The following is a 60,948-nucleotide window of genomic DNA, read 5'->3' on the forward strand; positions in this document are numbered from 1 at the left end:
TCTTGAGGTTGGGAGAGCACCTCAGGAGGCAGAGCACCAGCTGGCAACAGCAAGAGAATCCAAACTGTTCCCACCCCGACCTGCTGGGAACTGAGCCCAAGTTGTGTCTGAGAGCAGAATCTGAGCTGATTGAGAAGGCTGAGCTGCACTGAAAGGGCATTGCTGAGCAGGGAGGGGCAGCGGATCTTTGCTTCAAGCAGGCATCTTTTGTCCCAGGCTTTGCTAACAGGGCATGATGCTTCTGAGTCTCTGGGGAAGGGAGCAAGTAGTCTTTATGCCTCCCATCCTATTCCAGTTTTTGTCTAGGGCAGTAAAAAATCACAGAAACTACACAGGAGGGCTTTGATTGGGGTGTCCTGCTCTGGCCCTAAATGTGAACACCATATCAATGCTCTGAAAGCCCTTCCCTCAGCACCCGCATTGAACAGATGAAGCCCCCTGAGCCTCACATCCCTGCTGTACCCCAACAGCTGCAGCAGGAGTCATAGATCACATGGCAGCAACGAGTCTGAAAAAATGGTTTTTAATTAAGGTGTACATTAAATTAAATGTAATTTGAATATCAGTCTCCGATTCATGATGACTTATTCCCCACAGGGTTGCTCCTATCAGTCCTGACAACGGTTATTGTACAAATATACCATAAAACAGCACTTTTTGCCCCAGAAAAAGCATCCAGTGTTCTGAGCACTGGCTGACTGTCCACAGGCACCTCCACTGCTCTCCGCCTCTTTAAAGCACTCTCAGCATTTGGCACACGCGACAAAGTTTAAGAAAAATTTAAACAGCTGAGGAGCATTAAATCCATTTCCAAAGGGATGTGGGTATGGAGGAGCTCATGGCAGGTGAGGCAATGCCTTTCACAGCTTTGGGAAGTCAGACTCGGGTAGATGCAGCAGGGCAAGGCTCTGGCAGTGCACAGCACAGTGCCCCCCGTGGGTGCCAGGCTGGGACATACATTGGCTGCAGAGTGGCAGCCCACTCTGTGTCCTCAAACACAGGAGAGACCCCTGAGCTCCTTGTGTCACCCAGTCCTGGGGCCAGCTGCTGGGGCTCAGCCTGGTGCCTGTCCCTCTGCAGGGCAGGGAGTGGTGCTGGTGTCTCTGCATAGGCACAGGGCTTTCTTTGTTAATTAACTCCATTAAGGGAAGAAAGAAAATACAAAACCAAAACCGTGCAGAGCTCTGACCTTTACCAAAAAAATAAAAAATTAAGACTGAGGGAGAGAAGAAATGCAGGAACAATATATACAGATGGGGGAATTGCACTTAATTACAATAGTTTACATCAATTGGACAAAATTTACTTCTTTTATATAAATCTCTATGTATAGGAGTGGGGATGGGTGAGGGTGGAGCAGACTGTACCTATATTTACAGCTTAACTGGCTCAGTTCAACAGCACGAGATTCCTCCTTCCAAAAGCCAAGTAACAGACCCGGGTCCCTCTCAGTCCGTCGGGTGGAGGAGTATAACTTAAATACGATCCATCTGCCACATCCCAGTACAGCTTGTTCCTATTTCCTCGGGAGAGCCAATGGCCTCTTGGAAGGCAAATACTTAGGAAAGAAACAATCCTCAGAACACGTCTCGGAAATACTGCGTGGAGGGGAGGAGAGGCGCGGTCCCATGGTTTGGGTTCAGGCTGGTCCCCGGCGCGGGGCTGCGAGGCTGCGGCCACATGTTGGGGTAATGAGCTCCTCGCTGCGACACTGAGCTTCGCTGCAGCTGGATGCGCGGGTCACCAGCGGGATGTTGTGGAAAATAAGTTCCCGTTGCTATGTGCAAAGGCAGCGAGGTGTGGAGCATCACCAGGCTTGCAGGGGACACTGGGGAGGGAGAGAGCAGCGTGGTGAGCAGTGGGTCTGGTGGGTCGGGGCTCCCCAGGTTGTCTCCTCCCACACCCCAAGCCCTAAGCCCTGTGCACTGCCAGAAAGAAAGCACTTTCTGAGCCAGATACTGCAACCCTACAAAAATTATATACATATATATATATTTTAATAAAAAAGGGCCTATTGCAGGGGTTGTTCCAAGGAGTTTGCGCTGGTCGGCTGAACAGCAGTGGCTGACCCCAGTGCTGCTGTCACCTCCAAGATGGACGGGCTGGCCCCTGTGGCTCCATCAATGCTGCCACAGCTCCAACCCCAGCCCCCCCAGGGTCCCCTGCTCACCACTGGGGTGGGGGCTGGCAGCCGGGGATGACCTTGTGGGCTGGAGCACACAGCAAACATCGTAACACAGAGATAAGGAGACGCCAGGAGCCTCCCGTGACATGTTATTAGGGACGGGCCACAGCTATCAGGTGTTTGCTAACGTAATAAACATGGTGGCTCGGCCTCAAGCATTGTCAGAGGAACCCAGAGCTGCATGCCCCTTCCAGCCCCAACCAACAGCCACATCTCCTCCTTCTCTGCTTTAATTAAAGCACAATGGGGGAAAGAAAGGGAGCACTGCCCACCCCGGGCAGCGCCATGTCAGGGCAGGCCGAGTGTGGGGCCTGCAGGCTGCAGCCCTGTGGCAGGGATGGCCGGCTGCTATTCCCACCAGAGGGACATTTCCTGTGTGTGCCGGGCTCATTTTGGCAAGCCGGCATCAAAGCCAGCCCGTGGCAGGAGAGCACAATTAATCAGGAGCAGTTCGGGCTGAGCGCACAGCAGATGGGCCGATAAAGCCGTGCAGAGGAAATGGCGCTCCTGAGAGCGTGGCCAAGCCTGAACGCTCCCGCACTGCTGGGCACAGAGCAGAGGGAGCCCAAAATGAGCTGAGTTGGGCCGAGCTGAGGCGCTTTGCCTTCCCCCATGGCTCAGCCCCAGGGCCTCCGCCATTCCCACCCAGCCCCAGCCCCTTCCTTGCCCCCCAGCAACACAGTGCCAGGCATCTGTGTGGAAGTCCCACAGCGATCCCACGCCGTATTTACTCTGTGGTCATTGCAGACATTTTTTTCCCCTCTGCTGTCTAAGGTTGGTAAGAGAGTTTATCTGGATACAAGTTCAAGGCTCTCTCGTATTTATCTAGCAATCAATAAGGGCCGCATATTTCCCACAGTCCCCAGAGCTGGCATTTAGAAAGGAGCTATTGTCTGAGTAAGGCCTTGTGCACCTGATTCAAGCTGGGATATGTCTTACCCCGACACGGGGCAGATAAAGGTGGGGGTCGAGGCCACCACGCCATCTGCAGAGCCGCCCCAGCACTGCTCACCATCCATGAAGGGACCAGAGCTGCTCACTGCATGGTGTTTGGCCAAACCCCGACACTCAGCATCCAGAGTGGCCACTCATTGCCCAGTTCCCAGTGTGGTTGCCATCCATAAGCAGGTCTTTCAGAGCCCATGGAGGGGCTGGGATGGGTTTTTGGGGCTGGGTTTCCAGTGCTGGAGGGCTTGTCTATAGCAGGATCCATGGGGCAAACACCCCAAATTACACCACCACACCTCAATCCTGCTGCCAGTGCCCAGCCATTACCTGCTTGCTGGAAGACATGTTGGTGAGCGTGCTGATGCTGCTGGTGTCTGTCACCACCATCGCCGAGGGGAAGCGGGAGGTGTGGGAATACTGGGGGGGCTCCTGCTTGTGTGCGTACACTATGGAGAGAAAAACAACGTCAGCCACAGCCTTTGTGCAGGAGCAAGGCAGGCAGACAGTGTGCTACGCACATAGGTGTGGGGATAGATACAGTGCAGACAGGAATACAGTACAAGAAACAGAAGGAAACCACCATGTGCCTCTGGCATGGAGGGGAAGCTCTTGCTTTTTCTGACCACTAGGACCAGTGGTGGCCAAGGTAAAATCAATAAACAATATGTGACAATAACAACACACAAGGAAAAAAAAAATCCTTGCACAAAGCCAGACAGAGAGCACCATGGGTGTCACAGCAGCAGAGCAGAAGTCACTTTCCCATAAGAGTTAATTTCCCAAGCGCTCAGCCCCTTACTGTGCGAGTTCTGCAGCTGGGTGACCGTGGCCATGAAGGGCTGCTGAGCCATGTGGCTGGGTGACTGCTGCATGAGTGGCTGCTGGTGTGGGCTGTGCAGCTGCTGCGAGAACTGCACTGGCTGCAGGGCTGCCAAGCTGCCGGCCACGCTGTTGATGACAGGGACACTCTGTGCCTGCGAGGTGTTCAGACCTGGGAGAAGGGAGAGAGCACAGCAGGGTGTCAGCAATGGGGCTGGGATGTGAAGGTTGGGGGCCGGGAATTGGGGTCCGGATGGGCCCCCATTTCACACTTACTCTGTGCAATAGCCATGACTCCTGAGAGCGGCGTCATGATGAGGTTCTGGGACTGCTGTGGGTTGTGGTGGGACAGGCTGTGGATGTTGGTCAGGGTGCTCACCGGCGGCAGCCCACCACCTGACACAGAGATCTGCAGGGAGCAAAGCAGACAGCAGCCATCAGGCACACAATGCTGGCTCCCAGCCACAACCATCACCAAAACCAGCAACAGAGGGAACAGAAAAAGCCCCCCAGGAGGTGACAAGCTGCACCCACACTGGCACCTTCCAGTGGAGCACCCGTGGGCTGCAGACCCTGGCTGGAAGCACTGACTATCACGTTAATAAATAGCAAAGCTGCAGCAGTGTGAAGCCTTCCTGGAAGCAGCTGCCAGCGCTCCAGCAGAGCACAGCGCTGGGGACAGGATGTGTCCCACGCAGTTGCCATTTGCTCCCCAGGTCCGCATTCCTGCTGCTGGGGACAACCGAGGACTCTCACACTGATTAACTTCCACCTGTCACAAATGTAGGGGAAAGTGAGAAATACAGACTTGGAAAAGCTTAAAAAAGAAGGCAAAGTAGATTGAAAAAAAGGCCTCAGAGTGATCTTAGTCATCACTTTTATGAAACAAATTCCAGTTGAGGGGCTGCAGCTGCACCATACAGATGGCAGTGTTGGTAGAGGCTGGTGCATGCAGCCAAAGGCAGCTCCTGGTGTGCAGCCATCAGACACATGCAGAGGCGCTGGGGGTGTGTTGGGACAGCTGTGGGGGTAGCAGGACTCTGACAGTGCCTGGTTATTTCTGCGTTATTGACCTGCTGCACACTCACCTCATCCCTCTGTGACACCTCCTGAACTGAGCAACCTCAATGCAGATTTTGAAGCCATCCTTTCGGCTGTGTGACACTTCTGGACACTCGGTCCTTGATTATTCTGCCCATGTGAGCCTGAGATAGCCTCATTGCAATCGAAACAAAGGCATCAATAAATACCAGAGCACAGGAGTGACTCATGTTTCCTTATCCAGTACTTTCCACTTTGAAAGTTTCTTCAAGGCCAGGCCACGCCATGGTGCAGTGTGGTGCAGGCAGCTCATGGCAAGCGCATGCTGCTCACCTGTGGCATGGCACATTCTGGGGAGAACTGGGCGAAAACACTGCTCCCAAATGGGATCAACCAGAGATAGCAGGACTGGGAAAGACCCCACCAAGAGCCGAACAATATGGGACTATGGGAACAGCACAGCAGTACCACGGAGTATAACATCATCTCTATAGTGCTCCTCCTCCCCCAAAAAAACAATTGCCTTCAGATGCAGAAATTTCCTTGGCAGCTTTTGGTTTCATGTGGGGCATTAAAGGCACATGTTTACCTACTAGAAACCACAGCCTACAGCATATTTTCATTAAATAACTTGCAAGCACTAGCTAGCCTTGCTTAAAGATCAGAGATAAGCTGGCAGAGCTGCGTGCTGCCGGAGGAGCAGAGCAGCCCCAGACGGCGCTGTGCAACGGAGAGCTCAGCAGTGCTGCTGCAGCCTGCAGGTGCCTTTAGCACGCTGCTTTAACCCTCTGCATCTCTGAGCAGCTCCCTGCCATGCACTGAAAACATCCCCTTCCTGGGGGCTCCTACACCCCTTAAAGGAACCACAAAGGGTGCACCGAGATTGCTGTGCTGCTGAGCTCATGGCAGCGCTTTGTCCTCCTGTCCCCCGCCCCACACTGTCTGTGCCTGCTGCTGCCTTCCTTCGTGACTCATTTTATGACTTCAAGGCTCAGGGTTACAGGTTCAACACACCCAGAGGAAGAAATGGGTGCGTGCCGGGTGTGCAGCGAGGGAGAGTGCCAGGGGGCTTGGGGTTGCTCTGTGATGGCTCCCCTGCATGTCTCAGGACACTCAACTATCCTGGAGCAATGTCTGAGCTCAGGGGGCTACAAGGAGACCCCATGAGTGAGAGGCAGGCAGAAGGGAAGGCAAAGCAGGGAAATGGGGGGCAAAAGCACTCCGGCTGTGGGAAGAACAAGCAGCTTGCCCCCATGCAGCTGCCAGGCTTGTGGGGACCTGCAGCTATTGGCCCTGAGGGATTGTCCTAAGAAAATGGAAGTGAAAACCCGTGCCAAGAGCCATGTGTGACTTTCACTTTCAGCAGGAAAACCTCCTCCCGGAAGAGCTGCTGAGTGGCCAGAACAGCCACATGGTGATGCTGTGCCAGCTGCTTCAAGGAGTGCCATACTCACTTCCATCCCATCCCATCCCATTCCATCCCGTTCTATCCCATCTCATCCCATCCCATCTCATCCCATCCTGTCCTCCTCCTGCACATTTCTGCACCATGCTCAGCCAGGATCACTTTGGGCACTGCAGCCAGCATAACCCAGCACAGCCACAGCACACTGGGGGCACAGCTGGGAGCAAAGTGCTTCCCAGAGAAGCTCAGAACTGAGGAGGGCTTAAGGAAAAGCAATGAATGAGAGCTTTATCAATGCCCATGTCATCGGCAGGGGAAAGCAAACAGTGATCCACCCAGCGCGCATTCAATTCACAAGGCATGCAATCAATAAAAGCAGAGCGGGCTCTGTCAGGTTTATGGGCCGCACTTGGGGAACACGCCGGGGCTGTGGGGCCGCCTTTGAGGCGGGCGGTGGGGACAGGCGAGCGCCCACACCCCCACAATGCTCCATTGTTCAGCACGGGCCGCGTGTGAAACCCGGGGAAAGCGTGTTTGCTTTGCCCGCTGGGCCCTCTTATCTTATCAGCGCCGCCGCCACAATAGGCCAGGTGTACTCACCATTTTACCGTCGGGAGAGAGCAAACCGTGGCCCGGGTCCAAGCTGGCTGGGGAGACCTGCTGCAGGACCGCCTGGCTGGTGGTGACCATGGCACCGCTGCCGTGGTGGCTGATGGCCCCGGAGGATGCCGCCTCACTGCTCGCCCCCTGGCTGTACCGGACCCCTGCAGAACACAACGTGGTCAGTGGGCATTGGGTTGGCAGTTGGACTGGATGATCTTAGAGGTCTTTTCCAACCTTAATGACTCTGTGATTCTATGTTTCTATGAAAACCGCACTGGGAATGGACACGGCCCGCAGGCACTCTCTCCACTCCTGACATGCGTGTGATTAACACAGTGGGAGGACATGGTGATGGCAGGCACAATGGCCAAGCTCAACCACGCCACAGCCTGCCACCACCCAGGTGAAGAGAGAAATCTGGCTTGAGCACGGATCTTCAATACAAATATATTTAATTTGGCTAAATAGCCCCATACTGATAACCATATGATCAGCCATGTGTCATGGAAAGGCATCTACAGATCACAAATAATTAACCGAGGGAAACCCACTGGAAACAAAAGCACCTTTTACAGGGCTGCCCCGGCAAGAAGCCATTTGTTACAGGCAGCCAGCACTGGGGTCACTGAACTCCCGGGGATCGAAGTGGAGGCCCAAGATCCTTCCTGGGAACACAACCCATGGGAGCATCACCTATGTGCTGGGACCCTCCCCAGAATGACCTGAGCTGGGGGTCTGGGTCTTTGGGGCTCCAGGCACCAAGAGTCCCACTGAAGCCCTGAGCCTGCGCTGAGCCTTGGCCAGGAGGTGCCAGCACTGCCCAAGCTCCAGTTCCACAAGGATGCTCTGAGGGCTGCCATAAAACCTGAGTTCAGGAAGAAGAAATAAGACATAACTCAGGTCTGGAAGCTTTGCTCCAAAATGACCGACTGCATAGCAGGCTCCCCGCTGCCTCCACCAAAAGCACAAAAAGTCGTTCTAATCGCCTCCAAATTTTCCAAACATCAGCTGGCCAAACATGGCCCTCAGATAGGAATCTCCCCGCGCTGTCTGGTTCCTGATCATTTCCCAGCAAACCCCTTTATCCCTGATAATACAAGAATGTCCTCTGGCAGGTGGATATTTGCCGGTACGAGTGGACGGCCAGGTAAACATTACTCAACCAGGGCACTGTCACCACATTCTTCCCTGCGGTCCCAGCCTCGTGCAAAGTGTGCTTCAGCCGCTGCCGGTCTGAGACGCTGCAGCGCTATTCAAACAGTGGGAGCAGAGATTACAAAAAAAAAGCCCTTTCTTCTCAGTGGTCTTAAAGACAGATGAGAAGCACAGGCAGGAGATTAAATGGCAGTTCCTGAGCCCATGGAACAGTGATGGGGTTGGAAGCGGTTATGAAAAACATGGGACTAAATGAGACGTTACTCTTAAGAACAACAGTCTGCAGTGTTTCAATGGAAAGGACACCAATGTCTGCTACCTACCAGGGCAATCCTCACTCTCTTTTGGACTCTGTGAAGCTTTCAGTAAGAAAAAAGAAAAATTAAGTCCCAAATCACACTCTACCCATTTCAGCCAAGATTCCCAGCATCACAAATTTAACTTTAAGAAGCAGATGTTAAAAGCTGATCTTCACACATTTCTCTGCAGTTTTTTGCCCATGTGCCCTGTGGGCCTTTGGGAATCCTCAACCACTTTACCTTGTTTTTTTTTCTGTTCCTGGAGCAGGATGAATATTATTATCTGTGTGCCTTCCATTTTGGCATGGATTATGGCAGATTACATTCTTAACAGTGAGAGGTTCATGCTGTTGCTACTGCTGCTTTTACTAGTGCTCCCACATAATGGAGGTGCCATCCCTCCCCATTCCTCATCCCCACTGAGCTCTCACCCACTCCCCATCAAAGCACCCACATGGGAGATGGAGAGTTGCAGCCATACTGCTGGAGCAGCCTCCAGCCATGAGATGCCATTGCTGGCCGCATTTTCTTGACTGTGCCAGCCGTGCCCCCAGGACCGGCTTCTCCCCATCTCCTGGCTCACACAGCCCACCCTGGGCACAGTGGTTCCCTCGCCGGGCTCTGTGGCCACCCGAGCTCAGCTTTATGGCATAGCAGGGCAGGCGGCCTTGCAGAGCCAGGCACGATTGTTCTGCCGCCACTCTCTTGTGCTTCCACAGCGTGACGCAGTCCCAGCACGAGATTTATTCCTCCTTGGCCTCTCCCCATCCAGCCCCAGCAATGAGTCTGCCCGCCGAGCCTGCGCCCTTAAAGAGTTTGTTCCCAACTGGAGCTACAGCCATAGTATAAAAGTCTGTTTATGGGACATGGCTATTGTTTGGTCCCCAAGCTGCACAGCCCGTGAAATGCTTTACTGCTTCCCTACGGCTCCAGACAAGCTGCAGGCTCCGGCTGCCATAGCCTTAACCCCGTGTCCCAGCCCTGCAGCCAGCACCCTGGGCATTATGGAGCCCATCCTGAGAGCAGTGCATGCCACGGAGCATCCCAGGGAGCATCCCAAGGCACCACCAGCTGCAGTGCTCACACCTGGCTGCACTCCCGCCTGGGGCCATTTTTGGGGCTGCCACTCAAACTGTCCCTAAAGTGTTAATCTTGCTATGTTACCGAGGTGCGGAGTTTATGTCCATTATAAAGCTGTTTATTGGGACTGGACCCTCCCATTCTGCTGCTGCCATAAAGTCCTAATTACCCCCCATAAAAGCAGGAAAAGCTCCTAACAGCACACTGTACCCACAGAGCCGCACAATGAGCGCAACAGTAAAATCTGACAACGGCTGGCACCGGGTCTGCAATCAGAACCTGCACAGCCCGAGCTATCAGAGAACAGCCTGCAGGATCCAGATAGAAAGCGACGTACCTCTGGACCAGGGAGTTATGAGCAGGCTCTTCTTGAAGAAAGTAAATCACCCAAATTGCCCTTTCAGGTTAGGGAGAATCTCGGGGCGTGGAGCTGAGTTTGTATATTTTTATGTGTGGCTGTAGAGATATCTAAAAATACACATAAATAATGCAAAATGCTGCATGGATGTGCACACACAAAGGGTCACCCCAGTGTTCGCAGTGCTGTCTGTCCAAGTAGGGCTGGGGCGTCGCAGGGCCCTTTGTATGCGGGGAGCGGGGTGGGTGGGGGTGCGTCCCTAATCTCATCAGCACTGATTGTCCCTTCGGCTCTTGAAGATAAAAATGGCATAAGCCAGAGTCTGCCGCATGGCACCGAGGAACGAGATAAAGCCTCGAGTGACCTTCAAATCAAACAGGGAACCGAGATCTCTGATAATCCCCTATAGGAAGGGAAAAGTCCAGAGTCTGAGACACCTCTGAGATAGAAAGGCTTGGAGTATTTACCTCCAAACAGTTAAAAACCCTGCACCGAGGGGCCGCCCAAGATGCTCGGTTTTATAGCTCTCCCGCTGCCCCCAGCCGTCAGCTTGCCCTCTCACCAGGCACCATCCCCATCCCGACCAAGGGGCGATGCCTGCTCTGAGCCATACTCAGCTCTATAATTTCCTTCCCTGGGGGGATTGTGCAGGCAGCAGGGTGCGGGCAATGTCCCAGCACCATCATTAAGCTCTTAAAGGCATTGAGGGCTCCAGACACCACCGCACTCGGTGCAAGGACAGGTCAAATCCCAGCACAGATGGGGTCAGCATCTCTCAGAGGAGCTGGTGGCATTTGGGAGACTTGCAGTCCCAAAACATTACTGTGTCTGATGGATCCCAGTGCAGGCTGAGCTCCATCCCAGCCCCTCAGCCTTAAACCAGACCCGAGCCTCTCACACAGCCCTCACTGTGTCCATCTCCTGCTCCTCAGCACGGAGATGCACACCAGCACAGAATTCCGGAGGCTGAGCCCTCCTGACCCCTCCGTGGCCATCACTCCTGCCCAGCTCAAAGACCCCACGAATGGGCTGTCAGCAGCCCTATAGCCACGGCTGGCTCCTGCTGGCCAATGCTCCAACGGGAAAATAAAGGTTGGGGCTTAACGGCCCCACAGCCTCGAGATAAATGCCTGCGGTTCCAATAATTGCCGTCCCCTAATAGAAGAAAACAAAGGCTCTCGCGGGGTGCCTGCAAGTGCGCTGGAGAGACGGGGCCACATCAAAGGCAGTGGGGTTCGTTCAAAGCCCCAGCTTAATTGTCAATTAAGCATGCACGGTGGGGACAACGCCATGACAACGCGGGGCTGCATGCTGGTGCGGTATTGTAAAGCCTGGCGGCCAACACAGAAAACAGCTGATTTTGCTGACAATGTGCTTGTAGGGCACCTTGTAAGCAATCAGCCGGTGACAGGAGGGCAAACGTCCACCCCGTCCCCGCCATTGTGTGGGGCATTCCTGGGGCAGGGTCACATTTTGGTCACTGTGGGCCAGCCCTGCAGGGAGAGCTGCACCATGAGTCAGGCTGCCGGCCCCGATGTCCCCAGTGCCCCCAGTGTCCCCAGTGCCCCCAGTGTCCCCACACCATTGGGTGATACGCTTTACGCCCATCGGCATCTCCATGCCCTCCCGCCCCATCAAAATCACAGAATCACAGAATTATCAATGTTGGAAAAGACCTAGAAGATCATCTAGTCCAACCATTACCATTACTTCCTGGCTAAATCATATTCCTCAACACCACATCCAAGCGTTTCTTGAACATTCCCATGGTCAGTGACAGTCATCTCACCATGGGGTTTGTGGTTCCCAGGACAGCTCCATCCCCATCTCCAAGCCCTCCCCATGGTACTCCCTGGGCATCTTCTATTAATTCTCCTTTGTAATGAGGCTGGGGCTTTCAATGAGCCAGGTAGGAGAATTTCTGGGGAGCAGCTGCTTTGTATCTCCCTGTCCTGATATTGGGGTGTCAACTCCAAGGGGGGACTGGGATGGTCAGGGCACACTGCCTGCAGCCTGCGGCCCCACGCTGACCCCTCACCGCCCGCCACAAAGTGCCCGCTCCTGTTTGCTGGGTCTGGCAGCTTTGGAGTGCAGATTGCAGGTAGCGGCACAATGGGAATTGTTCTCCCAACAATGCCTCTTGCCCCATGCCGCCAGGCCCTCCCTGATTACCGTCCCTGCTCTGCTCTCAGCATTATCTCCTGCTCAAATCCCCCGGCAGTGCACACTGCAGGCAGAGCAGAGCCGAGCCATGGGACTCAGTGCAGCCCTCTGCCCACAGACACTCGTTTCACCAACTTCAGTTCCAGCAGCACATCCCCCACCCCTAATTCCCCACATCAGGCAGAGCAGCCATATCCACGCCCCTGCTCAGCCCAGCCTGCACCAACAATCATGCCCAGCCCAGCAATCTGTCCTTGATGGGATGGAAATCCAGCCCCCGCCACGTGGCTGGCACTGTGGGGACAGCGTCCACACCTCTCTACACCCATCAAGCCTGCAGAGGAAGTAGAGAGTCTCCAAGCTCTACTGCTGAGAGGAGTCCCATCCTACAGACAATGGGGAAACTGCAACAAGGGCTGAACCTTGTTGCTGTCCCTTGGCCAACATAGACAACATGGACCATCTTTTCCCCGAGGCCATTACCACCATGTCCATGCACTGCTTTGAATGTCTCTTTCTGCAGTATAAATGGTGCCAACACTGTCAATAGTATCAGAAGGGTCAACAACTCAACAGCACGGACCCTTCAGCTCACAACCCCTTTTTTCATCGGAAACATGACCAACACTGCCTCTGCCCAACATCACCGTTCCCATCTCACCTGGCATCTTGCTGGGAGGTGAGGCGCTGGGCTGGTTGTGGTGCGGGGAGCCGTGGGACAGCAGCAGGTTCATGCTGTGCGGGGGCTGGCCTGAGCTGTAGGCGTCCATGGCCAACTTCTGTCGGAAAGCCTCCTCCTTCCGCCGGTTGGCGAACCAGTTGTAGACACGCACCTCCGTCACCAGGTTGGAGCCAAGCCCATGTGCCTTGGAGGGTGACACCCCTCGCTGCAGGCACTCGGCCCTGTGCATGCAAAGGGACACGTTGGAGCAAGAGTGCTGATGGGGAGCTCCCAACACAGGGTTTGGAGCTTTCAGTCCTTCCTGAGCACCCACCTGCTCTTTTCAACTACACTCATGCCATAAAAGTCATCCCACCTCCCTCTGAGCATGCTGTAGCACCACGGTACCACTGCTGCATCCCTTCTGCATCCCTCTTGCATCTTTACTGCATCTCTGCCACATCTCCAGTGTATCTCTGCTTCACTCTTGCTGCATCTCTGCTGTATCCCTGCTGCACCTTCACTGCATCCCCTCTCCATGTCCACCGTATCCCAGCTGCATCCCCATTGCATCTCTGCTGTATCCTCGCTGCATCCCCGCCACATCCCGAACACAGCACAGAGCTTGCTCTGCTCTGGATGCTGCCCAGAGCTAAGCCCAAAGCCAGCAGGTAGCTCAGCAAAACTATTCCAAAACCTGGGACTGCGTGCCACGAGCCCAGCATCTCGTGCAGCTTCTGCAGGATGGCAAAGGGCAGCTGTTACCTGTTGCACTCTTCTACTAGTGCCTCTCTCTCTTCTTTGCTGGGGTTCTTTTGTCTCTCATAGGCTTGATACAAGATTTGCTGGGAGGCCGGCCCCCACTTGAAGCGGTTGCGGCGCATCTTCTTGCTGGGGGTTTCGGTGCAGGCATCGTCGAGCTGACCAGCCCCCTGGTTCTGCTGATTGAACTCTGGAAAGAAAAACAGCAGCTGATCCTGACTGCTTTTGTCTGTCCTATTTTCACACCCCTGGACTGTCTGGTTGAACTCTGAAAGAGAAAGGAGCAGACGTGACCCGGCCTGTAGCCGCCGCTCAGAGCTCAGAGTCACCGTCACGCGCAGCGACGGTGCCCGCCCCGGCCCCCACCCCGGCCCCCTCCCACCCACGGCCCCACTGGGCACCGCAGGCAGGTGGGCACAGGTGGTTGTTGGGTGGCACACGCAGTACATGCGTATGCATGGCTGGGCTTTGCTGGCGTGCACTTGTTCCAGGATGAATTTTGCACATGAGGATGGGGCCACAGCCCCCAAAAGGAGCTCAGTGGGTACGCAGACCCCTGTCTGTGCCCACCCTGTGCCCAAAGGGACTCCCAGAGGAGCCTGGCCCCACACCAGGGTGACCTTCCCGTGTCCGCCAGGCACCTGTCACCACAGCCATAAAGGGAGATTAATGGGAGTTTTTATTATTCTCCATTTTGCAGGGGAATTCTCCCTCTTTTTATAATGGCTTTTCCCCTTGTGACAACAGGGGAAGGCGTGGGGCACGGCTGGAGCAGCTCTGTTTGCTTTAACATCTCCAGGTGCACCTTCAAAGCAGCGGCACTCGGGGCTGAGCCCTTTTCTGCCTTTGGATTTTGCATCCTTTGGGGCTGGGGGCCGGGGGGGCTCAGCGCAGCACCCGCCCCACGCAAGCACTGCTCCAAGGCAGGCCGTAGGGATTCCTGCAGTGCAGCTCCCCAGGCACAAAGCACCAGCACGGCTCCGGGTGTGCAGTCAGTGCCATCCACACTGTTAATAATTCAGGCTTTATGAGACCTTCCACAGATTTAGGATTTTTTTCCTTTCCTCTCTCTTTTCTTTCTTTTTTTTTTTCTTTTCTTTTTTTTTTTTTTTTTTAAATAGTTGCAGAAGGTGAATGTGTTCAGAAAGGGGGGAGGAAAAGGGGGCAGAGCCGGGAGATGGATCTAATTGTGTGCAATCAGATTCAGTCATTTTAGTGGGCTTGGGGCAGCTCGCACAGCATTGCTGCAGTCCAGAGGGGCTCTCACCCACTCCTCCCACAGCCTCAATCACTTGGACCCACAAAACCCCTCCGGAGGGGAGCTGGCGTTCCACCCCCACACACAGCCCCCTGCCCGTCCTGCTCCCAGTACTTACGCCGCAGGATCTCCCGCTGCTTGCGGACGTACCACGTGTAGAGGGCTGCCCTTTTTTGGGTCTTCATGGGAGTGCCCTTGTTGAGGTGCTGTGAGAGGTGGGATTGGTTGAGGCCGGTGACATCCACCACCTCGCGCTGCGGGATGTTGTGCTGCTGCATGTAGCCCTTGATCATCTTCGCCGCCCGCCACGGGTCCTCACTGAGGGTGGAGGAAAATGAAAGTTAACTTTGCTCCGTGGTTGCTTTTTCCAATGACGGAACCCCATTATTACTGATGGAGCCCCACTATTCTTAATTAATATTTGATGGCAGAGATTCTTGCCCCGTGCGCCAACCCAAGCTGAGCCCCCCGTCATCATTTTCAGTCAGTCTTTAGTGTTTTTCAACACTCAAATTCAACTCCATCAGAATCAATCCAGCTACAAATTGGCTCTTCCTTAAATCCACACTACTTTGCTCCCATCTGATGCCTGGCACCAGTTTGGGGAACCAACAAAGCCGCAGCCAAAACCAAAACAGGGCACGCATTCCCTAATGGAGGCACAACGCAACGGTGGACGGGGCGGCCAACACACCCACTGTGTGCCCCGGCCCCACGGCTCATCTCACAGCACCCAACAACATGGAGTGAAAGGAAATGGTTCAACACTGAGAAATCGGTGTGGAACCTGAGCCTGGTCACAGTTGTGCACTCAAATAATGCTTGGAATAACCATCCAAGCGCTTTTCCAATTCATTCATTATTTTGGATCCTTCATCCTGTCAAGATGGAAATGCCCAACAAAAAGGTTTCTTACTTTTTGTCTCGAATGCAGCAAGGAAACAAAATTGCTCAGTTCCCAAGGAGTGCCCACAGCCGGGGTACCCACTGCGGGGATGGAGCCGTGCGCCCCGAGCCCGGGTGAAGGGAGCGCACTGCTGTGGGAGCGGGGCTTCATCCTGCCCCTGTTCAATAATTACTGGGTCCTAATGAGTTGGTGGAACAGAGCTTGTCCTGACAGCAGCCTGGCTAACACAAGGGCATCGCTTTGCCGGAGCCTGGAGCCAACACTCCAGTGAACACCATGAAAACAAGTGACTTTGGGTTACAGATGTGATTTCGGAATTGAAATGGAGTTTTATTCCCAGTATTTGGGCTGGGGAAAACAAACAAACAAACAAACCAACCAACAAACAAAGTGGGAATGAGTCCAGAAGTCCTCACATATCCCTTCACTTTAATATTGGAATGATTTTTAACTTCAGCATTTCCAAAGCGCTCCGTTCCTGTGCTTTGCAAACAACCCCTCAGCTCTGAATTTCTGAGCAACGATTTTCTTTACAAATCAACTTGACCGTATTCAGAAGGGTTAAACAGCCTGAAACCAAACCCAAACATTTTGTTTCATGTTAAACAAAATGTTTGGACTTGACCCAAAATGAAACGTTTGAGTGTTTGTTCACCTCTTCTCTTTTTTATTTATTTATTTTTTTTCTCTCTCTTTTTGGTGAACCTGAAAAGCCAGAGAGGAAAACATTTCCATTCAACAACTCGGCACAAACCAATGTGGGGGTTCTGTCCCCAAACCTCCATGGGGATGAATTTTACACGCAGGAAGAAATAAAGGCGCAATGCCCCAGGTGCGCTGTGCGGCACTGCAAACCAGCTCACAGCTCTCACCCCGCGGCCCTTCTCCGCCCCGCGCGGCCACTGGCACCGAGCTGAGCGCCGCGTTAGTACGGCCGAGTGTGGGCAGCACTGCCCGGGGAGGGGGGAGGGGGGCAGCGCCCATCCCTGTCCCCCAGGCCCCCACCCGCTCGCCCTCTGGGTCAGCCTTGGAAACAGGTAAATAAGCTCCACATCCTCCGAGAAAAATGCCAAGAATTTATACAGATGGATTATAAAGCCGGCTCCCTCCATCGGGGATCTATCTAATCTGCATCTCCCTGCGCACACAGCGGGGCACAGCGCGGGTCAGAGCTCCCCCAGCGCGGAGCCCTTTGGGGCCCACGGAGCTGCCCACGGGGCAGCGCGGCACAGGTCGGGGCCGCGCACCTCTGCGGCCGCGTGGGCAGCGTCGGAGCGGAGCCGGGGGTCGCGGGGTGGTAGCGGAGGGGGCTCAGCCGCACGGAGGGGCAGAGATCGACGGCTCCCGTCGCTCCTGCCCCGGCCGCCTTTCTCCAAGTACAAAGGGCTCTCGTAGAGCAAACAGAAGCTCTTTGCAGAAGGCTCCTCAGGGACATGTGCCTGCTCTTGTTTGCACCGAAGGCAAACTTTGCACAGAAACACCTGTGGGAGAACTGCGACGCGGGCACAGCCCTCACGCACCCCCGGGGGCGCAGCGGCAGGGAACGGGGCAGAGCGACGGCGGCAGCGCCCGGCGCGCGGGTGGCGGCCCGCACCGGTGTCCCCTCCCGCTCCCGAGCGTCCCATCCGAGCCCCAGCGCTGCCGCCGATGTGTCTGGGCTGCCCGGCCGCACGGACGGGCACGAACGGGGCTGGGGACACGCGGGGATCTCCCACGCAGAATCCGCCTCCGTGTATTGGGAGCGGAGCCCCGCTGCGGGCACCGGGACTTGCGGGGAATCGCCCCCGACGAGCGCAGGGCTGCTCCGCCGCTCCATGACGGCCCGGCCCGGCTCTGCGCGGCCCCGCACGGCGCGGAGCGAACGGGCTCGGCCAGAGCGGGGCGCGGAACCGCATCCCCCGGGACCCGAACCGCCGCGTTTGGGGGTTTCCTCGTTCCCCCTCCCCGCCTGGTTTACAACTCCGGCAATGAATAACCCGCCTCTAATCGCGGCTCTTTGTGTATCTTTCTGTTGATGATTTATAGAAATAAATTAATAACACTCCGAGCTCCACGTGCTGCAGTTTATGTTTTATCTCCCGGCGCGGAGGGAGGACGGAGCCGAGCCCCGGGCGGCCGCGAGCCCGTGCGCCCCTGACCCCTCCACCGCGGAGGGCGACGAACACCCGACGGGGCGGCGGCACCGCCCGGCACCGCGCCGCTCTCGGTGCGAGAGAGGGGGCGGCGGCAGCGCCCTGCCGGGACGGGCGCCTCGGGAGCGAACCCCGGAGCGGAGCACGGGGCCGCGGGAGCGAAGCGCTCCGCCGGTTACCTGATCATCCTGTCCACTTCTGCCCGCTGCTCCACGGCCTCCTCGGTGTTGAGCGCCTGCAGCTCGCGGAGAATCTGCGGCGTGTCGAAGTCGTCGCCGTCCTCCGAGCCCTCGTCGCCGGACAGCTTGCCCTTGCCGTGCCCGTTGGCCAGCGGCACGAAGCCGGGCTTGCCGTCGGGCGGCCCGCCGGGGGACAGCGGCAGGCTCTCCAGTTTGACGCCGAAGCCGGCGGCGGGCACCATGTCCTCCAGGGCGCGGATCAGCCCCTCCTTGGTGGCCCCGGAGCTGAGCAGGGCGCCCAGGAGCTCCCGCTGCAGGGCGCTCAGCTGGGACACCATGGTCCCGGGTCTCCCCGCGCTCGGCCCGGCCCGGCCCGCCTCCCTCCGGCACCTGCCGCTCCGCCCCGGCTGGCAGGCTGTGCGGGGCGCGGGCCGCCCTCTACCTAGCCATGACCGCCTCTATTAGGCATTATACCTTATGCAAATCAGCTCCGAGAGAGCCTCTCCCCCGGGAGCGAACCCCGCGTCCCCGCCCGCCACGGCCCGGCCCCCGCCCGGCCCTTATCGGGCGCGCTGGGGCGGACTTTGCCCGCGGCCGCCGTGAGGCCCCGAGGAGCGGCGCGGAGCGTTCGGGGCAGCGGCGAAGCGGGGTTCGGTTCGGCCCGGCCCGGCCCCGAGCGGTGGCGGCGCTCCGGGGGAGCGGCCCGGCCCCGGCGCGGAGCGCGAAGTGCCGTCGGGGGCCGCTCGGAGCGGCACAGCGCGGAGCCGGGCGCTGCCTCGGGGCTGAGCCCCGGCGCTCAGTGCTGAGCCCCGCTGTATAAAACCGTGGGGCTGCGCGGGGCCGGGTCCGAGGGTCCTCAGGCAGGGTCCCGTAGGGGTCCCGTCGCGGGGTCGGGCACTGCTCCGTGGAGGAGTCGTGGCAATGCGGCGAATGGGACTCTGCGGGGTAGCGCTGCTCGGGAATGCGGAGTGCCCTTCGAGCCCCGATAGCCGCGGGGGTGGGGGCAGCGGAAGGCATCGGGGACCTGAACAAAAAGAGCTTCTCCTCCTGCTGTGAACGCACTGAGTCACAAAAGATCAGCAAATTGACCCGAACCAAAGCAGGCGAGATACGAGAGGCACCAGCACATCACTGAACACAACGTAGGGAAATACGATATCCAAACCCTTCACCCACCACCTCCCATCCCAGCAAGCTGCACTGCCCAATGCCCTCCAGCCATGCCCTGGCAATGGGTGGCAGTGCTTTCTGAGATGGCCACTCCATGCCCACCACTCAGCCCAGGTTCAGACTGTCATAGCATCCCTGGAGCCATCGCTGCCTGCCCACCTCGAGGGCTCCAGGAGCCCTAAAATGTCCCAAGAGCCACCAGCGCCTGGCAGACCCTGAGCACTGTAGGAGCCCATTTGGGGCAGGACTCTCTGCCCTCACTGAGCCCACCGGGAAAATGTGGGGCAGTGTGTTGAGGGAGCAGGAAACCTCCCTGCATGCCTGGCTGGGATCCGGCAGACAGGTGTGTGATGGTTCAGGTTTTGCATGAGCACAGTGTACAGAAGAAAGGACAGAAAAGCCCCCAGGGCTCCAGCCTAAGACCCAGCCCTGCTCCCAGCAGCCTGGCCAAGAGCTTTCCCTCTGCCCTGCTCTCAAACCCACACATCTGCCTGCTGGGTCCCTGACAGCCGCACTCCCATCACTGGGACATGGGCTCAGACGCAGCTGACCCCGCACTGCTGCTGGTCGTGGCCACAGGGCCGTGCGTGGGACCGCAGCCTGGGAACAGCTCGGGCCGGGGCAGCTCCCCTGTCCCTTTCAAGTGGGCCAGTGAGCTTTGACTTGGTCTTTGCACGGCTTCATGGCATCGCATGATAATAATGTTCTGTCACAGTGGGTGACCTAGACTTTGTCCTATTTCCACACATTCGGAGCCACCTGGCTAATGAAGTGGATATTGTTTTCTGGTCCATCTCTCTCACCCTATTGCTCTTCCCCCTTCCTCCACACCCAGCTCCTCTGAGCGCTGTCAGGAGCCCCACTGCTGCCCGTTCCCACCGCTGTCGGGCACAGCTCATTAACTCCCTTCAGCAGAAGGCCGCGTTCACCACGGCTGGGGGGCAGCGGGAGCCCCGTGGGGTGGGAGCACAAAGTTTCCCAGCAGGATGGTGCTGGCACAGTCCAAGCGTCAGTCTGAGCTCCCACATGGAGAGCACGGGGCTGGGAATGGGGAACCACGACCCTCCGTGTCCGGCCCACCCCACGCCAGCTCTGTGCCTCTGTGGGCTGAACGCACTCTACTCGCTGCCATGAGCCCCAGGCCCTGAGCACGGTGGGGTCAGGCACAGTAGTGTCGGTGGGGACTTTGTTCCCAGCACCATGTGTGTGTGATGGGCACAGGGACCACAACCACACTCCCCTGTCTCCATTTGCATTTGTGGGTCTGAGCTCAGTGCCCGGTGCTGCCAGGAGGGGATTTCTCCCAAAGGCCACCCCGACGTGACTCACACAGCAAGGGGGGAATTCTGCCACGGACGCCTTCACGCATTTTGTATCTGCCTCTCATTTTTCCTTACAGTTTCATTTAACGGCTGAGCGCATGCAGACACACCGCCCTGACCCTGCGGGCAGTGGGCAACAGCGTTCCCACCGGCACAGGGCCATTAAGTCCCCGCACTGAGATGTTTTCTCCTCTGCCCCCACTCACGCCGAGATTTTTGCATTCCCTCCCTACCCTCGCCTCCCCCGCACCGAGGTGACGTAATGTTATGGAGCCTTCTCCCATCCCCACCTTTATTAAATATGACCCGTGTTTGATCCCCGCGCGGCAGCGAGGGGAAGCTGTGGTTTCGGGAGGCTCAGACATGAAAGGCAGAGCTGTGCCGCGCTGTGTGCCGGCCCAAACACCCGGCGGGGTGCAGAGCGGGTGGCAGCCACCAGGAAATGCCACATGTTCCATTGTGCCACCAGCCCAAAGACACCAGGCTGGGGCACCATGTGCACCCACTGCCCAGCCCCTGCCCCCCAGTGCTTGTGAGGCCATGCACAGAGCTTCTGGGGCGGGTGTTTGGCCCAGGGTCCCCTGTTCCCAGCTGTGTGCTTAGGGTCCCCAGCACCGAGTGCCACCATGGGGAGCGGCTGCAGCACGGTGCTGAGCCACACAGCCAAGGACCCGCTGCCACTGCGCCTCCTGCAATGGAGAGTGACAAGGAGAGGTGACAGGGCACAGGCTGGGGACACTGTGAGGCCGCTGGGAGGTGGGCAGGGAGACACCCGGCTGCAGCACCGGTCTGCACTCCAGTAATGAATGCTTCTCCGTACACTTTGCAAATAACTCGCCACTCTCTTTGTCTGGTGATAAATGGCCCCTTTGAAGTTCTCCTTTCTCAAAAGCAAAGCAAAGAAACACTTTCATAATCCGCCTTTGCTCGCCTGTCCTTTGCTGAGCTGCAGGGCTCAGGGGGGGCAGCACACTGTGGGTCCCCCTATACTGCCCACAGGGACACGCAGCTCCACATCCACCCACAGCCCCAGTCCCATGCCAGGACTCCACTGTTCAGGGCGCAGGGGCTCCCTGTGGACTCCCCACAGGCTGAGCCAGAAGGGCTGTTGTGGCCAAGCACTCCCAGGAGTGGGGTCTCTCAGAAGGATGGTGGGTGCGAACGTGACCGAGCAGCCATCCCAAACCCTGCTTGTGTCCCCTGCAGCTCCCAGCCCACACTCAGGTTATGGTTCACTGGTACAGGAAAACAAGTTCTGCTGGGCTATAAAAAGACATTGAAACCGGGGCAAGCTAGGAGAGCTCAGAGCAGTGCAAATGAAATCAGTGCCAGAGCGCTCATATTGTCACCAGGCTTACGTGTCACAGCAAACAATGCTATCTGCAGAGGAATCACAGCACAAAGAACACCACAACAGTGGCCCAAACCCCAAACATGGGGTCATGAGCCTGAGCCTGTGCAAATGGCTCCCCAACAGGAGCCGGGGGCTCAGAGCTGCTCCCTATGCGTGCACAGCAGGGCCTGGCCTCATCCCATTGGCACTGCCATCCCATCCCATTCGTATGGCACTACCGTCCCCATCTCTCTGTTATGGCACTACCACCCTCATCCCATCGGCACAGCCCTGCTGTCCTCACCCTGTTGGCACGATCCCCCACCCCCAGTGCACCAGATTCCTAAGACCTGAGTGGGGCAGGGAGGCACCTTTGCTTTCCAAAGCACTGTCCCCCCTCGTGGGGCGCACATTGTGCACATGCCATTCTGCGTTGTTGAGCAGCCCCCTGTCCACAGACTTTTTATTAATTTGAAGACGACGAGGAGGTGAAGTGAGCTGGAACCAGCTCGGGAGACGGGGTTGTTTTCTGGGAAAACAAAAGCAGAGGTGCCAGAGGGATGCTGGAGGGGCTGCGGGGCCTTCTGTGCAGTGCAAGGAGCCCCAGCCGGGTACCCATAGACCCCATCTGTGTCATCCCCTGGCTTGTGCCCCATCTGTGAGTCTCCATCCCCAGTACAAGGATGGCGGCACACACCGGTGGCTGTCCCATTGGGAAGGTGGGGATGAGCGCAGCCACAATGGCAAAGGGGCAGTGCAGCCCAGCAGCCTGAAGACAGCACAGGAAGGTGCAGGGGGTCTTTCCAGAGCCAGCAAACACCATCAGATGTGGCCTCACCCCACACCCAGACCCACCCGCGGCGTCCTCAGCCTGGGATGGGGCAGCCTCAGCCCCCGGTGGGTCCATCAGAGGGGAGGGCAAAAAGCAGAGGAAAATTGCAGCACTCAATGGTGTGGAACCGCGGCGGCTGCAGCGTGACTTTGATTCCCCTATCATAACCCCGAATTAAAAATTCAGGCAATTACTTGCATGGCTTCCCTCCGATGAGGCTGGGCCTCGCCTTCATTAATGCAGGCGCACAGAGAAAAGCCATTAGGGCCGGTGGAGGGGAATGTTTCTCTGAGAACAGTTCCGCTTCAGGAAGAAGCCCGACGGGAGCCGAGTTTCACACATTTCAGCAGCCGCCCGAGCACGGCCCCGCGGGTCCTCAAAGCCGCCTTTGTCCCAGGCTTCGGGCCGGGATGTTTCACGTGGCATCGGGGTGGTGGCATTGCCTGGTGGCCCCGAGTCACCGGCATCTGCCCGTCGGTGGTGACACCACACGCAGCTCCCGCACAGCACGGGGAGATGCTCAAGCGAGATGCAGCAACTTGTGCACCGGCCAGCTCGGTTTTATGGGCAAATGTCACATTTCACACAGTTTTCCCTCCCCTTTGTGCTGCAAACCTTTCTCCCATCTCAGAAGGAGAGAACGCAGGGCTCCTCACCACCTCCGTCCCGCTCTGGCCTCCCACAGCCTCTGCCTGTGCCAGCACAGCCGGTGCCGTCGAGGGACCCCGTGGGGCCGAGTCGTGCCGGCACATCCAGGCGGACACATCGGGCTGGGAACACGGGGCCCCCAGGGCAGTGCGGGCCACGGCGTGTGGGTGGCACAGAGGGACGCGGCTCCGCGTTTCCCCGGGCCCCCCCGACCCTACGTGGGGTGCGGGGTCCATCCGTCAGCGGTGACCCCGGAGCTGCCCCGAGGAGGAGCGCCCGAGGTCGCACGGGGCAGGAGGGAGAGAGGGGAGGCGGACAGGTTAAAAATCACCGAATTAGCGGGGGCCGGGAGGGCCGGCAGCGAGACAGCGCCGAGCCGCTTTTTTACAGGGGAGACGGCAGCCGTGGGCTGAGGATCGGCCTCTCCCCTCCGACCCCGCCACTGGAAGCCACCCCTGCCCCGCTGCCCATCGCTCAGCCGCGGTGCTTGGCACTGCGCTGCCGCCGCGCCATCGCCAAGCAGCCAACGGCCGTGCCCGTGTCCTCGCGTGGGGAGGAGGGGAGCGGCGAGGCCGCGGGCCGGAGCTTCGTGGAGCACCACGTCCACGGGAGCATCGTCCCCACGGCGTCCCCGGGGCGCAGCTCCGCGGCGCCTCCCAAGGGGGATCCGCACGGCGACCCCGCGCTGGGCACCTCCCTACCGCCCCGCGGGAACCCGGAGCGCAGCGAGAGGGGCTGTGCCCCAAAGGGGGGCAAAAGGGCGACGGCACGAGGGAGAACAGCCGCGCTGTCGCTCCGGCCCCACCGGGATCGCACTGGGGGCAGCTCCGCGAGCACCAGCGTCCGCAGCGGGACACCCGTGGGTTCCTGCGGGGGCACCCGTGCGAACCGAGAGGGGAACGAGCGCATCCCGGGCACCGCGCGGACGGGACCCGCCCGCGGAGCCGAGCACCCCGCACCGGGAGCCGCGCTCGGTGGCCTCGCTGGGGCCGGGCCGTGACCGTGGTGCCACCTCGCGGCCGCGGGGACTCCTCGGAGCGCAGGGCCGCGCCTTCCCCGAGCTCCAGGGCGATTCATTCGATTAAATGGTCCTTCCTGCTCGGGCCGGTGAAATCCTTCGGGTCCCCGAGGGGCCGCGGGGTGAAGGAGGAGGGGGGGGACGGGACGGGACGGGCCGGGCGCTGCCCGCGCACCCCGAGCTCTGCCCACGTGCAGCCGCGCTGCTGCTCGTGCTCCGTCAGCGCGGCGGTACCGGGAGAAGCGTCGCCGTGCAGCAGTAATGGGGGACGTGGCGCTGGGGGGGAGAGGTGCTGCAGGGCGGTGTGAGGATGCCGCGGGGCGGGGAGCCGCGCGTTGATTTATCCGGGTAACGCAATTAATAATAAAACCAAAAGAGTTCGCAGCCCGAGCTGCCACCCGAGCTTTGAAGCCCCACGGGGGGATCCGCCACGGGCCGGCCCCGCGCTGCAGCCACGCGGCGTTTGGCCACGCGCTGACCCCACGGAAACGCGGCCCTCGCCTTCCAGCATTGCACACATGGGGCGCGATCGGCCCCGGCCACCTCGGCCATAAATCACGGCGCGCGTGATAAGGTAATTGCCTTCTCCTTGAAACCGCTCGTAGGAAAACACATCAAGCGGCGGCCGGGAAGCGCAGCAATAAAGCGGCGGGGCCGTAAAAGCTGCGGTGGGTGCGGGAGGCGCCGCACGGAGCAACTCGTGGTGGGCGCAGCGAGAGCGCAGCGCTCCGCACCCCGCGGGGACCGACGAAAACGGCCGAGCCCGGAGACCGCGACACCGCGTCGGGGCCGGGCAGGAGGCGCCCAGCACCCCCAGGTGCCGCGCACAGCTGGGCCCTACAACCAAACCGGGCCCCCAGCCCTGCAAAGCGCTCAGCCCTGAGCGCCCCGCACGGAGCGGAGCAGCGCGCACCGCACGGCGCTTTGCAGCGGCTGAGCCCGAGGGCGGCTCTGCTCCTCCTGCCCAGGATCTCCGCTCCTGCAGCCGCTTCTCCTCGGAGCTTCCAGTGAGAGGCTCCGGGCCGCGGCTCTCATTGAGCTGAAGGGGTTTCGGATACTCAAATACTTGAGGCCCACTGAAACCTGCGGCAAGAGCAAGGAGGGGAAAAACAGAGGACAAATGCTGTGTGCCACACAGCTTTTATGACAGCAAAGGCTTGCTCTGAACTCTGTTCAAACATCCCCACAGAGGTTAGGACAGCAGGGCACGGAGCTCCACAAGAGCCTCCTGAGCCGCCTCATTCCTGGAGGTATCGATCAGCCCCTGGCAACGTCACGGAGCCCCGACCTGCAGCTTATCAGCACAAACCAAACAAGGGAACCTGAAGGAAGGGGAAGGGGACACTGAGCACAAGGCCACGAGGTGCAGAACATCCCAGCGTCCCACAGAAAGGCAATAGCACCGGTTTGAAGTCAGACCCACAGCTGCCATTCACTCAGCACAGCTGGCGGGCAGTTACTGGCTGAGCTGAGCTCTTGGGACACAGGGAGCGAAGGCAGCGGGGAGGGGAGGCCAATCCAGGTGTGAGGTACCAGGAACAGACAGTTAAAGGCAAAGCATGTTTGCTCTGAGCTGGTATTCAAATATTGGCACGTTTGGGGTTAGTGCAGGAACAGCAGAGCGGCAAAATGGGCAGTGCTTAAAAAAAACAAATTCTGCCCCATCCCTCTTTTACAAAAGTGATTTTGAATATAGCAGCATTAGTAAAAAAATGCTCTTGGAGCTCACACAACAGGCTCCATTTATAAAACATACCAAGAAGGAAAAGGCATTTGTTTTTCAAGGGGGAACACCGTTACAGTTACAAACAAAACCAAGTGAGAACAACTTCCAGAGTTCATGGAAAACAAAAACTTAAGAACTGTTTAATGAGGTGCAAGGAGTGATTTAGGATGGAAATCAATTGCTTCACAGCATCAACAGGAAACCATTCTTTTGGATGCTCTGCATAAATGAAAGCAGCACATTTCTTCTCTTTGCACCATCAAAGCAAGTTCCTGGTCACTCCATTTTAGGCTTCTGTTAACTCAGTGGCACCAACATGGTTTGTCAAGATCTCCTCTAGATAAACGGACACCCTCCCTCCAGTTTTGCACTCTGGCTGTTTCTCTACCCCATGCAGATGTTCAATAGCTCCTTTCAATAGTCTGTGTGCGTTCCTGCTTCGTTGTCTTCTACTCCAGATTTCATATATTGCACAACGTAAGATTTGATGGCATCACCATTTGCTTTTATGGTTTCCCAGATGAGTGGCAGGTCTGTGTTAGTCGCCAGACTCAACAAATGGAGCAGAGCCTGGCAGATCTGGGTCCTGAGGCTGGCGCTGTACTTGAATTCCAGGAAGTCCTCGGTGTCCTCACTTTTCTGCAGGGCTTCCACCAAGGCACTCCAGACGTGGCAGAACTGCTCTGTGTGTCCATAGCATTCCCTCCTGCTGGGGATGGAGAGCGCCATGGCCGATTTGATGCGGACTTTGAAGTTTTTGCATGACTTTACCACAGAGGAAAGAGCCCCGTACGCCTGTGTGGTCCAAGCAGCCTCTCCTGTCAGTAAATAAATAGTAACGATAAAAGCAAAACCACAAACCCATTTTGGTCACTCAAAATAGTAAAGAAAATGGTGACTGTATCTCCTAAATATTTAATGGTTTATGTGTTCTGTATTCTCTAATTAGATCCGTGCAAATAATGAGCTATGAAAGTAGCTTTAAAGCAGGTCAACCTGCTGATGTTTTACAGAGAGTAAAAATGTTTTGCTTTTCCATTTCTAATCCACAACTATGATCCCATTCCTTTCTAACATGACGCATCCAAGTGAAGGTAGCACAGTTAAGACCATATCAGCATTTTCAGGATCTGAACCTACTTCACTGATAAGAGTTCCCAGAAAGATGCACTTCTGGATATGACAGCACAATTCAGCTCCGTTTGCTTTCTCCCCTCTTCTGCAACACATTTCTAACAGAGCTTATCAACCCCACAACCTGCTGTACAAAGACTGAGCCACGGGGACAAGGCTACTCACCAAGTGGCAAGGCACTGTTCTTAAATACATTGCCCAGTGCGTAACAAGCATTCCAGCGCACTTTCATAGTGGCCTCACTCTCAACAGTGGAAACAAGGGCCTGGAGAGACTCTTCAATGGCTTCCCTAAACCTGGGGTGTGCTACGTGACACGGCTGCAGGAAGTGAAGCAGATTCCCAAGAGCCCTGACTGCATTGCTCTTTACCTGGAGAGGAAAAACAAAAACATCAGCTCTCAAAGGAGGATGCTGACCTGCAGCTCCCATTCTGCTGGGGCAGAACATCCCACAGGCATGCAGCTAGTGCCCTTTCCAATAAAAAAATGCAACCATGATCTTCCACCCTCTTTCCCTAAGTCATACCTTGTCTTTGTCCTTGGATGCTTCGGTCGCAGACCGTAACATCTTCAACAGTAGGAGATCAGAGAATTCCTCTTGGAAACTTTGCCCCATTGTTTCCCTAGCAGAAGGAGCACACTGTGAAAGACTGGCTCAGAAAATCCACTCTCAAAGATGTGATACAATCCTTTATAAAGTCGTATGAACAACCTTCACTCTTTAGAAGGCTAATATGTAAGGCAGACCTTACTACATGTGACCACTATGTTTATTAATTTAAAACCAAGCTATCAATGCAAGAAAGCCTGTTAGCAATGCATTAAGTCTGTAATAAAAGACAGAGGGCAATGAATTGCTCAGAGGCAATTCATTAGCAGGAATATATGAAAACTATTTCTCCTGTTAAAAATGTAACAGTTGGTTGGACATCCTTCAGTCTTTGGTTTGAGAAGTGTTAAATATTCATCAGTCCTACTTTTGGGTTACGTTGAAAGTAAAGTTACCAAGGAATACACAGCTACACAAAGCGACACACAAAAACCAGAGCAGTAAGCTTGGTGTACGCTCTGGAACTAATGACAAGATCCAAAACCAAGCAGTTGAATCCAACACCAAAGGCAGTGGGATACTGCTGACACTGCCCTGCACACGACTAGAAATGCTGGCTAAAGAGAGGTTACAAAGAAGCACTCGATTTTGACACAGCCACCACAGATTTTGTCTTTTAGATACTAACTGCCCCCCAGCAATTCAGGCACCCAGAGGGGCTGTGCTTCCACTTACATGTTGACAATCAGAGTGTCAGTGAGGTTGCCCAGGGACCAGGCAGCTTTGGCACGGACACTGGGAGACTTGTCATGGAGGGAGTTCAGGATTGCATTTGCTGTGTCTGCTACAAACATCACATCCTATAAAAGAAAATATCTGCAATTAGAAAAGTTGTGGGGTTTTTTTTTGTCATTGCTACTTTTTTTAAATGGGTGATTTCCTTAGTGACAGATACACAAGCTTTGACAGGGAAAACAGGATCTCCACAGAGACCGCCTCTATTAACATATGTTTTTTTTAGGTGACAACTTTTAACATTAACTTTTAACAAGCTTCCTGCACAGCTTTGTTTGATCTTTAATTAACAGTCCAAGCCTCCATGGTGACCAAGTTCACCACTCTCCTGGGTAGCAGTTGCTGAAAGGTTTCACTGTATAATTTAATTTCATTGGTGCTTCAGTTACTTTGGATTTTAACATAATTACCTGGACTGCCATTCTTACACTCATTAAATCCCACCATTAAGAAAGTAATTGCTTTGCCAAACTCCCTGCTGAGCTGCTTGTTTTATCATCTCTTCTATGGCACTATATATTTCATTTTCATTCCTTTGCCCACGATAAAGGATTTCCTTTCAAAATATTTGGACTGAACTCTCAATATCAGCTACAGCATAATTTTCTGTTAAAATTTAAGGCCACGTTGCAAAAATGAGTTTGCTACCCTATGCGAGCTAAGATCACATTGTTGTGGAAGCAAACCAGTGTTTTTCTCTGTGTAAGCTTTACTTCATGGCTGTAAGCAAAACTGAAGCCTTCCCATCAAAATCTTCAGTTAAACTCAACACAGTGCAGCTGCTCCCTTCTTCCCAGCATTACTTTATTGCTGTTCCTCTCCTACTCTGGTCTCCAAGAGCTTGGTGAAGGTCCTCTCCTCTTCTTGGACTCCCTGATGAGGCACTCTGGGTTCTGCTTCATCTCACACAGAGTCTCACTGATTTGTGTTCCCATACCAGGCAAGGGGCAGATTGGGGTAGTAAAGAAAAACGATACATGCCAAAGACCAAAAGAATGAAGGAAGGCTCATTGCGAAAGAACTCATGTCCCTATCTTACGGTTCATCAAACCCATTCTAAAATGGTTCAAAGTAAGAAAAAGTTTAACTAGTTCTGACCTGACGAAGGCAAGAGAAGAGAATGTAGACCCCAAGGGCACGTACGGCAGCAGCTTTTACCAGTGGGGTCTCGCTGTGGTTCAGGCCAAGCAGCAGAGTGATGCACAGTATCTGCTGGTCATTCTGAAATGACAGACAGTCATGGCAACAAAAGAGGAAACAGGAAACAAAATTGGCCCACAAAGAAAAATAACCAACAAATACTCAGAGATACCTTAATGCATGGAATCTATAGAAAACTATTATTCAGAGTGTACTTTTCAAAGTAAATTGATGGGCATTTGATGATGCCACACAGGAAACTGGAATGCTTCCAGAGAAAATGTTATCCTGTTGCTGTTAGATAATACTGTGAAGGAAACTAAATATTAACTGTCATCCAAATGCAGAAGGTAAATGGTCCGTCAGAAGTAAAACAAACTGGATAGGTTGCTTTTTCCTGTCTTACTTCACTCTTCCGACTTCATGAACGAGGATAACAAGGTAGATTAAGTTCATCCTGGACAGATTGTCAGTTTACCAGCCCGCAACAAAGATCTTTGTTTCATCAGAGCAAAGGGTCAGAGTGGGCACTGACTTGACCCCACGCAGCCATGGGGACAAGAGAGTGTACAAGATCAAAGTACAGAGTGATGGAGCACATGCTGTACTTGGGAGAAACCAGGCTGAGAATTCCAGAGATATTGCTGCACTGGCAATTCTTGGGCAAATTAGATCTGGCAAAGTACTCCCCATCAAGAAGGGCACAGTGACACAAAAGGAGCTGCACAATGCAGTGGTGGTACACTGCCAAGGCTTTCATGTTTAAGAGCATATTTCAAGTTGCAAAAGGAGAGGAGGGCCAACATATTCATTTGCTTCCGACAGGGCAAACACTGCAGCTTAATGTTTTAAAAACTAGCCAAGAGAAAAAACATGCATGTGAATTGGTGAACAACAGTCCATGGCTGTTAAGCCAGCTGTCCCTTCAACTGCTTAACCAGCAAAATAGCAACCCTTCACCCTTCCCTCGTGCAGTGAAATTCCTGCCCTCCCATGCATCAATAGCCAAGGCTGAGCATTCACAGCAGGGCCAAAGAACTTCTGTGACCCACAGTTTAATTGTTTTGTGAGACTAATTACTCCCAATATTGCCTTTTCCAGTCTTCAATGGTCACAGTTTACTCTGAATGCAAAAAACATTCTCTCCCTTTTCTCTGTAAATGTTAAGGGTTTTATATTTCCGTAATGCAGTAGTCAAGAAAACATCTCCATAGGTAAGAACACTGAGCTTATAGGAGTGCTTTATTACCTGCAGACTGCTGAAAGCTTCTGGCAGGATGGAGGACAGAGCATCACAGGCACTTGTCTGAAGAGTTGCATGTTGAGAATTCTGGAGAGCACCAGGTAAAGGGCCATTCAACATCATTGTCCAGAAGGTTACAACCTACAGACACAGCAGACAGCTTACCTATTTAAACTCAGCAATTATGCTGAAGTTCTATGATAATTTGTCTTTTTCTACTGTCATCCAGAAGACATACAGCAGATAGCATAATCTCACAGAAAAGTGATTACAGCCGTTTGGAATCCTAAAATAATTAGCACCAAAACCAAAATGTTTTCAAGACATTTTAGTAGTGCTACAAAGCACTTGTTCACCAAGTTGTTCCTTCTCTCACACACACACTTGGATTAGATTGCATTAGGTAGAATAACAGTTCCATTTTTGAAATCACACAGATGGGTATTTTCATTTGCCTGACAATTTATATTCATATCAATTAACAGGAAGCCAGTGCTGCTGAACACATTTCCTGACAGGGAGGGTCACTGGTGACAAGCTTAAAATTTAGCTTAATCTAAAGAACTTTATAACATTTCCCTGTGTTCACAGAAACAAGACCTAAACAGGTCTACATTACTACTACAATGCTAGTTCCCCAGCTTCAGCAAACCCATCTAAACAACAGCCTCAGGCAACAAACATTTCTGAAGTTACATACAACATTGTGGCCACCCTCACTCCACACGTGAGCAGACTGAACATTTAGGCAGCCTCCTGTAGCAGTGCAAGTTCACCACAACTCCAAACACATTTTTATGTGATAGTAAAGACACACACAAAGCCTGAACTGGTCTTCCAGCTTGCTGACTTATGTCAGACAGAAAGAAGATGGATAAGGAAAGGCGGAAAGGCAGAAAGGCAGTGTTAATGCCATGTCAAAGGATTACTTGCCTACCAGCCAAAATGAATGCCAAATTAATGCAGAAAACTGCAGAAATGGTACATACCAGCACCTATAAAGCTGCAGGGTACTTACTTCCTTTCTGCTTTCCTGTGACTGATTTATCAGTTTCCACATCAGAAACTTTGCAGGGAATTCAAGAAAGGAAGCTCAAATAAGCAGAATCTGAGTGGGAGCCCACACACTCACCATGCTGATTGGTACTCTCTTCTCAGGAGCAACAGCTGAGTCGGGTTTGTGCTGCTGTACTACACCCGTGCCCAGCTCCTCCAGAAGCTGCAAGGAAGCAGAATGCAACCAGGCCTTTATCAGGGTGACTCAAGTATCACCAAACTACAGAAATCTTTATCTAGGACTATAGCTCTATTTTTGTTCTCTGGGTAAAGGAGATCCAGTATTAATTTTTGCTCTATTCTGTCCATGCTAGTGAAGGACCCAGAGGAAAAGCCTTTCTTACACAGAGCCTCCAGCTAAAGAATTATAACAAACAGTTGAGCAAAGATGAAATCCCTGAGCTTTCCATTGGGTAACAGACTACAGTTAATGCACCAAGTGATGATAAATTAGATTAGGGCCAGTGTTGTAGTACACGCATTTCCCAAACTTCCCAGTGAACTCAGCAGGGTACCAAACCTCTGCTCCAAGTTCAAGACTGGAAGGTCACAATGCATTTCTGGAAGTGCAGCACACTGCCACTTTGAAAAGCACCAGTTTATCACAGAGCGCTGCAACATGAAACCTGCAGACTCTCTGAACATTCAGCATTACTCATCTGTATTCACAAAGCACACTGATTGACAAAGTTGACCTGACAGAACAATACTGGCCTTTCCTCACACACTTACTTTGGCTCCATGAAGCTGAATGGATGGATCCATTTCTTCCATGCATTTACAAGCCACTTCTCCAAGTTCTAGCAAATAGCTTTGAGCCATAGAGAAATACCCTTTCACAAGAAGAGCTAACACCTAATCACAAGCAAAAGATAAATTCAGTATTGTTTTTTCCTTATATTAAACCAAAATACCCCTAATAAAGAAAGCATGTTAACAGCGTAATCAACACAGCAGCCACACACTGAATTATAATGTAACAGATACACCTTACAGCACAATGTCTAGAATAGTAGAGCTAATTAAAACCCTTCCGATTCCATTACCCTGTTCAAAAAAAGAGCCACAAAAGCACTATCAGGTAGCAACTCAATGAATTATTTACTATAAGAGAAGTCTCCTGTAGTGAAAAAAGCTATTGCCTGTAAGAGCAATACATTCTGCATCTCCTGCTACACTGCTGCTGTGCTCTGCAAAGCTGGATTTAACAAATAAGCACTATTCCAGAAGAAGTATGAGATTCTCTGTGATGCACATTACAAAATATTACCATTTTCTGTGGTTACATGAAGAAAAACATGGCCAAGTCTCAACATATATGAGTACTTCTTTAGTCACGCCAGTACCATCCCACAGCTCTCTGTACTCTGTTTACCAATTGCAGAATTCTTCCCCCACCATTTTCTATCAAAACTTCAAGATAGATTTTGTATGGAGGAATTTGCATGAGGGAGACTCGCAGCCTTCACCAGATGCCAGCACACACAACTAAACATTTAAAAATAATAAAGACAAAAATGACAGGCAGATGAACTCGTTGCTGCAGCTTTACTACGGGGTGGTTTTGCTGTGGTCACAAGCACAGAATCAAAATGTTAGCATTCTTTCAGTCACAACAGACCAGAAATGCTGCTCCAGCAAATGCTTTCGCCTACAGCTCTCTGCAAGAGCTAGGAGCAAAGGCAACCCACAAGACTCAGCAGGCCTGAGGCTATGTGATACTGTACAAGATGACTGCTTTACAAGCTAACTGTTCATTCTCACCTGCAAGGACTCCAGACGAACAGGAGATGGTTCATAAACACTCCCAGATGGAAAGTTAGCATCGTTGTCAGAACAGGAATCCTCTCTGGGCAGAACAATGACAGAAATACAAAGACGAATAAGCCAGCATGGTTCTGGAGGCAAACATCCTGACGGATTCTCTGGAGATTCCCCTTCCAAGGGGAGTGCTTTTCTCCACTGCTCAGAAAAATTAAAACGATGAGGGGTTGCACTACCACTGTTGTTTAGCCCTGAAGAACTGGGCTGCTGTAAAAGTAGCTGCACCTCTGGTAAAGGTGCTTGGGCAGATACGATAGCCCCTAATAGTGTGAGACTAGAAACTCGAACATTAACATCTGCAAGAAAGAACAGGGAGGGGGAAGAGAAAGCCAGTCAATTAGCATCTCATTGATGCATCAGTCTCCATCTGTTTTCAAATGAGACACATCATAACATACAATTTGGTAATGCTTTCTCTAATTATGTATATATTGTATATTAACCAATGCTAAATTAAGGACTAACATATACAAAGAGGCTTCACACAGAATACAAACCTTTATGGCAAATGTATGGCTTTATCTGGTTCCAAACTCTTGTCAGCAACCCAGGATTTAAACGGCTGTACGGTGCATTTGAAACCAAATTTGCAAGGCACTGAAACACATAGAAGAACATACGTGGCATAGTGATTACAGTGTCTGGCCTCCAACAGATTGCATTTTACGATGGTAGTTTAGGTCATTTTTGACAGCTAATTATCTGAGGACACCTTAAAACAAATAGCCCAATTATCTGCTATTGAAAATTGGTTGCAAGCTTGGCTCCTACTGTGACCTGGCATAAAGATCAAGATATTTCAACAGCCCATGAAAAAATTTTGCTTTTCAAGAAGGCTGTTCAGATTCAGGTTTCAAAGCCAGGGTGAGCCTCCAGAATCATTTCATAGGTTCACTTATCTTAATAAAGAAAGAAAGAAAGAAAGAAATGCAGAACAAGAAAAATGCACTGGAAAAAAAAAAAAAAAAAAAAAAAAAAAAAAAAAAAAAAAAAAGCCTAGGCCTTTGCAGAAAGCCTCGGTCACTGTTGCCACTACATCACAAGGCTTCAGTCTATTTGCCCTCCTTCTTCACCCCTGGTCCTTAACAGCCACAAGAATTTTCAGGCAATCTTTCTTCAGAAGTCTAGAGACCAATTTCAGCTCTCATGCAGCACTTGAAAGTTTTACCTTGATTATCTGAGTTAGTGTCTGAGAAGACGATTCTGCCACCAGGGCTAGCAGCAGGCAGCGGTGCAGCTCCCGGATGCTAGAAGCAATAGTTACAGAGAAGGGAGTAAAAGCTCTCTTGTGATCATTAGCATCTTCAGCAATAGATAGAAACTGCTTAGAACCTTCCAGAATGGCTGAGAGAACTTGAAGAGAACAGGCACGTGTCTGAAACAATAAAACAATTTTGTTAGCTACAGCAGACCTTTTAAGAATCCACTATTTTCTCCTAGGCCCTCTAAAATACTCATCTCAAGCACATGATTGGTACCACATTCTTACTATGCAGTATAACTTCAGGAGCCATTACACAAGAAATGAGTAATGACTGTAATTGGTTTCCTTAACTGATACATCCTCTTTTATTTCTTGTGGTACAGAGAGCAAGCAACACAAATACAGCTGAAGTATGACTAAAGGCCAGAGAAGACAACTCTTGTAATTAATACACGGAAAATACAATGCTTCATCTATTCGGGATTGTCTCACCTTAGGAGAAGGGTCCTTTAAAGCAATAGTCATCAAGGACACTGACTGCGGGCTGCCAATGCCAGGTGCATCAGGAACAAATGCTGACCAGTAGCCATAAAGAACTCTTTTTTCTATTGACTTTATAGCAGAGAGGAAACACGCCAGCGCCCCTTGACGAACTTTGGCTTGATAAGATCTTAAAAAATAATAATAAACAAAAACATTTAAAAAATAGCAAAAGTGTAAAGTAATGGACTTAACCTAGTACTACATGCTACTATGCTTTATGTTTACATGAAGAACAATAACCTCATTTTGCTCTGTATTCCGCCTTCAGCATCAGAATATTCTGACTCGCTGCTGCTGATTCTTTTCCAGCTATTGCCATGTGAAGGTAAGGGATCCTTCCCAGCAGGCACACATACAACATCTGATGCACAAGCCCGAGGATCCACACAATGACTGTTCTCCAAGTTTAGTTTCAGCACATCTGCTCCATGGTTCGATTCATTTCCTGTATCACACGAATCTTCTTTTCCTTCTTCCGCAAACTCTCCCTTCTTTTGTTTTCCTTTGGACTTCTTTCTTCGGTTCTGTTGTATGAAGAAAGCTACATTTTATATATACGTATATATCCAGGAAGATGTGCAATCGTTTTATAGTGGTACATCTTTTACCAAGGGAAAAATAAAATCCCAACCGAAAACAAAACAACTTTTAATCCACAAGAAAAGCAGAGTTCAATATAGTAAATCATGCCCTCTGTATAGGACGTTAACATGTAACAGCTTTAGTTTCCAAGAGTTGTTTCTAGATGAGATTTAATTTACCCAGAAGAGTTATACTATTTAGTATCTTCTGTGCAACAATACATATGATTGCACTAAGATGCAGTATGTACAACACTGTACATTAAAAATAACAGTATAAGGATTAAGCAGAACAGACGAGGAAACAAGGAAAAAAAAGAGGAAAAAAACCCACCAAAATAACAATAATTAAAAAATAATATATGTTTTTAAATCAGTCACTAGATGAAGCTGACTTCTCTCAGAAACAGTCAAATAATTGTCCAAGTGCTGGGAGACAAAATGCAGTTTATAAAATAAAGAACTCTGCCTCGTCTGCAAGCACCAATTCCACGCCTTCAGGCCAAGGATTCTTGGCTGCAGAAGAATAACTGACGCACTCAGCTTAAGTCAAGTAAACCCATCTCTGCAGAGTCATTTATAATCTCGGGGCAAAACCAAAGCATTTTAATTAGTTCCGAGACATACAACTGATAACATAAAAGCAAAAAAAAACCAAAAAAAACCAAAAATGTATCACACACTCAGAACACAGAGAGCCTGTTAGCCACCAATCCCATACCAGGTAATATGCAACTACAACAAACACATGAGTAAAGGAGTATTACTTCAGCTTACCCCTGTGGGCTTAAAGGCAGCCGGCTCTGGTTGCTCCTGTTTGACAGGTGACCTTTTGTCATACTGAGGTAATGGAGCTGGGTACAAGGCTGCAGGCATCTCTATGCTCAGCCCTGGCAGCCCATGAAACATACATTTCTGAAACAACAACAAAAACGTTTGTGTATTTTTCCTTTTCAGCACGTGTCTTCAGTGTCAATTTAAGTAGTTACCTTTAATACCGCAAGGAGAGATCCAAGCTGGTCAGTTTGTATTATCTTCATCTTCCCACCATTCAGAAGTGACTGGATACCTTTCAATGCATTTTGTAGCAACTGAAAACAAAAACATATTACTTACTTTTCCTGCCCAGAAAACTGAAGCTTCACATCTTTCAAATGACTTTTTAAATAGTTACGGCTTCACTCAACAAAGTTGCCATGACAGTTATTTACATTGTCCAATTAAAACAAATACAAAAAAGTAAACTATTTAAGCAAAATCTCAGTTGAAAATAGTCCAAATATCTTACATTCCGAACTCCAGTATTCCAACAGCCAATCTCCTAATCAGAGTATTCAAGACTCACACCTACCATGCAAAAGACAATGTCATCTACATTAGAGGTTTTTGAAGACTGCAGAACACTTAGGAACGTTTGAAAACAGACACTTCTGTAGGGCTCATCCAAGCATGGCTGTCCAGGCACACTAAATAAAAGTGAGAAACAAAACATTGCTTCACAGCTTTATAAAGTTACCCAGACTCAGATGCAAACCCTCCTCTAGGCTGTGGAGCAGGGCCTCAGACAGATTGATAGCTCTTTGAAAAGGATCAGCTCTACTACTATAAAGAACAAAGGGAAACCTTCTGCACAAGGAGCTCCCACAATCCTAGCATGCCTTACAGCTCTCTGCTTCTGTGGCTACCTTCTCAATTACTATGAATCTCCAGGCATAGCTCAACAAGCTGTCACGCCTACAAATGATGAAAGGCAAGAATTTGCATTTAAGGGGACCTAGTATGACTTCCGTCAGTTCTTAGTTCCCACATCTCTTAATTTTAATGTGTTGAAACATTCTAATGTCTACTTGATTTAATGTACAAAGAGAAGGCAACTGCATCACTTTAATCTCTGCTGTCTTAAATACCATACAGTAAAAGCTGGCCAAGGCTGCAGTAGCTTTAGTCATTAAATAAAATCTTTTTAATGGATTCCTAAGCATCTGTTTCCAGCACATTTAATTACCTTAAGCCATTACCACATGTTTGGTAATACTCAAAGGACAATTCTAGTATTACAAGTGATTTTCCTGAAATTCGAATCACAGAATAGCCGAGGTTGGAAGGGACCGTCTAGTCCAACCTCCTTGCTCTAAGCACAGCCAGGCAGAACAGGTTGCACAGCACCATGTCCATTCAGATTCTGAATCTCCAGGCACAGACATTCCACAATCTCCCAACAGTCATTACAGGACCAGACAAAACTTTTAATTTCCTTCTCTAAACATTTCCATGTTAGCACTGCTTCTGGAAGCCTGAGACTTTACAGTTTCTATCCATAGATGATACAATCAATAACTCAGAGCACTAAAGACTTATGTTTCAAATTCACGCATATGCAGCTTACAGGTCCTGTGTTCACTGCTCCTGGCACCGAGCAGACCTGTCTGTGTTGTCAAATGTACATCATCTAAAGCACCCACCTCCCCACCTGTAAGAGTCTGTATGCACCTGAGACACAGGTTTGCCATGCTGTGTACTGCTGCCCTCCTGAGTTCCACGTCGGGCTGAGCAGGATCACTGAACTGTACCAGGAGTCCCATCTTGCCCAGCAAATCCTGCAGGTACTAAAACAAAGCAGCCAAAGTCATTAAGGGTCAATGCTCTTCCCTCAGCCTGCTGGCTCTGTTTGGTAAATAAACATATCATATTTATGCTACAAGAAAAGATTCATCAGCTGCATCTTCAAATTCCACAGGCAGATTGTGTTTACTAAAACGATGAGATTACTATTTCCAAAGTTCTCCTGGTTTGTATTTAAAAAAGTACTAAGTGTGAGCATAGTTCAGACTGAGTCACAATGTATGCCGTCTTCCCAGACATAATTCTAAGTTACTGACAACTGCTGTACCAAGCTTCTGCAGTTTTCTAGGCTACAAACCCACGCAAGCTGGCAGCTCCAGCACTGCTAGCATCACTACCTTGTGCTTCAGCCAAACTGCAGAAACTGCAATGCAAACTGCCAAGAGCTGGGGAGAGCAAGAGAATTCATCAAATCAAACACTACCAGTTACACTGCAGCAAAAAGAAGCTTTGTGCAAACTTTGGCTATGACACCAGACAACTGCCGCTTCAAAATGGTTTTGAGACCACTGCACAGCAAAGAGCAAATCAGGCTGCAGGATAAATTTCAGGATCCTCAATAGAGACTGCAGTGTCTTGCAATTCGAAGCTCCCCATGTTCCTTCTGGCTGTCACATGGACAGATCAAAGCACTTTGTCTGCAGACTGAGCCTGGTGCCTTTCTTCCGTTGTACGCCTCTGGCTCAAACCAGATCCTGGATGGACCCTACCAGTGCTACATGCAGGTACACCATCAATGAGCATAGGAAAAATCTTGCTATATACTGATTATTAAAATACACACCTAACACACCTGCAATTCAACTTCTGCACAAATACTATGCATGATTATATTGGGATCTAATCTTAACCTAAAAGGAATGGTGATTTGAGAACAAGGGACATTTTTATCTAAAAAGGAAAAAAAAAAAAAAAAAAAAAAAAAAAAGGATGAAAGAGTAAAGGATGAAAACCTTTCTTTCTTGCATACTTTCTCTTAGTTTGTAAACACACCTTCTGACATTTAGGTCCATTATTGTAAACAACAGCTGCTAAGGCTTGCAGAATTTCAACGTGTGTCCAAGAGCTGCATTGCTTAAGAGCAGAGATGCAGTAAGAGAGAAGAAAATTCAAGTTCTGTTCATCGACCACCACCTGTCATAATAGAAAAGGATTATGGTCAAGAAAACAGCATTATCCTGTACTGATCATAGAATCATAGAATTACCCAGGTTGGAAAAAACCTTGAAGATCATCACATCCAACCGCAGCCTAACCAGAACCCTATCTCTAAAGACCCTGCACTAAATCATATCCCTGAGTACCACATCCAAATGGCTCTTAAACGCAACCACGGATGGCGATTCAACCACATCCCTGGGGAGCCTATTCTAGTACCTAGTGTACTGATCAGTGTACTGATATCCCCACATCTACAGATTTGGGTAATCCGGCTGTTAAAATTACACAACATCACAAAATTAGAAACTTACACTTAAGAAACAGATAAGTGCACACGAGCATCCTATAGCCAAGAGTACTGCCCAAGAGAGCAGCCTTTACACAAGGAAGCCCCCAGTCACAGTAGAGCCACAGGGCAGAACCTTGTCAAAGAGTAAAGGAACACTGCACTGAAAATGCACGCAGCTCCACACGAGTTCAGTTCCACAGCCCCACATTAATGGCAAAAGGCCCCTCTGGCTCAACGTGGGAGCAGGCAGACAGCACAGGGCAGTTAATGCACAGCCAATTTCCCGTACCTGGAACCTGTTGAGCAGGTGATGGATGAGCTGACAGACTTTGCTGACGAGATGCTCCTGGTCGAAGTGGACGAGCTGACAGGCCTGTGCGAGCAGCACACACACATCCTGGGGAGGGAAGCAGCGCGTTGTCACCGTCAGGCCGCACAGCAGCGCGCCGCCCCGGCCCCGCCCCAGCTCCCCGTCCCTCACACGGCTCCAGCAGCGCTCCAGACCCGACACGGGACGGGCCCCAGGCGGCTGCGAGCCCCCGCACGATGCAGCGCCCGGTACCTGCGCGCTGGGCCCCGCAGCCGGCGCGGGCCCGCAGTTCTCGGAGATGAGCTGGTCGAACAGCAGGTGCAGCTCGGTGCGCCGACCGCCGGCGGAACGTTCCGCTCCGGGCTGTGTCCGCAGCGCGCCCAACCGAACCAGGTACCGCCGGAACGAGCCGCCCGGCACCGCATCACGAACCGACACCGCCACCGCCGCCATGATCCGCCCTTCCGGCAATATCGCTATGACAACGCGGAACACTTCCGAGGCATCGACGGCGGCCGAGGGGGGACACATGAGGGGCGGCCATGGCGGCAGGGGGCAGTGCTGGGCCTGATCGGCTCCTCCTGCCACAGCCCGTGTTTGGTTTTGTCTCTTTTGTCAGCACTTCATTTTGTAAAGTATTGTTTATTATCTCAGAAGGATGAGAAGTGTCAGAAGGGCAGTTCGTAGAGAGGAGGACACAGCTGAGTGAGGCTGGGACAGGCCAGAAAACAGCCTCTTTCTGCACAGTAAATGTGAGATTGTCAGTAACTGTAGGATATTAACTGTAGAGATAGTCAGTAACTGTAGGAATAGTCAGTAACTGTAGGGATAGTAACTGTAGGGATAGTCAGTAACTGTAGGGATAGTCAATAACTGTAGGTATAGTCAATAACTGTAGGGATAGTCAATAGCTGTAGGGATAGTCAATAACTAAGGAAAGGATATAGATCAAAAAACTGGTAAGGGATAAGTCAATAACTGTAGGGATAGTCAATAGCTGTAGGGATAGTCAATAACTGTAGGGATAGTAACTGTAGGGATAGTCAGTAACTGTAGGGATAGTAACTGTAGGAATAGTGAGTAACTGTAAGGGATAGTAGCTGTAGGGATAGTCAATAACTGTAGGGATAGTCAATAGCTGTAGGGATAGTCAGTAACTGTAGGGATAGTAACTGTACGGATAGTCAATAGCTGTAGGGATAGTCAGTAACTGGAGGGATAGTCAATAACTGTAGGGATGTCTTCCAGTGTTAGCTGACATTTGATAAATTGTGACTGCTCACTGGTAGGAAAACAGTGGCTGAAGTGCGGTGGATTGTTTTTCCCCCTGTAATTCTGTGTGTTATGATTTGACATTGGTGTTTTCAAAGTGAATCCGTGGGAACTGGACTGCTCAGCTCCTTTGAAGTTCCCAGGGAAGAATGGAACGTGGCTCCCCAAGATGTAGTGCAATCTCTTTCCCTGTTGATATCAGGAGTTGTGATAGGCTTAGAATCATGGAGAGGTGTCCTCCCCACACAGCAGCAGCCCCAGAGTCAGTTCTGGGTGGGTCTCACCTGCCCTGCCCCAGCTGCCCACCAGAGAATAGCTGTCCTGGAGAATAACCGGCCTGTAACTCTCATCAGAATTCCAGGGAGTCTCTTTGCCAGGTGCTCCAGGTCAGTCCTGCCTCCAAACATGCTGACATTTCACTTCTTATCAGCATGATTTCAGAGCAGATTAAATGTGAATCAAGGAAAATCCTCCTGCCCAGGGAAGCAAACACAAAATGCAGATTCTCCTCCTTGGGATGTTTGGCTATGGAGATGCAGTGAGTGCCCCCCCAGCAAGGTGCTGCAGTTCTCCAAAGGCATGTGCAGATTCAGAGCAGCACTTAGCTTTATCTCCGCTGGTGCCAAAGGTATCTCCCACTGCTTTCTGTCTGTTTTCCCAAGCTGCAGGCCAGCTGACGGACAAACAGTGCTGGCTCCAGGCTTGTTTGCCCCTGAAGGACAGATACGGATACTTGAAATATTTTCCTAATCTCATTTTCTCATGCAAGCAACTGCTGGCGCTGTCAGGGATGTTGCTCTGTGGCAGGATGGGGGACAGCATGTGGGATGGCCAGAGAAGTCCCAGCACCCAAGGGAAGCAGGAGGGAGACCACCCACACTGCTGGGCCCTGCATCCCATCAGGATCCCCTGCTCGTCTTCCTAACTGGTTCATCAGGATAATTCCTTCCCTCCAGTGAGGGCATTATACCTCCTTGTAAATGGAAGTGCTGCACTCTGAGGTCACCCAGCCCTCCTGAGAACCGGGGCTCAGGTTTCCAAAGCTATTTCTGGGAAGGACTACCAGACTTATTTAACGTGGCATAAATAGGCTGTGCTGGGAGCCACTGCTGAGATTCAGTGCAGTGATTCAGGGGTGCAACAGATACTGGTCAGCTGTGATCCAGCCTGTGCTCCTGCTGCCCGGGCTTTGTCTTCCCTGGATCTGGCAGAGGCTGAGACATCCCCATGCCACCTCTGAAGGAGCTCGGAAGTACCATAAAGGAACTCTGAGGAGCAGCTCAAATCACTCTTTTCTGCTGGGAGGGGAATGTGGGATCCAAAATGCAGCAAACAGCTGGGGCTGGGAAAGAGCTGTGCTGGCTGCCAGGGATGCACACCAACCATGAGCTAATCCCAACAAAAATAGGAGTGAAATCATAATTCATCTGCATAATTCATGTGCATAATTTTATCTTCGCTGTATTTTCTCCAGGGATGTATTCTAGAAAATGCTTGCTTTCCCCTCCCCGCTTGTCCTTCCAAAAAGTGTCATAGATACAAATCATTGGAGACAGCAAGGGGTTGTAGCTTTGCTGGGTTACCAAATAAATGCTGCATTTCTCTTGAGCTCCTGGTCTATGTCTTGGCAAGTGATGCAGGTTGAAACCGTTGTAGACAAGCAGGCTTGAAACAATCACAGGATTTTAATTGCTTTCATTGTGAACCCTGGCTGCCGATTGTATCTTCATGAAAAACTAACAGTTTGCACTTGAAAATGCTAAAAATGTTAGACAATAATGGCAATTAGAGATAATTATAGTTATTCTGAAGCAAGGATTGGACTCCAAGAAGACACCCAGGAAGAACAGAAAGCAATGCCCTGTTTACTATACAGACTACAGGCTGCTTTTCATATGATGTGAGAGTTGCCAGTTTAATTGCTTAATGATTTTCTGTAAGATATTTAAGCACCATGATGTCTTGAAGCAGCCCAGCTCTGCCGGAACTGCAGGTGTCAGCGCTGCTGGGGACAGTCACAACACAAAGCCCAGGCCTGGCACCAGTGCTTGCTGAGTCACAGCCAGCCCTGCGCTGTGTGAGCCACCGAGCACCAGGGACACAGCACCCAGGGACCTCATTAGAAAGGGCAAGGCTGTACCTGCCCCCAGCCCCAGCATTTCAGGGGATCCTCAGCAGCACGGGCCTGGACTGACCCTTCCAAACTGGCTGACGGGCCGGGTCTGTTGCTCTCTGCCATGTCAGAGTGATCCCTTCAAGAAAGACTTTTAGAACTGGATTGACAAAAGAGGTTTCGTCCCCATCAAAGCGTTTTGGGCTTTCCTCAAAAACAAAACACACTTCTTTCTTCCCAGTTCCGTGCTGTGGGCTGGGTGCAAGCTATTGCTGCATTCCGGTGGCAGTGGGGCCACATCCCACCTGCACCCAGACCCCAAAACCACCAGCATGAGATCCTGAGCCTGGAATGGAACATGTAACTTCTTGCTCATGGAAAGATGTCTGTGTAAGATAGGATTTCCATTTCTCTGACTCAGATTAAGCAGCACAGGGCGAAACCCTGTCCTGACAAGACACTGGGAAACACTGCCCAGTTGTGGTTTGGGTCCTTGTGCCCCACAGCAGCCCCCAGCCCGCTCTACAGCCCCCAGCCCACACATGCTGCTCAGAGGTGCTGCTGTGACTCTGGGAACAAAGGCTGCCTTCATGATGGAGGGACTGCTGTGGCAAATTCCTGGGATGTTTTTATGGGCTGTAACCAATGCAACGGGAGAGAAGAGCTCCCAGCAGTCTCCTCCCCCTGAAAGTACTCAATTCACACCAGGCTGGGAGGAGGTGAAAGGAAAAGCCACGCACGTGTTGAAATGTAGGGGATTGCAGCAGCTCTCACAAACCCTTTTCTACTCACCAATCACTAAAACAGCTTCTGCAGGAAGTAAGACAAGCCCCTCCAGGGCCAAATGGAGCTGCTCCTGGAGCTTAACACTGGGCCAAATCCCACTGGGCACAGAGCAGAGCCTCAGGCTGCCCCCAGGCCTCCTGCAGAAGGGATGGGGCCAGAGCACGGCCCTGCAAGCCAAACCTGCAGCCTGGAGCAGCTGGATACAAAGAGGAAGCCAGAGACTAAAACCCAAGAGAAATCCATCTGGAGCCTGCACAGGCAATCTGAACAGGTCAGCAAGGACCTGACATGTTTTGAAACAGCGCAGATGCTGCATTCTGCTTTACAGCAATCCCCATCCTGCTCCGCTCCCCACCCAGCACAATGCCAGGAAAACTCAGGGACGTTCCAGCCCACCCTTCCCCAGGCACAGCGCTGGGCAGGGGCTCATCTCCCTTGTTTCCCCCATGCTGGGTGTGAGGCCACCGACACTCGGTGTAGGACAGCCCTCAGTGGAGCTTGCAGGGGGGACGAAGAAGTTTCTGACCTGAGGAAAAGCAGTTATTTGTCTCAGCGGTAATGAGTTATTATTACTTAGCCTCAGCTAGATGCTGCCTTAAGGGAAGAAGCATCTGATCGTCTTTTAATAAACACAGTTTATCCTCCTGTGAGAAACCTGCAGCTCCCATCTCCATCCAGCACTGAGGCATATGGCTTCGGCACAGGCTTTGTTGCTATGAGTCACAGTCTGGCAAAGGGTGTGGGAGATGCTGCTCAATAAATAGAACAAAGCAGGGAAACCTCGGGTGGGCAGGAATGGCACAGCCCTGCTTCCCGCACCAAGTGGCATCAGCTCTTCAGGATTTACCAGGCAGGGACTGAGCATGAGATAAAAACGATTTCCATGTTTTTCTCTCTTCATCTCAAACCTCCCACGGAAACACTGCCAAAAAAAAAAAGGAACACGTCCTTCGGGTATCACGTTTATCAGCAACAGGCTCTGCTCCATGTGCTCAGGGAAGACTAACGCTGCAATGCCTGCAGAGTGACTTTGTGAGGTGGAAGGACAGAGAGCACAGACACACAGTCCTGGGCATCCCATGGGAGCAGGCTGCAGTGCCCAGCAGTGGGAGGATCTCACCATCTCTGGGACCCTTAGCAGAGGCACAGGAGGACACAGAGGAGAAGAATATTGTGTCCATGCAGCAAGGGGGCAGGGCTGGCTCCTGCACCTTCTCCAGCTGCTTTATTCCAAGTTCCCTCCATATAGAAATAAATCCTAAGTAATGACTAATAGCATGGAACACAGCCACCAAAAAAGTGCCTGCGTGGTCTTCAGTGCCACAAAATGGCTTTTGCAATGCCACATCTGGAAGAAATACTCTATGCAAGGAACCTAAAGATTTGGCTTGTGCAATAAAAAAATAATGTGCCATCCTCCCCAGCCATGACCCACAGTTACCTGCAGCAAATGTACACACACAGCTGCAGGCATCAGCCTGAGCCCACGAGCAGCAGCCAGCAGCTCAGACCCTGCTGCCACCAGACATTTTCTGAATGCCCATAGAGCACAATGTTAACATATACTGAGTTTTTACATTTAAGTAGGGTATTTTTTTTTTCCTGTTTTTTTTTCCCCCAACCAGCTGGAAGTAGTTTATTTCTCCAGATGTTTCCCCCACAGACACATACCCCCCATTCACTGCTCCGGATTCAGATGTTTCTAAATAGCTCGGTGTTCTTGCTGACACTGAGCAGGCATCCCAGCTTGCTGCTGGCCTCTCCAGCACAGACACAGTTAACACTCTGAGGCATAATGCAGGCCACCTGCACATGGTGGAAACTGGAGACAAATGTGGAGCACGGCAATGGAAAAATTCAAAGCCAAAAGCTGTTGTCAGACAGCATCTGGGGAGAACAAGGGAAAGGCAGGACACAGAGCTCTGTGTTAAAGCCTCAGCCTGCTCTCGGCTGTGCAGGTGAGCAGGACTTGGTGCCTTACCGCTACAGGTGCAAGCTAGAGCTTCTATTTCTTAGCCCAAAGGGGGATTTCTGCTGCAAGGACACATCTAAGGAAACAAAAAACTCATTTTCTTCTTGCATGTGTCAGTTCCAAGGTATGGCATCCCTCCAGGATTCCACTTCCCACCAGGGACCAGCTTACACCAGCACCACAACCACGGTATTTAACTACATGCACCAAAATAGGCTTCCCCATTGACAGAATAGCCCTGGAAAAGTTCATCAGGAGTTCAGATTAGCAGCCTCCTGTGCTGCAGCTGGCATTCCTGAGTCAGTTTTTAACCATTAAGATCCCCATGCACCAATTGGGATCAACTCCCCCAGCCCCACAGGGCTGCAGATGTTTTCCTGGAGCCGCAGCAATAACTCAGACCCAGCCATACCAGGAATGCAGAGCCTCAGCACAGTTCAGCTTCAACTATAATTCCAGCTAAAAGGCTCACTGGGAATGCAGAGGGAGGAGCAGCACTCCCTGCTCCTCCCAAATATAGAAACCTCCTCTGCTTTTCAGCACTGTCAGGTGCAGGTTAGACAGGCTGCCTGCGTGTAACAAACACACTGCTGCTTGCTTTGGGGTTCTGCTTTCAGCTCATTTTGTAGCTGCTTAACATAAGCCTCACACTTCTCTACAGCTCAGCTTTCCCTCATTTTACATGCTGGTGTTACTGTCCTGCAGCATAACTGTTACACTGTTGGAGCTGGGAAGAGCCCACAGCTTTGCCAGAATATCAGGAAGGCTACACACTCAAACTCAGGTGGTTGGCAGGAACAAGCCAGGGAGGCAAAGGGGATTGTTAAACACGGCAGCTCCAGGCAGCTGGCAGCACTTCCAGATTTTGCCTTGCTACAAAGCACAGAGAGGAACCCAACTTCCCAGCAAAGCAGGGCAGACACCTGAGTACGTACAGGAGCCAGGACCCCAGCTGCCGCACCACCCCCAGTCTGCATGAAACCATTAAGAGGTCAGACCTAATGCCTTCATATCTAGGTTACTTGGCACAGAAGCACCCATCAGGGCTGCAGCAGGATGCTCTCCCCTCCATCTCTCCTTCTGGCTCAGTGTTTGAGCCAGACTGGAGGTCAGTGTGCACACAGATGGGCCACATATTCTCCCCCGAACAAGTTGCTTGCTGCCTCCGCAGAGCAGCCTCCTTGGGTTGTCAGAATCTTCCAGGGCAGAAGACTTGTCACTCACCTTCCCCAGACAAGAGCAGTTTTTGCATCAGACAGCTGGCAATGAAGAAACCAGAGGCTGTTTAAATGTGTCAATTCACCTTTAATGTTTGAAAAAAAATAAATGGTATTTGAGCCATTGCAGTTATGAAGGGAACGTATCTTGCTCCACAAGAGACCGTGAACAGGTTCACATTAGACTCATGCTTGGAAAAAAACAAATCCAAAACATTCTTTCAGTTCAAGAGTGGAGTTCTCAACAGACAAGACCACAAGAGTGCCCCAGACAGCCCAAGGCACGTTACCCCAGTGCAAACATTTCCATCAACATGAAGTAATGACAGCTACATTCTTTCTAGTTACAACATTGCTCTATCCATATTACAAAATTAGGCATACTTTGGATTTTGCACAGAGACAAGAAAGACTTTTACTTCAGGAAGTAGTCAACCTGGGTCACCCAGCCATTTCACAAGGAATAGCTCCCTTCACTCTGCCTTCCCACCCCATCAGTGACTTGTTACCAACACCAAATTTATCCTAGAGACACAAGTTAGGCTCACAAGCCCAGTGATATTGCCTATGCATTAGTTAACAAACCAATAGACAGACATTATGACAAGCACTAAATGTTTACTTGCCAGCACACTGTCCTTCAGAAGGATTTCTCCCACCCAGATTAAAGAACACTTCCTGCAGTTTAATCCAAGAGTCAGTACATACTAAGACAACATCACTGCTGAACCTATTGGAGACCAAGACATTTTTCTGCCATTGAAGCAGATGTCACATGAGTTTCCTTCACACAAACATCACATGTAAATATAACTTCTTGGTACTGTGCTTTAAGAACAAAAGCAGATATCAGAACATGGAGGACAGCCCTCCAAAATAGCTTATCAGCTACAGAAATAAAAAAGGAGACAGTGGCCACTTACAAATCTTCCACATGACTAGCTTGTTTTTAAAGGAGAGCATCAAGTTAAGGCAGTGTTGAGACAACTGGCTAAAAATGTGCCAAATAGGTTGTTGTCAGTAGTCACCAATTTGATATCTACTCCATTTCAGGGATGGGCTGTGTGGCCAACTTCAGATCTCAGAATCAAGGTCTAAAGACTTCAGCCAGAGGTTGCTGCTTGCTGCAGGAAGCAGCATCTCAAGGGGATGCTTCTTGAAGTCTTCTAGACCAGGCTGAGGTGCTTACAAGCCTAGGTCAATGTTTCAGCAGAGCCAAAAAATACAGTGATGGGTACTGAAAGAACACTGAGGGTGCCAGCTGCAAGTCTGGTTTTAATCACAGTCCAGGGTGGAGTTCAACATGTGCGAAAGCCACATAAATAAGAGCCACCCCACCAACTTTCAGGTGGATTAAGTACCTGCGCTGAGGTTACTAGGAGAGCCAGCTCTCTACAGTCTGCAGGGTGGGTAAAGAGGCTCACACTGGCTTTGCTCCTCATTACAAGATTAACAGTCTAGTAAAACTCCATAAGGAAGTCAGGATCTTTTTGGCCTGCCCAAAGAAGTTTTCCCAGCCTCAAAGAAGGAATTACCACTGAGGGAGCTGTTGTGGAACAGTTTTATTTCTTACCACGTAAAGGCCATTGTTTAAGCATTTACAGGTTTCCTAGTGCAATACAACCAAAAAAAAAGCAGTAACAAAAAATGCCGCCTTCTTCCCAGGCAACTAAACAGAAGTAGAATTTTACTGCAACATATACACATTAAATATAGTATACAGTCCATGCAGCGGCATAGCCATGTTAAGGGGAGTCGTGGCTTCAGCCATCAGTGCATTACAGTCCAGATTTCACTTGCTCCTACTTCCTATCCAGACTTGAAGAGAAGAATTGCAACCTGACCCAAGTAGAAGTAGATGAAGTGTTTGGTCTCATGAGTCACGTAGCTGCCAAAGTTCCTTCCCACGATGCAGTGCCAAGTAGGGTTGTATTTCTTGTCAAATTCCTGAAGAAACAGAAGAGAGGCATTAAGGCCAAGAAAGCCCACATGAAAATAGCTCTAAGCACAAATTCTTAGCTGGTTCTGTTCATGCTAACTCCTCCCACCTGCAGCATCTTTAGATTTCCCACTGTAAGATATCATTGTATTAAGTGAAGTAGTGACTGACACAAGGCCAGGCCTCTGCACTGGCTTGTCTGAAGGATAACAAGCAACACAAGCAAATTATCTCCTGAGATGTGGAACACACATCAGCCTTGGGCAGAATGAGCAGACTTAAAAGCTCTCCTCAGTATAGCACTATACAAGCCCTTCATGCAGGCTGGCTGAGGGGAATATTTCTACTCTCCCATTCCAAACCCACTCCTTAAAAGAAAAAAAACAACACAACAGATTTTGGCATGTCTGCTCTAGCAAGGCAGGAGCTTAAATGTCACCTAAATAAAGGCAGAAGTCTGGTTTCTGCTGTTTGGGACACTTCTTCATTAAGGAGGATATTCCAGTGAAAATAAGCAAGAAAAATTCACAGAACATAACTAAGACCTTTGAGGTAAGAGGTGCACAAAAGGAACACTGGACTATTATTTTTTTAGTCTGTTTAGCAGGTGAGAGAGCATTAAAGACTACTTTCTTCCCTCTTAATACATAACACAGGAACACCCCTCCCCAGACAGAGCCAGAAGAGCACGAAGTTAAAGATTAAAGCATTAGACCTCAAACAGCAGCAAGAGCCTCAGCTCCTTGTGGGTAACCTTTGAAGTAGGTAAAAGCTTTCTTGCCAGGGCATGAGGGTGCATCAAGTAATTTTACCCAAGACTCTCAGGAAATAAAGGCCAACTTTTTGGATTCTCTGTCGCACTCACTCACACTGTGTTGCCTCAAGCACTTTGAGATAGGTCTTGCCTCAACAGATCAAAGTGATCTGAGAAGTTAGGAGACACCTTTGAATCCATTCAAGCTTAGATTATAAGTAAGGCCCAAAAGCTAGCCCTGGTGCCAGGACTGTATTACCTATATAATCATTTTGCTCCTTCAAAATGACTTTGGCCACTCAGAAGTAGCTACAGAGGGAACTGACAGCTCTCAAGATGCTGTCAAGCAAGAGACAGAAGTTAATGGGTTCCCACAAACAGGGGAACATATCTTCATGAGCCAAGGGAAAATGCCTGCCCTGCTTTTAAAGCAGCTTGTTTGTACATTCCTGCCAGGCAGAACAAGGCTGCATCCTCCCCCACACCCACCACCCTGGAGTCTAGAACACTACAAACAGAACTGCTCATGCAGGGCTGCCCACTTCTGCGTGAAGCTTCAGAGTAATCCCATCCTGCACCTGTACTGCCAGTCAAGCAGAAGCAGTCAAGCAAAAGCAGCAGCATCTGTGGAGCGAGCCCTAAATAGAGGCTGCAGCCAGCTCTTAAGGCCAGCAGATTCAGAGGGGAAGCGCTCAAACTGCTTGCTCAGAGCAGCAACACATCAGGCCCTGCTCTGCCACAGTCTTCCTCTGACCTTGGAAAAGTCACTCCATCCTCTTGGGAATAGCAGTGAAGAAGCAAAGAAAATATCTTCTCCTTCCCAACACCAAAGTATGAATTCTCAGACACTCAGGCTCAACATACGCACATATTAAGAGCTGCAGAAAGTCTCAGGCAGAGCACCCCCCTCATCCCTTATTTACCTTCTTTATATATGCTGCAATGTCCTTTTCTATGTTGTACTTCTCCATTGCCTGTGTGGCACAGTCAACAGCATCCTGCTGCATGTCCTCAGACATGTCTGCATTCTTGATGACAGCCTTTCTGTCAGACATCGTGAACCTAAGGCAGAACATAGATTCCTTTAATCTCTTTCCAAGAAAGGAGCAGCTGCCCATGCATCAGAGATTGTCCTTTATGGCACGCTGTGTCGCAGGCCAATACTATGAACTCCGTTACACCCAGCGTGAGTTTATCAGGGAGCCTATAGAAGTCCCAGGCTAAGATCCTTCACAGCTGGAACACTGAAGCATTGGCAATGCCTGGAGGTTAGATCAGAGATAGCCCAACATCATCACCTGCATCAAACAGGCAAAAAAAAAAGCTGTGTGGGAGGAGACGAGATCTGCAGAGACAGAGCCCTCCTATACATCAATAAGCTACAGCCAAGTCTGCCTTCCAGGTGCACTGATGGTTTGGAGCATCACCAGCCTGGAGCCTCAGGAGCTGACCCCAGACCACCTGTACCCAGCAGCAGCTTGTTAAGCATGACAATAGTGAATAGTGCTTTTATTTTGACCTTGATCAGCAGCTACTGTTACTAGTTCCACTTGGAATGAATATTGTTCCACAGTCAGCCTATCACTTCAGCTGCTAAACCCCAGACATCAGCTATTCCCACAGGACAAAGCACGTCTGATAAACCAGAAACACCACGCTACAGCCTGACAGGAAAACAGGGTGGGGGAACAGAGCCACTGCTAGGGCCAAGGAAAGATACCTGTCTTTCTTTCCCTGCCTGTAGATCACAGCACAGGTGCAAGAGGCCAACACACCAGTACTACCCATTACCTCAAGAAACCAGGAAGTGGTAACTTGAGCTGAGCATTTAACCTCCTTCACTGTGAGCCAGCTGAGGCATTTTGTACCAGACACTGAGCCACTAACATGCAGACTTACCACAGCCTTTCTATGAGGCAGTCAGCATTGGGAAGTCCCCTGGATGCAGTTCACATTACAATAGAAAGCAGGATTTTAGCAATCCCCGCCTTACAGCCTTTCTGGAAGCAAGGAAAGGAGCCCTGTGCAGCACTGCTGGCTGCCCCGCTCCCACTCAGGGCACCAAAGCCACCATCCCAGGGAGCACCCAGTCAGGAAGCAGACACTACCTGCAGTACTGACCAAGCAAAGGCCTATGCTGAGAAGCATTGCTGCTCACCTCAGCAGCAGCTCTTACCAGAGCACACTAAAACTTTGTGGAATAAGCTTCTTACTGGCAAGAAGCACCTGCAATTAAGCCTGCAAAACACCCTTAAGTTTACTAGATCTCCCTACAGTGCTGTGAGTCCATACAATAGTACCAAGGGTGTTTTGAAATGGTGAAACCACACACTCACAGCTTTACTAGAGAGTGAAGAAAATCTGCTGCAATGATCGCTTCCTGGAACAGCCCCAGAAAACTGAAGGAGAAGCTTTGTTACAGCAATTAAAGGAGCCTGCTACCCAGAGAGAAAGAGAATCCAGTTACATAATTGCAGCCCTACAATTACAATACTTCAATTCTTTACTCTGTCTGCACTTGAAGTCTTCTATTGCAACCTTAATTTATACTATGCAGATGCGGTGCTTAGTAGAGCACTGCTATTAACATACACTAATAGTGCCAAGAGGAATGACAGGGACTGAGCTCAGACAGAGCACACACCTCTACCACTGCCCTGGAAAAGCCACTTGCAGTCAGTTTGTCCCCCTCTCTGTTGCAGTTTGAGACACCAGGTTCCAGTATGGGGCCTAGAATCCTGACAGGGCAAGACATGACTCAGAAGAACCAACCTAACAGCCTACAGATGTGGGTTCATTATCCAGGGGAGTGGCAGCCCCTCGGAAGAGCCTCCTGCATGTCCATCCCCCAGACAGACTGACAGAGCAGAAATTCACTTGTGGTCACATTCCCAGGAAAGCCTCTTTGAGGAACACCTGGCCTTCACGTGTCTCCAGCACACAGAGTTCGGAGGACACCTGCTATTATATAAGCAGACACCGAGTGACCTGCAGAAAGCATCTTCTCTCTTCATTGTTCTGGAAAGGAACACCTGTGCAGGACCAGGCTTTCAAGGGCCAACACCACCAGAATAAGAGACCATTATCCTTCAGGAGAGCTGCAGGCCAGCAGGCACCGCTGCTCCCGAGGGCAGCCATGGCAGGGCTGGCAGCCAGACCCCCCTCCACACCCACCCATCGGAGCACCCCGAGCAAGCCCCGGGATCAGCTCCCTCCCTGGGGGAGACACAGGCTCCGTACACAGCAGCCCAGCAGCACGAGGACACATCTCTTAGGCCACGTCCAGCTCTGCGTAAGGAAACACAAAGCGGGACGAGCCCTGGGAAGGGACAGCGATACAGTGCTGAGAGCCAGCCCTACAGGACGGGTGTTGAGGGAAGGGCGGACCGCAGCCACACGGGGCGGGATGAGGCTTTGGGACGGGGATCAGGCCCAGGTCAGCACCCACCCAACTCCTGTCAGCGCAGCAGGACGAGGCCCGGCCCGCAGCGCTGCAGAACGAGCCTCGGGCACGAAGCTGCTCCTTCCCCAGCGACAGGAGCCCCCGCGGCCGGCGGGAGCCGAGCCAGGCCGAGACACCGCGTGACCTTCACCGGGGGGAGCCCCGGGGTCGGCGATGACCTTGTGAGCAGCGATGCCGGCGGGAGCCGCCGGGGCGGGGCGGGCTGGGAACATCGGACGGAACCGCCCGGAACCGCGACCCGCCCCGCAGCCACCGCACACACGGACCGGGCGGCACCGGGCGAGGCGCGGCGCTTCCCGCAGCCCCAGCCCATCGGGACGTGGCTCACCTTCACAGTGATGGGGCCAACCGGGGAGAGCGAGGCACGGCACCGAGGAGCTGTGAGGAGGCCCGGACCCGCTCGCCTCTCTCCGCCCGTTCCGCTCCGCTCCCTGCGCCGCGCCGAGCGCTCTGCGCCCCGCCGCCGCGCCGCGCTCAAATACCGCCCCGCCCGCTGCGGCGCAAGGACCGCCGCGCCCTCATTGGCTGCGCCTCGCGGCACGCCGCGCCCTCATTGGCTGCGCTACAGCGCTGCCCGCCGGCCCGGCCCGTCCGCCCGCGCTGCTCTGCCTACATCCTGTTTCATCCCACAATGCCGCGCGGCGCGGGGCGGGGACGGTACGGGCCGTCACCTCAGCGTGAGGGAGGAGCCGTGGGGCGGCGGGCGGATGGGCTGGGGGATGTGGGGTGTGTGGGGTCTGAGCCGGCTGGGTTGGGATGTGTTGGGATGTGTTGGGTCTGAACCGGGTGCTCGGTGGGCCCGGATCCCGCCGGGGGTCGTCAAGGCCCGGGAGTGGCGCCATGGGGAGGTTGGTGGTCACATCTTCTTAATCCATGTGTGCGGTAATGGCAGGCACAAAGTTGAGGTAGCTGCACTTTAATATAATGTTAGTCCTGAATGAGGCAGGGGCAGTGATGGGGGCTGAGCAGATCAATGCAAAGTGAGCAGTGTGTGGCTGCTGAACCGCGGCCCGTCCTGTACAACAGGAGCCCTGGACTCAGAGCAGGGGCAGGAGCTGAGCACGGCCTGGCCAGCAGCGCTGTGACACTGGCTATGTGGGCTGGGTGCTGCTGTGCGCAGGAAGGAGCACGGCCTGCACAGGAGGAAGTGATTCAAACGGGGGATGCGTTCCTGAATCGTGACAAAAAGCACGTATTTATCCATTGCCCTGGGTGCACTATATATGGCACTATAGAGAGATGAGCAGGGCCTGGCTGTGTGGAGCTGCTTGCCATCTAAGGCTGTGCACATCCGCCAGCACAGCTCTGCCCTGTGGCCAGCCGCTTCCTGAGCAGGCACATTTCCAGCCCCAGCCGTGGCTCTGCTCCTCTGTTCTCAGGAATGGCCTTTCTGCTGGTCTCTGTCCTGACGCCAGGGAAATATTTGCAATAAAACCACACATCTGCAGAGACGACTGTCCAAGCACCGCCTTTGTCTTCTCTTCCTGAAGCAGCTCCTTATGTCTTCCTTCATGGTGCCTCCTGTACCTGCTCATCTCCACACTCATCAGCTGCTCTGTTTGCCAATAGTCATCAATTAAAAGAGCAGCAGTGGAAGAGCAGTTTCTTCCTTTAACTCGTCTCCCATCTCTTACATGGCTTGGGGATGTGACATGGCAGTGACACCCTTGGCACCCTGATGGCAGCGTGGCAGTGCATAGAAGGGATATTTGGCCATTCGTTGTATCAGCACAAAGCCCCTCCAAGAGCTGTCTGCTATGGTCAGAGCACAGATATCCCAGCAGAGCTGCTGTGATGGATTTCCTGGTCTGGAGACACTGCAATCACTGATAATCACCCTCCTGGGGCTCAAGCAAAGGCCTCAGCATCTTGGATCTCCTCACAGGGACAAGCTGCAAAGCACCTGCACAGAAACAAAGTGCTAGTGTCAGGAATGCTGCTGAGCAGTTTATGCCCCACACCTGGTTTCTGCTGAGGCTTGCAGGGCTGCCTTGCAAAAGCTACACGTGCCTGCGTGGCTGCAGAGTGACAGAGCCATCCCTCCTGCATCCCCCACATCTGCCCTGCAGCAAAGGACATACAGCTGTACGGGTGTTTCTCCAAGGTAAGTGGTCTTGAGCTACAGACGGCTTCTTGTCTAAACATTGCTTTCCACAAGGTACTGTGTTGCCTGCAATCCCACAAGCGTGACAGAAAACTCTTTAATACTAAATGGCTTGTGAGCCTCATTAATATGTATTCAGGTCATCTGCTCGCTACAAGTTTTTGCAAGTGACTTGTGGTGTGCAGTTCATGCAGGATCCATAAACAAAAATACCTATCTGGAATCTGGGCAGGGTCACGTTAGCACAGGAATGCAATTAGCAGCCGCATGTACACTGCAGCAGGACGAGGGCAGTTTCAGCAACCTGGGCTAGAAACAGGCTGGGACCTCTCTGTGGTCTGCTCTCCTCAGAGGTGAAAGGCTGGTTCAGAAGGGCCTTAAATACCAAAGGAAAGGTTGTTTCAGAGCTGTGTGCTCCACATTGCTCCCTGCTCATCCTTCCATGGTCACAGCCCCTGGGGGTGTCCCCACTTGGGGAATACACAGTGGGCTCACATGTAAGTCAAATGCTCATGCATGAAATAAGTTAGCAGTCATGCATGCAGTAAATGGGCATTAATATGCAAAATAACTGGACACTCGTGCAAAATACTTGGGTGCTCATCTGGGCAGTAACTGGGCATTCATGCATGCAGAAACTAAGCATTTGTACACGGGCTGATCCTACACTCGTGCAAGAGTCAGTTGTGACTGTTGAAGTCCACCAAGTGCACAAACAGGAGTCCTCTGGCTGCTCACACTGGCTCTGTTCAGCACTCATGCGTCTTCCCAGCACTCACCCATGAATGAATCAAGTGCTCCTGCACAGACAGTCTGGGTACTCACACAGAAATAACTGGGTGATCTGCATTCACCAATGGGGCTCTCATTTGTGTGTTTGTCAGGCACTTATGCCTGAACTGGGTGCTCATGCAGGCACTGCTGGCCTCTCACTCCTGGCTAATTGGACACTCATTAATAAAGTAATTGGGTGCTCAGCATGAGCTATTTGGGTGCTCGTGCAGGACTGCAGCAACCCTGTAATTTATGCCCCACAGGCTTCCATCAGCAGTGCTGCACCCAGAGCCTGGCCAGGAACCCCTCAGCCCTGAGCTCTTGGGGCACAGAACAGAGCTGCTCCCCTCCAGCATAATAAGGTTGCACAGCATTCCAAATGCAGGTCTGTGATGTAGGTCAGCAGCACTCCTGTGCTTTCCTTAGGTTCTAGCAGTTCTGAGTGATGAAAAAAGAGGAAAAATAATGGAATCTGGATGCTATATTGACACAGCTGCCCTCCCATAGCTTGCTCAATCATACTGATGCTCTCACTTCACCCTGCAGAACGAGCTGCAATACTTGACCCAGTCAATAAATACACATTTTATACATCCCTTAAGCCTGTAATACCTTTCTGTATGTAAGAGCCCATGAGGGATTTTGTTTCAGTTACAGAGATGCTCCAGGCTGCTTTGCCCAGGTGCAGGGGGGGCCACTCACACTGCCCCAGCCCAGCCTCAGCAAGAGCAGCCCCACATCCTGGGCTGTGCCAACATGCCTGATGGCAACTGGGATTTATTTTGAAACAGTGGCTGAAATCCTGCTTGCATCTCCAGCAAGGCAGCTCTTCTGGTGGGATGCAGGTGACATTTGGACTTTGCTACCAGTGATGTGGCTCTTTGTGCAGACAGCAATACCCTGCATGAGAAAGAAGGGCACCTGAGCATTGCCTGCTGCAGCCAGTAAAACCAGCTTCAAAACCCAGAGGACCTTTTGGAAGCATTTCAGCATTTTAGTCCAAACAAGAGAAGAGCCAGCTTTATCTGCTAATAGAAGTGCTGAAGAGACAGGAAGAAAACTTGACTTTGTAATTTGCTGCTTCTGGATCCCATGCCGCCCATTCCCACCCTCTCCCCTCAATGCAGCCCATGCAGTGCCCATGGCCAGACAGGGTCTGGCTGTGCTCCCTGTGGTACCAGAGCATGGGGTTCATGGAAAGGAAAGGACACGGGTTTCTGCCCATCAGCACTGGTATAGCACAGCATTTGGTTCGTGTTTGCTTCCAGCAGGCAAGCAAGTGGTCACAGTGCATGGCTGCTCTCTTCTCAGTGGGGAGAGGAAGAAGAAAAAGGGGAATAGAAAAGAAAAAAGAAACAAAGAGTCCTGGGGGAAAACAAATACTTTCTGACGTCTTTTATGATCTCAAAGAAAACAAAAGTGTACCAAGCTGCTGCTTTATGTTTCCCCCAAGGGCCAGCAGTGTGCATTGGCTGCTTTATTCCTTTTGCTGCGGACACGGGGTCTGTAATGGAAAATAGCACTGCAGCGAGGTGCACAGCCCCGTGCAAAAGGAAACAAATCCACACTGCTGACCTGGAGAGCTTGGCCCCACGCCTTTGCAGCTCAGCTGTCCCGGAGCCCCTCGTACCTCTCCTGCCTGCTCATATCTGGCATTCTGGAGAATAAAATGGTAACATGCTGCCCAGGAAACAACATAAGGAACAGCTGTGTAGGGTAGCTGCTCGGGATACACTTTTCTGCAGCTCGTATAAAAAGAAATCACCAGAATCACATCCATGCAGGGTCATATCCCGTCTGAGCACCCCAGGCAGAACACAGCACAGACATCAGCGCTTCCCGCAGTCTGATTGAACGCTAATGGAAAAGCTCCTTTACAAACCACTGAGGCCTGGCAAATTGGGGCTATTTTTGGAGAGCAAAAAGCCTCGGATCTACGCACATTCCTGAGGGAGGCACAACCATGAGGACATCGGTACCACATGGACCTCGTGTGCCTGCTTGGACAGACACTGAAATGAGCACCCACGAGATGGCTGTGCTTTTTGTTTACTCATTCCTTGGCAGGAAGGAGAGAGCTGTGTTTTGTGTTCATTACCAGTGTTTCTGTTCCTCGTTCTCCAGAGCACCCGGCAGCACAGTGGGAGCGCCCAGCAGGGACCACAGGGGCAGCAACTGCCACAGCAGCTGGTGGTTTGCTGGGAAGTCTGGGCTCAGGTCCACCCACATAGTGAAGAACCCAATGGAACCTCACCCTGAAGTCATGGCAACGTGACAACAAGGCAGCACACATCCCACCAAAACCTCATTTTGTTAATGAGCTTTTAATTGTTGCTAGCAAGACAAATAGTGCTTCAGAGATGTTACAGTCACGGCTCTTCTGAGTAAGTCATGTTTAATAGCTTTGGGGGTGGAAGTGTTATTGTGATCAGTGTTCCAGGATTTCTAAAACCCAAGCAACCCACCCAGCACACCATCCTTGTGCTGTTAGCTCAGCTACAGGCATCACGTGTGGGAGCAGCTACAGAGCACAGGCAGTGGGGCAGTGCCCCATGGCAGCACTGTGTGCCCTGCAGGTATATTCAGCCTCACTCTTAGCAAATAACTTCCATCACCTTTCAAGTCTTTGTGATGACCCTCCTCCTAATGCACAGGGGCTGCATCTCTGCCAGCTCTTGTAGCAGCTTTCCTCACCCCACCCTCCATCCGTGTTTTTCACCCAGGATGGTTTCCAGGCAGAATTTGCACAGCCAAGGTGTGCATCAGGACAGGCCACAGCATGCGCACAACAAATCTTGTTGCTTATGCATCAATCTAAATCAATAACATGAGCTGTGCCACTCTTCCCTTTATGGGAAGCATTTCCCACCTTGCAGGCTTTCATTGCCCTGTTGTTACACTGAGTTCCTCTGAAAAAATCACCAGTTGCAGTTTGGTATCACAAATAAACAGCATGGAGACACCTCCAGCCCAACACGTAGAGCCATGGAGACAGTCTGTGTGTCACTGCTGACCTGCCAGCAGACCCAGCTCCCCAGAACCAATGTCATGGATCAGGAAGTTTGCACAGCTCAGTTCTACAGTAACTGTTCCAGCTCACAGTGCTGTGTGAAAACGGCCCTTTTCTCGCAGACAATCAGGGCTTTAGGGGCTGTTATTTTGCAGCACAGTGTGATTAGTCAGGATTAATCCCTGCCCAATTCTGCAGCGCTTTAGGAGCAGGTTCTCCCACCCCAGCCCTGGGAAAGCCACCACTCTGCAACGCTTCTGTTTCGTCATCAGTAGAAGTGAATGATGAGCTCAGTGCAGAGCCCTGCAGGGTCTTCACTGTCTTCACTTCCATTCTGAGAACAAAAACCCGTCATTTTACAACAGCTGGTTGACGTTTTTGGTGTTGTTTGGCTTTGTTTTGCTATTGGCCATTTCTTACCTCGTAGTTTATTTCCCACATAATTAATGTTTAATGATTCTCCACATACACATCTTTTCTTTTTTCCCAGAAAGCCAAAAGCAGCTCTGGAAATGCAACCCAACATTCTGCAGCTTATCCACATGCTTTAAGTGCTCCACTGATAACACAGAGCTCAACAAGGGAATGAGAAAGAAAACATCCAATAATTCTATAAAGAGACACTTCATTAAAGCAATTAAGGCAATCATTTAAAGTAGTTATAAGGACTATTAACACACAAAAGAAATTGTGCAGCAGGGTTTTAGCAAACCAGGCAGATTCACCATTATCTTATGACGCCTTTAAGAATAACATCCAGCATTTATTAAACCCCATTCCCAGGCTTAGGCTGCAGCTTTCTCCAGACATGGGGAGAGTTTGTTTGGGGTCTTTGCAACCAGTTCACACTGGAAAGCATTAAAGCTCCATAAAGATGCAGGAAATCCCCCAGAACCATGAGCTGTATGTGGGTAAAGCACCGCTTCTGCTGGTGGGCTTTGCTCATCACATCCTCCTGTGGTTGACAGCAGTCTTTAAAGCACCAGCAATGCAGCACAGGCATCACTAATGTCAGAAACCATTAGAGCAGAGGACGTTACTGCACTTTAACCCACAGGGACAAAAATAAAAGGCATTGATAATAACCA

At 51.6% G+C, this 60,948-nt stretch overlaps 3 protein-coding genes across 4 annotated transcripts; all 3 read right to left on the reverse strand.

The window, feature by feature from the left end:
- Positions 1-507: 507 nt before the first annotated feature.
- HNF1B (HNF1 homeobox B) lies at positions 508-18,455 on the reverse strand. 2 transcript variants are annotated; one of them, XM_015881214.2, is made up of 9 exons: positions 17,956-18,455; positions 14,856-15,055; positions 13,483-13,747; positions 12,718-12,959; positions 6,999-7,162; positions 4,229-4,361; positions 3,933-4,124; positions 3,461-3,579; positions 508-1,828 (listed from the first exon to the last, which is right to left on the reverse strand). In XM_015881214.2, exons 1-9 carry the CDS (start codon positions 18,291-18,293, stop codon positions 1,808-1,810), a joined length of 1,674 nt encoding a protein of 557 aa, XP_015736700.1. In that variant the 5' UTR covers positions 18,294-18,455; the 3' UTR covers positions 508-1,807. The 2 variants fall into 2 exon arrangements, with proteins under 2 accessions (XP_015736700.1, XP_015736701.1); XM_015881215.2 differs by having other exon boundaries at positions 13,483-13,669; positions 17,956-18,454.
- Positions 18,456-26,107: 7,652 nt separating this feature from the next.
- Positions 26,108-40,943, reverse strand: HEATR6 (HEAT repeat containing 6). Its single transcript, XM_015881209.2, has 20 exons — positions 40,709-40,943; positions 40,436-40,543; positions 39,690-39,830; positions 38,565-38,680; positions 37,426-37,540; positions 37,064-37,165; positions 36,852-36,989; positions 35,734-36,017; positions 35,443-35,620; positions 34,915-35,121; positions 34,244-34,343; positions 33,687-34,042; positions 32,655-32,777; positions 31,999-32,085; positions 30,873-31,007; positions 29,582-29,704; positions 28,424-28,548; positions 27,665-27,761; positions 27,304-27,508; positions 26,108-26,822 (listed from the first exon to the last, which is right to left on the reverse strand). Exons 1-20 carry the CDS (start codon positions 40,907-40,909, stop codon positions 26,419-26,421), a joined length of 3,345 nt encoding a protein of 1,114 aa, XP_015736695.1. The 5' UTR covers positions 40,910-40,943; the 3' UTR covers positions 26,108-26,418.
- Positions 40,944-47,883: 6,940 nt separating this feature from the next.
- Positions 47,884-54,437, reverse strand: DYNLL2 (dynein light chain LC8-type 2). Its single transcript, XM_015881208.2, has 3 exons — positions 54,301-54,437; positions 51,433-51,571; positions 47,884-49,763 (listed from the first exon to the last, which is right to left on the reverse strand). The coding sequence occupies exons 2-3, from the start codon at positions 51,562-51,564 to the stop codon at positions 49,626-49,628; spliced, it is 270 nt and encodes an 89-aa protein (XP_015736694.1). The 5' UTR covers positions 51,565-51,571; positions 54,301-54,437; the 3' UTR covers positions 47,884-49,625.
- Positions 54,438-60,948: the final 6,511 nt, after the last annotated feature.

This window comes from Coturnix japonica, chromosome 19 (assembly GCF_001577835.2).
Source record: "Coturnix japonica isolate 7356 chromosome 19, Coturnix japonica 2.1, whole genome shotgun sequence".
NCBI lineage: Eukaryota > Metazoa > Chordata > Aves > Galliformes > Phasianidae > Coturnix > Coturnix japonica.

Excerpts from the sequence above, each read along its gene's own strand:
- DYNLL2 (XM_015881208.2), bottom strand. The coding sequence starts at position 51,564 with ATGTCTGACAGAAAGGCTGTCATCAAGAATGCAGACATGTCTGAGGAC. Across the intron at positions 49,764-51,432 it reads TTGCAGCATATATAAAGAAG|GAATTTGACAAGAAATACAA; the intron begins GTAAATAAGGGA and ends CTGTTTCTTCAG.
- HEATR6 (XM_015881209.2), bottom strand. The coding sequence starts at position 40,909 with ATGGCGGCGGTGGCGGTGTCGGTTCGTGATGCGGTGCCGGGCGGCTCG. Across the intron at positions 37,541-38,564 it reads ATGGCAAACCTGTGTCTCAG|TGTGCCTGGACAGCCATGCT; the intron begins GTGCATACAGAC and ends ACTTTTATTTAG. Across the intron at positions 37,166-37,425 it reads ATGACATTGTCTTTTGCATG|TTGCTACAAAATGCATTGAA; the intron begins GTAGGTGTGAGT and ends TTTTGTTTTCAG.
- HNF1B (XM_015881214.2), bottom strand. The coding sequence starts at position 18,293 with ATGGTGTCCCAGCTGAGCGCCCTGCAGCGGGAGCTCCTGGGCGCCCTG. Across the intron at positions 15,056-17,955 it reads GAAGTGGACAGGATGATCAG|TGAGGACCCGTGGCGGGCGG; the intron begins GTAACCGGCGGA and ends CTCCACCCTCAG. Across the intron at positions 13,748-14,855 it reads GCAGCGGGAGATCCTGCGGC|AGTTCAACCAGACAGTCCAG; the intron begins GTAAGTACTGGG and ends TTTCTCTTTCAG.